This window comes from Manis pentadactyla, chromosome 9, assembly GCF_030020395.1.
Source record: "Manis pentadactyla isolate mManPen7 chromosome 9, mManPen7.hap1, whole genome shotgun sequence".
Classification (NCBI taxonomy): domain Eukaryota; kingdom Metazoa; phylum Chordata; class Mammalia; order Pholidota; family Manidae; genus Manis; species Manis pentadactyla.
The window spans coordinates 91,641,912-91,698,507 of record NC_080027.1 but is presented as its reverse complement, the minus strand read 5'-3'; the positions used below and the strand labels follow the sequence as shown (position 1 = coordinate 91,698,507).

General features: G+C 40.2%; 1 protein-coding gene and 2 pseudogenes across 2 annotated transcripts; 1 reads left to right on the top strand and 2 right to left on the bottom strand.

Annotated features, from left to right (window-relative positions):
• The first annotated feature begins 22,374 nt into the window (after positions 1–22,374).
• On the top strand, positions 22,375–22,469 carry LOC118922087 (U6 spliceosomal RNA; annotated as a pseudogene).
• Positions 22,470–28,515: 6,046 nt separating this feature from the next.
• SDE2 (SDE2 telomere maintenance homolog) lies at positions 28,516–53,464 on the bottom strand. 2 transcript variants are annotated; one of them, XM_036902934.2, is made up of 8 exons: positions 53,283–53,464; positions 39,525–39,642; positions 36,995–37,106; positions 36,506–36,675; positions 36,265–36,360; positions 35,596–35,710; positions 32,537–33,032; positions 28,516–28,841 (listed from the first exon to the last, which is right to left on the bottom strand). In XM_036902934.2, exons 1-8 carry the CDS (start codon positions 53,400–53,402, stop codon positions 28,620–28,622), a joined length of 1,449 nt encoding a protein of 482 aa, XP_036758829.2. In that variant the 5' UTR covers positions 53,403–53,464; the 3' UTR covers positions 28,516–28,619. The 2 variants fall into 2 exon arrangements, with proteins under 2 accessions (XP_036758829.2, XP_036758905.2); XM_036903010.2 differs by lacking the exon at positions 36,265–36,360 and having other exon boundaries at positions 53,283–53,461.
• On the bottom strand, positions 28,918–32,529 carry LOC118921349 (serine/arginine-rich splicing factor 6-like; annotated as a pseudogene).
• Positions 53,465–56,596: the final 3,132 nt, after the last annotated feature.

The following is a 56,596-nucleotide window of genomic DNA, read 5'->3' as shown; positions in this document are numbered from 1 at the left end:
ACGAGTGGCCACATTTTTTTTTATTTTTTAACTTAAATTTTTTTTTTTTTTTTTTTTTGTGGTCATTGTTTTGTTTTGGTGGGTGCTTTTTGGAAGTCTTAAAGGGGCAGGGCGGGACACTTAATCCAGAGGTAAGGAATCCGGGGATCTCTGGGCACCCTAACCCCTGGGCTGCAGGGAGCAGGGAGGCCCCTTACGGAGATAAATAGCCTCCAGACCGCTCCCCCTCCAACGCGACTCCACCACTTTGGAGCAGAGGCCCGAACCAGGCCACGCCCATAGCAACAGCGGAGATAAACTCCATAGCAGCGGGGCAGGAAGCAGAAACCGTGTCTGCGCGCAGCTGCCCAGCACAAGCCACTAGAGGTCGCTGTTCTCCCAGGAGAGGAGGGCCACAAACCAACAAGAAGGGAAGTCCTTCCAGCCGTCACTCGTCCCAGCTCCGCAAACTATTCCTATCACCATGAAAAGGCAAAGCTACCCGCAGACAAAGATCACAGAGACAACACCAGAGAAGGAGACAGACCTAACCAGTCTTCCCGACAAAGAATTCAAAATAAGAATCATAAACATGCTGACAGAGATGCAGAGAAATACGCAAGAGAAATGGGATGAAGTCCGGAGGGAGATCACAGATGCCAGAAAGGAGATCGCAGAAATGAAACAAACTCTGGAAGGGTTTATAAGCAGAATGGATAGGATGCAAGAGGCCATTGATGGAATTGAAACCAGAGAACAGGAACGCATAGAAGCTTACTTGGAGAGAGATAAAAGGATCTACAGGAATGAAACAATGTTAAGAGAACTGTGTGACCAATCCAAAAGGAACAATATCCATAGTATAGGGGTTCCAGAAGAAGAAGAGAGAGGAAAAGAGATGGAAAGTATCTTAGAAGAAATAATTGCTGAAAACTTCCCCAAACTGGGGGAGGAAATAATCGAACAGACTACGGAAATACACAGAACCCCCAACAGAAAGGATCCAAGGAGGACAACACCAAGACACATAATAATTAAAATGGCAAAGATCAAGGACAAAGAAAGAGTTTTAAAGGCAGCTAGAGAGAAAAAGGTCACCTATACAGGGAAACCCATCAGGCTAACATCAGACTTCTCAACAGAAACCCTATAGGCCAGAATAGAATGGCATGACATATTTAATACAATGAAACAGAAGGGCCTTGAACCAAGGATACTGTATCCAGCACGACTATCATTCAAATATGACGGTGGGATTAAACAATTCCCAGACAAACAAAAGCTGAGGGAATTTGATTCCCACAAACCACCTCTACAGAGCATCTTACAGGGACTGCTCTAGATGGGAGCACTCCTAGAAAGAGCACAGCACAAAACACCCAACATATGAAGAATCGAGGAGGAGGAATAAGAAGGGAGAGAAGAAAAGAATCTCCAGACAGTGTATATAACAGCTCAATAAGCGAGCTAAGTTAGGCAGTAAGATACTAAAGAGGCTAACCTTGAACCTTTGGTAACCACGAATTTAAAGCCTGCAATGGCAATAAGTACATATCTTTCAATAGTCACCCTAAATGTTAATGGGCTGAATGCACCAATCAAAAGACATAGAGTAATAGAATGGATAAAAAAGCAAGACCCATCTATATGCTGCTTACAAGAAACTCACCTCAAACCCAAAGACATGTACAGACTAAAAGTCAAGGGATGGAAAAACATATTTCAAGCAAACAACAGCGAGAAGAAAGCAGGGGTTGCAGACAAAATAGACTTCAAAACAAAGAAAGTAACAAGAGATAAAGAAGAACACTACATAATGATAAAGGGCTCAGTCTAACAAGAGGATATAACCATTCTAAATATATATGCACCCAACACAGGAGCACCAGCATATGTGAAACAAATACTAACAGAACTAAAGGGGGAAATAGACTGCAATGCATTCATTCTAGGAGACTTCAACACACCACTCACCACAAAGGATAGATCCACTGGGTAGAAAATAAGTAAGGACACGGAAGCACTGAACAACACAGTAGAGCAGATGGACCTAATAGACATCTATAGAACTCAACATCCAAAAGCAACAGGATATACATTCTTCTCAAGTGCACATGGAACATTCTCCAGAATAGACCACATACTAGGCCACAAAAAAGCCTCAGAAAATTCCAAAAGATTGAAATCCTACCAACCAACTTTTCAGACCACAAAGGCATAAAACTAGAAATAAACTGTACAAAGAAAGCAAAGAGGCTCACAAACACATGGAGGCTTAACAGCATGCTTGTAAATAATCAATGGATCAATGACCAAATTAAACTGGAGATCCAGCAATATATGGAAAGAAATGACAACAACAACACTAAGCCCCAACTTCTGTGGGATGCAGCAAAAGCAGTCTTAAGAGGAAAGTATATAGCAATCCAAGCATATTTAAAAAAGGAAGAACAATCCCAAATGAATGGTCTAATGTCACAATTATCGAAATTGGAAAAAGAAGAACAAATGAGGCCTAAGGTCAGCAGAAGGAGGGACATAATAAAGATCAGAGAAGAAATAAATAAAATTGAGAAGAATAAAACAATAGCAAAAATCAATGAAACCAAGAGCTGGTTCTTCGAGAAAATAAACAAAATAGATAAGCCTCTAGCCAGACGTATTAAGAAGAAAAGAGAGTCAACACAAATCAACAGTATCAGAAACGAGAAAGGAAAAATCATGACGGACCCCACAGAAATACAAAGAATTATTAGAGAATACTATGAAAACCTATATGCTAACAAGCTGGGAAACCTAGGAGAAATGGACAACTTCCTAGAAAAATACAACCTTCCACGATTGACCCAGAAAGAAACAGAAAATCTAAACAGACCAATTACCAGCAATGAAATTGAAGCGGTAATCAAAAAACTACCAAAGAACAAAACCCCCGGGCCAGATGGATTTACCTTGGAATTTTATCAGACATACAGGGAAGACATAATACCCATTCTCCTTAGAGTTTTCCAAAAAATAGAGGAGGAGGGGATACTCCCAAACTCATTCTATGAAGCTAACATCACCCTAATACCAAAACCAGGCAAAGTCCCCACCAAAAAAGAAAACTACAGACCAATATCCCTGATGAACGTAGATTCAAAAATACTCAACAAAATATTAGCAAACCGAATTCAAAAATACATCAAAAGGATCATACACCATGACCAAGTGGGATTCATCCCAGGGATGCAAGGATGGTACAACATTCGAAAGTCCATCAACATCATCCACCACATCAACAAAAAGAAAGACAAAAACCACATGATCATCTCCATAGATGCTGAAAAAGCATTTGACAAAGTTCAACATCCATTCATGATAAAAACTCTCAGCAAAATGGGAATAGAGGGCAAGTACCTCAACATAATAAAGGCCATCTATGATAAACCCACAGCCAACATTATATTGAACAGTGAGAAGCTGAAAGCATTTCCTCTGAGATCGGGAACTAGACAGGGATGCCCACTCTCTCCATTGTTATTTAACATTGTACTGGAGGTCCTAGCCACGGGAATCAGACGAAACAAAGAAATACAAGGAATCCATATTGGTAAAGAAGTTGTTAAACTGTCACTATTTGCAGATGACATGATACTGTACATAAAAAACCCTGAAGACTCCACCCCAAAACTACTAGAACTGATATCGGAATACAGCAAAGTTGCAGGATACAAAATCAACACACAGAAATCTGTGACTTTCCTATACACTAACAATGAACCAACAGAAAGAGAAATCAGGAAAACAACTCCATTCACAATTGCATCAAAAAAAATAAAATACATAGGAATAAACCTAACCAAGGAAGTGAAAGACTTATACTCTGAAAACTACAAGTCACTCTTAAGAGAAATTAAAGGGGACACTAACAGATGGAAACTCATCCCATGCTCTTGGCTAGAAAGAATTAATATCGTCAAAATGGCCATCCTGCCCAAAGCAATACACAGATTTGATGCAATCCCTATGAAACTACCAGCAACATTCTTCAATGAACTGGAACAAATAATTCAAAAAATCATATGGATACACCAAAGACCCCGAATAGCCAAAGCAATCCTGAGAAAGAAGAATAAAGTAGGGGGGATCTCACTGCCCAACTGCAAGCTCTACTATAAAGCCATAGTAATCAAGACAATTTGGTACTGGCACAAGAGCAGAGCCACAGACCAATGGAACAGACTAGAGAATCCAGACATTAACCCAGACATATATGGTCAATTAATATTTGATAAAGGAGCCATGGACATACAATGGCGAAATGACAGTCTCTTCAACAGGTGGTGCTGGCAAAACTGGACAGCTACATGTAGGAGAATGAAACTGGACCATTGTCTAACCCCATATACAAAAGTAAACTCAAAATGGATCAAAGACCTGAATGTAAGTCATGAAACCATTAAACTCTTGGAAGAAAACATAGGCAAAAACCTCTTAGACATAAACATGAGTGACCTCTTCTTGAACATATCTCCCCGGGCAAGGAAAACAACAGCAAAAATGAACAAGTGGGACTATATTAAGCTGAAAAGCTTCTGTACAGCAAAAGACACCATCAATAGAACAAAAAGGAACCCTACAGTATGGGAGAATATACTTGAAAATGACAGATCCGATAAAGGCTTGATGTCCAGAATATATAAAGAGCTCACACGCCTCAACAAACAAAAAACAAATAACCCAATTAAAAAATGGGCAGAGGAACTGAACAGACAGTTCTCCAAAACAGAAATACAGATGGCCAACAGACACATGAAAAGATGCTCCACATCACTAATTATCAGAGAAATGCAAATTAAAACTACAATGAGGTATCACCTCACACCAGTAAGGATGGCCGCCATCCAAAAGACAAACAACAACAAATGTTGGCGAGGCTGTGGAGAAAGGGGAACCCTCCTACACTGCTGGTGGGAATGTAAGTTAGTTCAACCATTGTGGAAAGCAGTATGGAGGTACATCAAAATGCTCAAAACAGACCTATCATTTGACCCAGGAATTGCACTCTTAGGAATTTACCCGAAGAATGCAGCAATCAAGTATGAGAAAGACCAATGCACCCCTATGTTTATCGCAGCACTATTTACAATAGCCAAGAATTGGAAGCAACCTAAATGTCCATCGATAGATGAATGGATAAAGAAGATTGGTACATATACACAATGGAATACTACTCACCCATAAGAAAAGGGCAAATCAACCATTTGCAGTAACATGGATGGAGCTGGAGGGTATTATGCTCAGTGAAACAAGCCAAGCGGAGAAAGAGAAATACCAAATGATTTCACTTATCTGTGGAATATAAGAACAAAGGAAAAACTGAAGGAACAAAACAGCAGCAGAATCACAGAACTCAAGAATGGACTAACAGGTACCAAAGGGAAAGGGACTGGGGAGGATGGGTGGGTAGGGAGGGATAAGGGGGGGAGAAGTAGGGGGGTATTAAGATTAGCATGCATGGGGGGGGTAGGAGAAAAGGGAGGGCTGTACAACACAGAGAAGGCAAGTAGTGATTCTACAACATTTTGCTATGCTGATGGACAGTGACTGTAAAGGGGTTTATAGGGGGGACCTGGTATAGGGGAGAGCCTAGTAAACATAATATTTGTCATGTAAGTGTAGATTAGTGATACCAAAAAAAAAGGGCAGTTCTTGTGTGGTAACCTCCAATTAGTTCTACACAAGAGTATAAAGGGCATATAAAAGTGTAGGCAAAGGCTCTGTTTGTGTTTATACAGAGGATCAAAGCCTAATTGGGCTACCCCGAAAATGAACTAAGATACGATATGAAAAAGAACTTCCAACATCAGCACTCTCTGGAAGACTCATGCCAGAAGATGATCATCAAAAAACCCCAACAAAGATCCACGCACTGCTACAGCTGTAGATGCACTCATCCCACCAGCTCCTGGACTTGCCATGGGAATGAAGGAGATATCTAAGCTGGCCTGTGCATACAGTAAAACAACAAATTTGACTGGATCTGTACTGTTGGAACTCAACCAAGAATTAGGAGAAGTGCAAATTGTAGCGCTCCAAAATCTTACAACTACAGACTATTTACTGTTAAAAGAACATAAGGGATGTGAACATTCCCCAGGAATGGGTTGTTTTAATTTGTCTGATTTCTCTCAGACTGTTCAAGTTCAGTTGGACAATATCCACCATATCATAGATAAGTTTTCACAAATGCCTAAGGTGCCTAACTGGTTTTCTTGGTTTCACTGGAGATGGCTGGTAATTACAGGTATGCTTTGGTTATGTAACTATACTCCTATTATGTTAATGTGTGTGTGCAATTTAAGTAGTAGCTTAAAACCTACACATGCTGAAGTTACTCTACAAGAAGATATGTCAAAGAAATAATCAATCTTCCCATGTTTTCTGCCGCCTGCTACTTCTATAGCTTTTCTTCTTCCTTCCTAATTACAACCCTTAAATAGAATTCGTGCCTCATATCAAATTTACCGAGTATCATAATTCCTCCAAGTGGTAAAGATACCTCAAGACAAATGCTGGGCATAGAAGCCACAGGGCATAAATATGCAAAGAAATAAAAAGCTAACCATTTCAAACAATAAGGCTTCTCTCTCACTTACCAACTTTACATTTCCCTGTATGGCCCCGGAAGATGACTGGTTAGCCAGAGACGGGTAAGATTCCTCAAGGAGGAACAACCTAAGACAGGCACAGTCGCAGGGGGGCCATCAGGTGAGAAACTGGGGATCAACAGAGGTGAGGCTTAGAACCTCACCCCCCCGTTCTGAGAGAAATCTTCTGCATACGTGGATGTTTTATTGCCCTTGTCTAGCTTGGATTAACACATAGTCTACAGGCACACACCTGATCATCTACATTTGCTCTCTTACAACACTAAACTATGTTTTCTACCTTTATCTTGTATCTACCTACCACTTCAACATTTTATTAAAAATATTAGGAATAAAGAGAGAAATGTGGTATCCACATATAAATCAAGTATAAAAATCAAATGAGTATTCATATTTGAACTGACTGTTTATAGTTCATAATGCATGAGCAAAACCGAAGGTTTCTGTGATGGCTGCCCTTGTACTGTTCACCATGTAAGAACTTATTCACTATGTAAGAATTTGTTCTCCATGTAAGAACTTGTTTGTTATGCCTCAGAAGATTGGAGACTGATGAAAATTAGGCTTGGGGTGGATTAATGATTGTGCATTGAGCATTGACTCCCCTATACAGAATTTTATTGTTGTTAACAACCATTTGATCAATAAATATGAGAGATGCCCTCACAAAAAAAAAAAAAGAGTATACACTTTCAATGGTAAAATAATAAGTAACTGGGATGTAATGAATATAGTCAAGATATTGTAACAGCTTGGTATGGTGATAGCTGGTACCTAGAATTGTCATGTATATAAATGTTGAATCACTATGTTGTACACCTGAAACTAATGTAATGTAATACTGTGTGTCAACTACCCTTCAATAAAAAATAATTATCTACAAAAAAAAAAAAAAGAAAAGAAAAACAATTCCATTCACAATTGCATCAAAAAGAATAAAATATCTAGGAATAAACGTAACCAAGGAAGTGAAAGACCTATACTCTGAAAACTAAAAGACACTCATGAGAGAAATTAAAGAAGATACCAATAAATGGAAACACATCCCATGCTCATGGATAGGAAGAATTAATATTGTGAAAATGGCCATCCTGCCTAAGGCAATCTACATATTCAATGCAATCCCTATCAAAATATGGACAGCATGCTTCAACGAACTAGAGCAAATAGTTCTAAAATTCATATGGAACCACAAAAGACCCCAAATAGCCAAAGCAATCCTGTGAAGGAAGAATAATGTTGGGGAGATTACACTCCCCAACTTCAAGCTCTACTACAAGCCACAGTAATCAAGACAATTTGGTACTGGCAGAAGAACAGACCCATAGACCAATGGAACAAACTAGAGAGTCCAGATATAAACCTAACCATATACAGTCAATTAATATATGATAAAGGAGCCATGGATATACAATGGGGAAATGACAGCCTCTTCAATAAATGGTGTTGGCAAAACTGGACAGCTACATGCAAGAGATTGAAACTGGATTATGTATGTTCTAACCCCATACCCAAAAGTAAACTCAAAATGGATTAAAGACCTGAATGTAAGTCATGAAACCATAAAACTCTTAGAAGAAAACATAGGCAGAAATCTATTGAATATAAACATGAACAACTTTTTCCTGAACACATCTCCTCAGGCATGGGAAACAAAATAAAAAATGAACAAATGGGACTACATCATGCTAAAAAGCTTCTGTACAGCAAGGACACCATCAGCAGAACAAAAAGGCATCCTACAGTATGGGGGAATATATTTGTAAATGACATGTCTAACAAGGGGTTAACATCCAAAATATATAAAGAACTCACATGCCTCAACACCCAAAAAGCAAATAACCCGATTAAAAAATGGGCAGAGGATATAAACAGACAGTTCTCCAAAGAAGAAATTCAGATGGCCAACAGACACATGAAAAGATGCTCCACATCCCTAATTATCAGGAAAGTGCAAATTAAAACCACAATGAGATATCACTTCACACCAGTTAGGATGGCCAACATTGAAAAGACAAGGAACAACAAATGCTAGCAAGGATGTGGAGAAAGGGGAACCCTCCTACACTGCTGGTGGGAATGTAAAATAGTTCAACCATTGTGGAAAGCAGTATGGAGGTTACTCAAAAAACTCAAAATAGGAATATCATTTGACCCAGAAATTCCACTCCTATGAATTTACCCTAAGAATGCAGGAGCCCAGTTTGAAAAAGACATATGCACCCCTATTGTTATAGCAGCACTATTTACAATAGCCAAAAAATGGAAGCAACCTAAGTGTCCATCAGTAGATGAATGGATAAAGAAGAGGTGGTACATATACACAATGTAATATTATTCAGCCATAAGAAGAAAACAAATCCTACCATTTGCAACAACATGGATGGAGCTAGAGGGTATTATGCTCAGTGAAATAAGCCAGGCGGAGAAAGACAAGTACCAAATGATTTCACTCATCTGTGGAGTATAAGAACAAAGAAAAAACTGAAGGAACAAAACAGCAGCAGACTCACAGAACCCAAGAATGGACCAACAGTTACCAAAGGGAGAGGGACTGGGGAAGATGGGTAGGAAGGGAGGGATAAAGGAGAAAAAGGGGCATTAGGATTAGCACACATAATGTAAAGGGGGGACACATGGAAGGCAGTACAATACAGGGAAGACAAGTAGTGATTCTATAGCATCTTACGACACTGATGGACAGTGACTTAATGGGGTATGTGGTGGGGTCTTGAAAATGGGGGTAATCTTGTAACTACAGTGTTGCTCATGTGATTGTATATTAATTATACCAAGAAAAAAATGGGCAGAGGACCTGAACAGACATTTTTCCAGAGAAGACATACAGATGGCCAACAGACATATGGAATATGCTTCACATCACTAATCATCAGGGAAATGCAAATCAAAACCACAAAGAGGTATCACCACACAGCAGTCAGAATGTCCACCATCCAAGAGACAAGAAATAAAAGTGTTGGTAAGGAGGTGCAGAAAAGGGAACCTTCCTACACTGTTGGTGGGAATGTAAATTGGTGCAGCCACTGGGAAGTAGTATGGAGGTCCTCAAAAAACTAAAAATAGAAATACCATATGACCCAGTGATTCCACTTCTGGGAATTTACCTGAAGAAAACAAAAGCACTAATTCACAAAGATAATGCACCCCTATGTTTATCACAGCATTATTTACAGTAGCCAAAATATAGAAACAACTTAAGTGTCCATCAGTAGATGAATGGATAAAGATGTGGTACATATATACCAGTGATATGTGGTACATATCACCCAGTAATATAAAAAGGATAAAATCTTGCCCTTTGCAACAACATGAATGGACCTAGAGGGTATTATGCTCAGTGAAATAGGCCAGGCAAAGAAATACAAATACTATGATTTCACTTGTATGTGGTTCCTAAAAAACAAAACAAATGAGCCAACAAATGTAGATTTGTGAACACAGAGAACAGACTGGGGGCAGGGGTCGCCACAGAGGAGAGGGGTAGGGGTATGGGTGAGACAGTGAAGGGGACAAAGAGGGAAAAACTTCCAAATACAAAATAAGTAAGCCACAGGGATGAAAGTACAGCACAGGTAACACAGTCAAATGTGGCTGAAAACTGCTGTAAATGTAAAATGCACCCTAGACTTCAAAGACTTAGTACAAGAAAAAGAATGTAAACTCTTATTTTCTTACATTGATTACATGTTGAAATGATATTTTACATATATTGGGTTAAATAAAATGTAGTGTTAAAATTAATTTCACCTTTTTTTTTGTACTTTTAATGTGGCTGAGAAAATTCAGACTGAAATTGTGGCTCACAGTGCATTTCTTCTGGACACATACTCTCTAGACCAGTCCAACAGCTTCCATTTATTGAACAATGGCAAGCTACCCGGCACTGAGCTCTGGCCTCCCACACTACCTTTCCAATCCCAATAACCTCAAAAGTAGCTATGATCCCATCTAGCGGCTGGATTAGGGAATTGAGGCTCAGGAAGGTTCCAGAGCTTGGGTGAGGAAATACTACTATTAGAAAGTTGAGGAACAAAAAAAAAAAAGAAAGTGGGAGAACCAGAATTTGGACACGGATGGGGTGACTGAAGCCACCTTTGCACCTTTGCAGTACCCTTGCACTGAAGCCACCACACCACAGCCCGTTCCAGGGACACGGAAGTCTTTTATGCTAACACACAGACTTCCATTCAGCCACAGTATTATGTGGTTCAGGGCCCCAAATTCTTGGGGTGATCCCAAACTGGATCTCTGTGAATGGTTTGGATGCAGGCTCGTTTCAGAGCCAGCCTTTAATGCTACAAGAAAGGGGCCATTTCAGATTTACAGCCTTTTCCCATTGCCTCTTGAGATCCACTGGCCTGCGGAGAGCAGAGCAAGAGCTGTGCACAGCTGAGGAGCAGAGCACATCCCAGCGGCCCCAAGAGCACAGCCTGCCAGCCAGGGGGCAGTGCACACCCAGCCACCGTCTCGCTGCCACACTGGAGAAACTCTTTGTGCATGGCTGCCTGAATCTCCCACATCTGACAAAATAAACGTGCATAAATCTTAACTTTGCCCTCCTCCTTTGAATGTCCTTTTTAAGATTTAGACAGGTACCCACATAATTTGAAGAAAGCTGTTTTCAAGTACAACCAGAAAAATAATTCTACACAAGCAACAGAAACCTACCGTGGCAGCTATGGACATACACCGGATTCCCTGCTGTGGGGAGCACACTTGGCTGCTGTCCCAATGCTGGATCCCCCAGGTTCACACCCAGGCCACACTTTCTGGGGACTCTTTCTAGTGGCGGTACTAGGCAGACCCATTCCAGAGATGCTGAATTCCCACTGGCAACTGGCCTGAGGACCCTTCACGGACCTGGCCAAATCTTGCTTGGAACTGCACTTAGTGCCAGGCTCGTAACCCCACCCTCCTTCCCTCTCTCTCCTTCTATGAGCATTGGACCAGCCTCTGAAGATCCTCCCTGCCTTCTCCTGCACTAGCCCTCAAAACATCCCTCCTAAGTCCAATCCCTTCTTGGAAGACCCAAATTCATGCACATGTGGAGATAGTAGACAAATTAGTAATTGTAAAGAAATCAGTTTGAGGGATCAGGAGAAATGTGTCCCTATAAAAGAGAAACAGAAGATATGCAAAGTCCTTAAAGCATGTGTACATTGAGTTTCCAGATTCCATCTAGAAACCATAAGCAAGCAAGTGCAAAAAGGACAGTCTGTGAATGCAGAGATTTCTAAAGGGAAAGCCTAATTGTTGAGCTGACAAACACAAGAATGGTAATCAGCAGATTGTATACAACAGAAACCAGGTCCAATGGGAACAGAGTAGAAAAGCAATAATCAAATAAGTAAGAGGAAAATAATAGTCTAAAATAAAAGGGCTAGTCTTTAGACTTCAAAAGGGTAACCAAATATTAAGAAATATTAAGGAAGAGACAACTGGAAATAACCTGATGACATTTTTTTAATTTGAAGAAGAAAAAACATATGAGTGTCTAAGGAGAAAAATTCACATTATATACAACAAAAAAAGAAACTCAAAACAGGCATAAAGCTTCTCTTCCACAATAGTATATGCCAAGAAAAAAGCAAGTATTTGTTGTACTGAAAGGAAAAGCCTGTAAGCCAAGGGCCTGATACCTAATCAAGGTATTGCATCTGCAAAGGTCTGACAGAAAACCACTGCCAGGAAGGTGAGGGCTCCTTACACACACTACCTCAATCCTATTTATAAACAAAACAAAACAAAACACCTTACTCTAAGAACAATAGCAGAGCAGAAGACAGAGAACTAATGAATGGTCAGACTGTGTAGCAAAATGATAAACATTAATTTGGGCCCACATAAAAATGTGAGATATTACAATGGGGGAGGGGAGCTTAGATACAGTAAGGGAATGACAGCCATGAATGGAACCTGGGAAAACGGTGTGTCTCCATAGGGTGGTTTCCATCATCATGACAGAAGGCAAATGTTCAAAATATTCTTGAAGAATAAAGAAAAACCCTTCTCTTCTTGAAACTATATTGTTTACTTTTTCCATAGATACCTAAGATCAAACAGAAAATCTGTACCACTCTGAGAAATTATGCCAAATGTTGAGCATATGTACCCCACTTGCTCTTGCAGACTCCCACCTGCCCCATTTGGAATCTACAGCTGGCAAATTAAAGCATACTTTGGCATCACAGAAAATGTTTCTTTCACAAAGCCTCTAAGCTGTGACTAGAGCAAATCGTTCTAAAATTCATATGGAACCACAAAAGACCCTGCCTGAATAGCCAAAGCAATCCTGAGAAGGAAGAATAAAGCTGAGGGGATTATGCTCCCCAACTTTAAGCTCAACTACAAAGCCACAGTAATCAAGACAATTTGGTACTGGCACAAGAACAGAACAATAGACCAATGGAACAGACTAGAGAGCACAGATATAAACCCAAGCATAGATGGTCAATTAATATATGATGAAAGAGCCACAGACATACAATGGGGAAATGACAGCCTCTTCAACAACTGGTGTTGGCAAAACTGAATAGCTATATGCAAGAGAATGAAACTGGATTATTGTCTAACCCCATACACAAAAGTAAACTCGAAATGGATCAAAGACATGAATAAGTCATGAAACCATAGAACTCTTAGAAGAACACAGGCAAAATCTCCTGAATATAAACACGAGCAACTTCTTCCTAAACACATCTCCTCGAGCAAGGAAAACAAAAGCAAAAAAGAACACATGGGACTACATCAAACTAAAAAGCTTCTGTGCAGCAAAGGACACCATCAACAGAACAAAAAGGCATCCTACAGTATGGGAGAATATATTTGCAAATGACATATCCAACAAGGGGTTAAAACCCAAAATATATAAAGAACTCATGTCTCAACACCCAAAACGCAAATAACCTGATTAAAAAATGGGTGGAGGATATGAAGAGACAATTCTCCAAGAAGTTCAGATGGCCAACAGACACATGAAAAGATGCTCCATATCATTAATCATCAGGGAAATGCAAATTAAAACCACAATGAGGTATCACCTCACACCAGTAAGGATGGCCAGCATCGAAAAGACTAAGAACAACAAATGCTGGTGAGGATGTGAAGAAAGGGGAACCCTCCTGCACTGCTGGTGGGAATGTAAGCTAGTTCTGTCGGTCTCCTCCCTGTCTCCGACCCACAGATTAAGGAGGCGACACGATGAGATATCGAAGACCTGAATGGACCAGCCAGGGAATCAAGGCATAACAGCTCAAGAGTAATGCCAAGAAGGCACTCCTCATATTTATTGAATAAATGAACATCTGAAGAAATCTGAGTAGGGGGTTCAGCACATGATCATTATCTATCTTTGAGTCCAGCCCAAGGGTGGGACACTCGTCAAGGATACCGAAACCATGTGAGGGTGGTCACGAGCTGTAGGGACTTTTTATGGCTTTAATCACTCTGTCGTTGACCAAACATCAGAGGTCTTAGGAGAGACAATCAACTCACAAATCTTCATACATTTGAATTCTATATTACCTGATTTATATATTAAGCCCATTAATCCCACATTTCCCCCTTATTTTTTAATTAAAGAACACCAAAACAGTAGGTGCAATATAAGCAAGAAGTCCATTTTTAGATCTTGATATCAAGGCGAAAGCAGTAGAGAATGCCCCACATAAATGGGGGGACGAGGTTCCAAGCCTCGCCTCAGTTGGCCCCCTTGCCTTCACCTGTTGGCCCCCTGCGACTGTGCCTGTCTTAGGTTGTTCCTCCCATGAGGAATCTTACCATCTCTGGCTAACCAGCCATCCTCGGGGGCCATACAGGGAGATAGTATACGGGAAAAAGAGGCATTTGAACTAGATTGACGCTCTTCTCATATTCCTGCGTCTAGCTACAATCATAAAAATCATAAAGTAAAAAATTCATTGCACGGACTCTCATGAACAATCATTCTTTAGGCATTATTTCTTGAAAAATATCATAAGCATGAATAGGCTTCAATAGACTGGTAATGAAATGACGTGCCCACATTATAAGAACAGGAAGACAAATGCATAATAGAAGTAAACCTATAAGTATTGGCCATATCAATGAAACCAAGAAAACCAGTGTGATAATCCAGGCATTTGTGAAAACTTATGAATAACATGATGAATGTCATCCAACTAATTTTGAATAGTTTGAGAAAAATCAGACAAATTGAAACAACACATCCCTGGAAATTGTTCACATCCCATATGTTCTTTTAACAATAGATAATCTATGGTAGCACGATTTTGAAGTACTGCAATTCGTACTTCTCCCAGTTCTTGGTTCAGTTCAGATAATATAGAAGCAGTCACATTTGTAGTTCTACTGTATGCACAGGCCAGTTTAGATATTTCATTTTGCATTCCTGCAGCAAGTCCAGGAACTGGCAAAAGAAATGCAGCAGCAACTGCAACAGCAGTGGGATACAACAACTTCACGTTGTCGTCACAGCTAGACGACAAAGCTCGAGGAAACCTTTTATGTGTATATCCAGGATGATCCATGAGAGCAGGAAGAATACATCCCACACCACAAACACCTTGGTATTGTGAAGAAAAGGCTTGATATGTTTTGTTATTACATAAAAACACCCAGCCATTTGGGAGTCTATATCCGTATGGTCATTTTACACGAATAGTAAAGTTACAACAAGAAGGTATCTGAGTACAATTAATACATACACAATCAGTTATTATGGTAGTCCTAACAGGTAAATTTAATTGAATATCACGCACAAGAATGTCAGGAGAATGGGTAATATTTATACCTGATATATTAGTAAACACCATGGGAGGAAGTCCTATTCCTATTAAATTCTTTGTTAACAATCCATTAATGGAAGAAACTCCTGCTATACAAAAGGATGACTTATTCAATCCTTGGCCTGCTAGTTGCAGCCATAGGTTAGGTGAGGAGAACTTACGTTCTGGAACAAGTGATGTATTTAAATACACATGACTACTCTTATATGATATGTCAGAGATCCTTTTTGGAATTTTTCACAGGTATAAATTCCAATATCTTCTAGAGTCAAAACTGTTTTATAAATATCATAGTGATTATTCTCTCTATGAGTTTGATCTGTAGCATTATGCCACCCAAATCTTCCTCCACTTGTTTGCCTATATATTTCCTCACCATTCTTTTTCCATACTACTGGACCTGCTGGAGTAGAGCAGGTGGATACACAATGAAGGACTACTCGACCTAGATATGGAAGATTGCTTACATTAGCTGTGATAGTGCAAGCTTGTGCAGTGTCTGTATGTGCAAATGTTATTGTCAGGAATAAAAATAAAAATCTCGTTATCTGGTGTGCTTCAGCTATCTGTGGGCTGTGTACAAACTGTTGATGAGGCCTGCTGATGATCATCTCTCAGAGTAGACTTCTCTGAAGGTGTTGATATTGGGAGTTCTTCTTTATATCGTATCTTAATTCTCTTCCTGGGTAGCCAGATCAGATGTTGTTCCTCTGCAACAACGCAAACAAACCCTTTGCCCCACACTTTAATATGACCTCTGTACCACTTTGAAGAACCTATTGGAGACCACTATACAGGAACTGCTGTTGTTTTAGAAAAAGAAATAGTGTCAGAAAAAATGTACTTCCATAGCTGATCGTCCGTCACCTTGTAAAAGATCAAAATTAAGAATATGTAAAGCATGCATTAATCGTTGATTTGCAGTTAGTTTGATCATGTCGGGGAGCAATCCCCCTTTTTGTTTTAATAAATAATGTTTTAGAGCTTGACCTGTAGAATTGTAAGGAATGCCTGTTTTATGAGTGATATTGTATAGCTGAAAAATTTTCTTTAGCATACAGGAGAGGTAAACTGGAGGGTTGTCAGTTTTTATGGTAGCAGGAATGCCCAATACTGCAAATGCTTGTAAGAGATGAGTAATGACGTGATGAGATCTTTCTCCTATTAAAGCAGTGGCCCAAGAAGCAGAAGAATACGTATCTATAGAAACATGACCATGTTTAAGAGTTCCAAATTCAGGAACAATGGTAACGTCCATTTGCCTTAGGGCATTAGGGCGTGTTCCTCTGGGAATGGTTCCAGCCTGTAAATGGGGAGAATTGATTTGAGAACAGGTTGAGCAGGAATTCAAGATATTTTGAGCTTCAGAGGCTGAAAGGGAAAAACGCTTTTGCAAAGTAAAGGAAGGAGCATGAGTTAGGTCATGATAATGTTGAGCTGGTGAGTAATTAACTGGAGAAACAAGTTTGTCTACTTTATCATTTTAGTATGATAAAGGACTTGGTAAATTAGAATGTGATCGTATGTGAGTGATAAAGAAAGGGTGCAGATGATGATGGGTACACACCTGCAATTGAGAAAATAAAGTGTTAATAGGAGATTGTATGGTGCCCAACATCGCAGTTTCTAATAAAGGAACAGAAAAAGGCCATATAAGCTGAGTCAGTAACAATATTGAGAGGACTTGGAAAGTCTTGCAGAGCTTGCAATATAGCATATAACTCATTTTGTTGTGTAGAAGTAAAAGATGTTTGAAAGGTTTTTGCTAGACCAGAACAAGTTGTATAGGCTGCTTTAAAAGATTTTGCACCATCTGTAATACAAGTCAAAGCATTTACTAGTGGACTGGGGGAAGTTTTGTGAGGAAGAATCCACTGATGATGCTGAAAAAAGGAAAATAACTTATTTTTAGGGTAATGGCAGTCAATATTTCCTAAAAAATTAGAGAACGCAATTTGCCATGGAGTATTCTCTTTAAATATTTGTGTGATATCTTGTTTAGATAGTGGAAGAACAATGGAATGAGGATCGTAACCGATCATCTGCCTTAGTCTCTGTCGTCCTTTGAGGATGTCAGGAGGCTACTTTGTCAATGTAAGGTTGTAACGAGGGTTTAGATTGATATTGTAAAAATATCCATTCTAACCAACAGTTACATTGACAGAGCAATCCTGTGGGAGTAAAATAAATTAATAGAAGTAAGGGTTTGTGTAAATCAACCTTTGATAATTGAGCCTTTTGAATGTGTTCTATCCATTCGAGTTCTTCTTCAGCTTTTGAGGTTAAATTTCTTGGACTGTTAAGATCTGGGAGTCCTTTTAAGGTATTAAAAAGATGTAATTTGTAAGTAGGAATACCTAATAATGGTCAAAGCCAATTAATATCTCTTAAAAGCTTTTGAAAATCATCTAAAGTTCTAAGATGATCTCTCCTAATCTGAATTTTCTGAGGAATTATTGAATTTTCTTGGATTTTACTTCCTAAATAATCCATTGGGTATTGTATTTGTATTTTATTAGGAGCTATCTGTAAGCCCCATTGTTTTAACTCAATCTCAGTCTCATTGAGAATAGTCGTGAGGGACAAATGCTTGAGCAGGGCTATGAGAATATCATCCATATAATGAATGATATAAGCAGAAGGCCATTTTTCACAGGCTGAAGAGCTCTATGCACATAATTTTGACGAATTATAGGGCTGTTCAACATTCCTTGAGGAAGGACTTTCCACTGGAATCTTTCTGAAGGAGCCTGCAATTTTAAGGAAGGGTCAGTGAAAGCAAACTTTTCTCTATCTGCCATGGCCAAAGGAATTGTAAAAAAGCAATATTTAAGATCAATGATAGCCATATTCCAGTCTTTTGGAATCATAGCTGGAGAAGGGAGACCTTGTTGTAAAGGTCCCATAGGTTTAAGAACTGCATTAATTTTTCTTAAATCATGTAAGAGTCTCCAATCTCTTGACTTCTTTACAACAAATACAGGGGAATTCCATGGGCTTGTGGAAAATTCTAACCTATCTAGCTGAAGTTGGGTTTGAACTAATGTGTGTAAGGCTGCCAGTTTTTTATTGAGGGGCCATTGATCCACCCAAACAGGCATCTGAGTGGTCTACTGTAATGGTATAGGAGCTGGCAGCCATGTATCAATGATCCCTAAGAAAAAGATTGAACTGAGGAAGGTTCATCAAAAGACAGTGTAGTATGCCATTGTTGCATCAAGTCTCATCCCCAGAGTTTAATTGCTACATCAACAATTAAAGGTCTTAAGAAAGCTAATTGTTTTCTGGGCCTAAGCAATGTAACGTAGCCGAACTTTGCCATACTTGAGAAGCTGTACCAATACCTGACACTTGAATATGCTTCTCTTGTTTGGGCCAATTTTTTGGCCAATGTTTAAGAGCAATTATAGACACATCAGCTCCTGTGTCTAACAACCCTGTAAAAGACTTGCCTTGAATGCTGATTTTGCATTGAGGTCTGTCAGATGTGATTTTTGTATTAAGCCATATTTGTTTATTTGTACTTCCAAATCCACCTTGTCCCCTTTCATAAGGTGTTGTTGACGGTGGGAGATAGGGAAGTAAAAGTAACTGGGCAACTCTTTCTCCCTGAGGTATATATAATGCTTTATAGATGATACCATTATTTTAATCTCACCCATATAATCTTGATCAATAAGTCCTGGTCTTTCTATTAATCTTTTTAGTGTCCAGCTACTGTGGCCTAAAAGTAATCCTACAGAATTAGCCGGTAAAGGACCAAAAATTCCCATATTAAGCAATTGGACTCCTTGTGATGGATGTAAATATACAGATTGAGAAGAGGCAAGATCTACAGCGGTACTTCCTCTAGTTGCTTCTTGTAAATCATGCCATGTTCTTTTAACTGGGGAAGATGCCTCTGTATTATTTTCTAGGGCCTCAGAGGCTGGCCCGATTGAAGGTTTAAAGGCTGAGACTGATTGATAGGATTACTGTCTTAACCAAATTTTGAACGGCATTCATTAGACCAATGTCTCCCTTTTTTACATTTTGGGCAGACAACGGTTTATTTTTAAAGTTTGGCTCTCTCGCCCTCTTTTGTGATTGGCAATCTCTCTGCATATGCCATTGCTTGCCACAACCAAAACATGTCAGACTTTTAAATCTTCCTCTTGACTTTCCTCTCATAGCAGCTGCTAGCAGATTAGCTTGGTACGTAGGAGAACCCACATCGGCACAGGCCTTGATATAATCTTCCATTCTAGCTCCTGCAGCTTTCAAAGGTCTAAGAACTCTCTGACACTCTGTATTTGCATTATCATAGGCTAACATTTGCAACAACAAATCCCTCAAATCTGGATGTGCTACAGTTCGTCTCAAGTTATCTTGCAACCTTGAAACAAAATCAACATATGGTTCATTGAATTCCTGTTTAAGCTTACTGAATGGTAAAGCAGGCCGTCCAGCCGCTTGTATCTTTTCCCAAGCTTTCAGGCAACACAGACGCACCTGTGTCACTGTGGTGTCCTCATACCTGGCTTGCCTTTCTAGCTGCAGCCAATCTCCTTGTCCTGCTAGCTGTTCAGCAGTTATAAGAATCGGAGGATTGGCATGCTGATTTCTCAGAGCTTGTGCCTTTGCTTCCTCGTACCACCACGTTTTGAATTGTAAAAACTCAGAAGAGTCTAAACAGGTACGAGCCAGTAAATCCCAATCATGAGGAATCATCCTTTCTTGTTCTGCTAATCCTCTTAGAAGACCCACTACATATGGCGAATTAGTGCCCTAAGTAGAGATGGCTTGTTTGAAATCTTTCAATGTTTTATAGGGAATAGGTGTATAAAGTGCTCTGACTCGGCCTTGTGGAAAATCAGGATCCTCACCTGGCCCAAAAAGAGTCAAGCTAACTGGTGCCACAAAGGGTGCCAGATAAGCATCCATGTCACCTTCCCTCTGGCCTTTGCTATCCTTGCTGTGAAGGCAGACGCAGCAGAGGCAGAAACTGAGGTTTTTTACGATGACAGAGACGAACAGGGCTCTCATCCTCACTCTCTGAACAGGAAGAGGAGGAGGATGAAGAGGAGTCAGACAAATGTGGGATGAGGAACGTCTACTTGATTTTACCACATCGTCTGGCAATTCTTTCGCTCATGTGTGTCTGATTTAGTGTCAGAAAGTGGGGGAGATTGTAGAGGCTGTAAGGCAAGAGTGATCAGATTACATAAAGACCAGACAGGCACAAGGATAACATCCCCTTGTCTGTGTGCCTTCTTAAAATCTCTTAACACATTATTCTAATCAGCCTGTTTAAGTGTTCCTTGTGGCGGTAACCAATGACAATGTTTCCTAATATATTTATGAAGTTGAGCAAAATCCCTTTTAGATGTTTTCACTCCTGATGTTTTTAGGAGGGCACAGAGTAATTCCAAATGATCCTCCAGTTTAACTGCTTTAGTTTCATGTTGGTCCATTATAGTGTCCCTGACGTCTCGACCCTGTCCCTATGTACACTTTTCTCGGGAGCCTTACCGGGTCGATGATCTTTGGAGCTTCCTGGCTCTGAGTTTCAAGGGTCCCTGTTCCGGCGCCACTTGTTGGCCTCCTCCCTGTCTCTGACCCGCAGATTAAGGAGGCGACACGATGAGATATCGAAGAACTGAATGGACCAGCCAGGGGACTCAAGGCATAACAGGTCAAGAGTAATGCCAAGAAGGCACTCCTCATATTTACTGAGTAAATGAACATCTGAAGATATCTGAGTAGGGGGTTCAGCACATGATCATTATCTATCTTTGAGTCCAGCCCAAGGGTGGGACACTCCTCAAGGATACCAAAACCATGTGAGGGTGGTCACGAGCTGTAGGAACTTTTTATGGCTTTAATCACTCTGTCCTTGACCAAACATCAGAGGTCTTAGGAGAGACAATTAAGTCACAAATCTTCATACATTTGATTTCTATAATACTTTATTTATATATTAAGCCCATTAATCCCACATAGTTCAACCATTATGGAAAGCAATATGGAGGTTCCTCATAAAACTAAAAATAGAATTACCTTTTGACCCGGGAATCCCACTCCTAGGAATTTATCCAAAGAATACAAGTTCTTCAGATTCAAAAGGACATATGCACCCCTATGTTTATCACAGCACTATTTACAATAGCCAAGATATGGAAGCAACCTAAGTGTCCATCAGTAGATGAATGGATAAAGATGTGGTACATATACACAATGGAATACTATTCAGCCATAAGAAAGAAAGAAATCCTACCATTTGCAACAACATGGATGGAGCTGGAGGATATTACACTCAGTGAAATAAGCCAGGCGGAGAAAGACAAGTGTCAAATGATTTCCCTCATTTGTGGAGTGTAACAACAAAGCAAAACTGAAGGAGCGAAACAGCAGTAGACTCAGAGACTCCAAGAAGGGACTAGCGGTTACCAAAGGGGAGGGGTGTGGGAGGGTGGGTGGGGATGGAGGGAGAAGGGGACTGAGGGGTATTATGTTTAGTACACATGGTGTGAGGAGGGGTCACAGGGAAAACAGTGTAGCACAGAGAAGGCACATAATGGATCTCTGGCAACTTGCTGCACTGATGGACAGTGACTGCATTGGGGTATGGGTGGGAGAGACTTGATAATATGGGTAAATGTAGTAACCACATTGTTTTTTCATGTGAAACCTTCATAAGAGTGTATATCAATAATACCTTAATAAAAAATTTTTTAAAAGACACTCTATCTCTCTAAGGTGTGTCACCTCTCAATAGTCATTTAATTTCTTAAGTAACTATTTCCTGTCCAGTTTTTCTCAAGACATTTGATTGAATAGCTGTTTTCTGTGTGACAGCCACATAGAACCTCTGCCAGCATTGTGAAAGGACTCATGGAACTGGCTCCCTGCCAGGAAAATTATTTGAAAACTCAGATAAAAAATGTCTCCCATGCTTGCTTTGGCAGCACATGTATTAGAGTTGGAATGACAGAGATCAGCATGGCCCCTGCACAAGATGACACGCAAATCTGTTGTGTTCTATATTTTTAAACAGAAACTCACGAATCAGGAATAAATTCAGCTTTAGAAAAATGCAAATAAAAGCAGGAAAAAAAAAGAGTGTCTCCTAAGTGCTGTGCAGTGTAGAACTTCACATTTATGCCCTATGTAATCTTCACAACCACCTTATTTATTCCTTTTACAATTGAATAGACTAACTCCAGGAGAGGTTAAGTAATCTGTCCAAAGCCACATAGTTAGTGAGGTAATATGAGCTAAGACCAGATCTGTCTCCAGAATCCAAGTTCTCAATCACTTTATGAAAATGCTTCATTTTCCAGTGTAGCACAGAGAAGGCACATAGTGGATCTGTGGCATCTTACTACACTGATAGACAGTGGCTGCATTGGGGTATGGGGCGGGGGGCTTGATAATATGGGTAAATGTAGTAACTACGTTGTCTTTTCATGTGAAACCTTCATAAGAGTGTGTATCAATCATACCTGAATAAAAAAGCTTTATTTTCCAGAAAAGTACTTACACATAGAACTGTATACATAATTTCACTTGTGGTTTTATAGACCACCTTATTGGGTTGTTAGAATCCCCTGAATTAGTGTGTATGTATGTTTATTGTGTGTGAACAATTTTACCAAGTTAAAAGTATTCCTTTCATACTTCAAAATATGTGCATATCCTATAATTCAGCTTATGGATGGATGGAGATACACACACATACATTTTCAATGCATCACTAGAGGTTCTGCTTCTGATATGGCTCAGCAGCTCCCTTTGGACCAACCAGTAATAAAAGCTATGAACTCTGGATAAAACATAAAAGATAACTATCTGAATATACTGGAGAACAGCCAGAAGCAGGCAGATCCCTGAGGGGACTGACACTTGGAAGAAGGGGATCAGCACAGGGAAGTGTCCTACTCTCCCAGCTTGTGGCCCCCACCTACACCATGCCAGGCAGCTAGAACGCTGAACAGCTGCAGAAGCTGCTGGTTTGAGGGACGGTGGGTGAGGGATGGGGTGGGGAGTTCAGAGAAATCACAGTTCCAGAGAAGTGAGGGGGGAAGCCTTCAGAGTAGGGTAAGTCAAAAGCTCTGTATATATAAACCCCGCCCCCTCAAACACACAAGCACAGGGCAGACTCTGAGGAGCTGATGAGACTTGAGGTGCTGTCCACCTGGAAAAGACAGTGCTTAAGAGTTTGAGTCCAGCCAAGTTAAAGACCTGCTAAAAGGAAACAAACAAAAGAGAGCAACACCACCTCCTGGAGGCATAAAGTAGAACCCAGAATCTCAACATCATTCACCATGTCTGAGAAAACAATCCAAAACTATTTGGCATGCCAAGAATCAGGAAAGTGAGATCAATTCTCCACAGAATCAACAAAGACTGACACTGAGATGATCTAAGTGTTGGAATGAGCAGACAAGGATTCTAAAATCATCTTGAGGATTCAGCTATTGTAACTATGCTCAAGGACATCCAGGAAATTATGCTTGAAATGAAAATAGGAAACTTTAGCAAATAGAAAGTTTAAAAAAAGAATTAGCAAATTAAAACCACAATGAGATATCACCTCACACCAGTTAGGATGGCAACATCAAAAAGACTTAAGAACAACAAATGCTGGCAAGGATGCAGAGAAAGGGGAACCCTTCTACACTGCTGGTGGGAATATAAACTTGTTCAACCATTTAGTGGAACCAAATAGTGGAAAGCAATATGGAGCTTTCTCAAAAAACTAAAAATAGAAATACCATTTGACCTGGGAATTCCACTCCTAGGAATTTACCCAAAGAAAACAAGTTCTCAGACTCAAAAAGACACATGCACCCCTATGTTTATTGCAACACTATTTACAATAGCCAAAAATACGGAAGCAACCTAAGTGTCCATCAGTAGATGAATGGATAAAGATGTGGTACATATACACAAAGGAATACTATTCAGCCATAAGAAGAAAACAAATCCTACCATTTGCAACAACATGGATGGAGCTGGTGGACATTATGCTCAGTGAAATAAGCCAGGCGGAAGAAGACAAGTGCCAAATGATTTCTCAATTGTAGACTATAACAGAGCAAATATGAAGGAACAAAACAGCAGCAGACTCACAGACTCCAAGAAGGGACTAGCGGTTACAAAAGGGGAAGGGTAGGGGAGGGTGGATGGGGAGGGAGGGAGAAGGGGACTGATGGGCATTATGATTAGTACACATGGTGTGTGGGGGGTCACGGGGAAGACTGTAGAACAGAGAAGACAAGTAGTGACTCTGTGGCATCTTACTACACTGATGGACAGTGACTTCAATGGGGTATGGGGGGACATGATAACATGGATGAATGTAGTAACCACGTTTTTCACGTGAAACCTTCATAAGAGTGTATATCAATGATACCTTAATAAAAAAGAATTATAAAATAGAAATTCTAGAACTGAAAAATACAAAACCACATAAATTCCTTCTACTGGCTTAGCAGAATGACAGAAAACTGACAGAAAATCAGTGAACTTTGAAGCTGTATTACAGAAATCGTATAATCTTAAGAGTAGAGAGAAATGTTGGAGGTAGGAGGGACACAGATTCAGGGACTAAAGGGACTATACAGATGCTTTGAGTATTTCTAATCAAAGTTCCAGAATAAGAGAGAGAACACAGAGCAGGAAAAAGATCTGGAAGAATTAATGGCCAAAATGGTACCAAATCTGATTAACAGCACAAAGTCACAGATATAAGTTCAGCAAATTCAACCAGGATAAAGTCCTAACTAAGCATACCTGAGAGAAGTTAAAGAAAAAGATGAATTCTAGAAAGGGAAGCAACCATTTGAATTACTACTGACTTGTCATCAGAAACAATTGAGACCAGAAGACTGTGGAGCATGACCCTTCATATGATGGAAAAAAATATACAGAATTTGTCACCAGCAGACCTGTGCTACAAAAAAATGCTAAAGTTCTTCAGGCCACAGGAAATGATACCAGATCTTCAAGTAGGAAGAGCATTAGAAATGGCAAATATGCGGATATATATATAAAAGACTTATTTTTTTCCCTTAAGACATATAAAATTAGAGCAGAAATTATAACATATTATAGGGCTTATAATGAATATAGGTTAGTATGTATGACAACTTAGACCACAAAAGACTAGGATGGAAAAGGGACCTATAGAGTTGTAAGATTTCTACATTTTATGTCAAGTAGTACAATATTAACTCTAGGTAGACTGAACAATTGAGAATGTATATTGTAATTCCTAGAGCACCCACTAAAAAAATTATCCAAAGAGAGTAGAGCTAAAAAGTCAGTTAAAATAAAAACTCTAAAATAATGAACTAGTCCAAACAGGTAAACAATAAACTAACTAAAACTGTACCAATAATCACATTAAATGTTAATATTCTTATTAAAATGTAGAGTCTGTCAGAACAGATAAAAATATAAGATCCAAGTATGTACTATCTATAAGAAACTCACTTTAAGAAACAGGCACAAAGTAAATGAGAGGAAAAAAGGTACACTATGTAAACAGTAAACCCAGGAATGCTGGAGTAGCTGTAATTCATATCCAATAAAGTGGGCTTGGAGACATAAGTATTACAAAGACATATACATTTTACAATGGTAAAATGGTCAGTTCATTAGGAGGATGTAACATAACCTAGTAACAGAGCTCCAAAATATGAAGCAGGACTCACAGAATTAAAAAGAGAAACAGACAATTCCACATCATAATAAAAGATTTCAATACTTAACACCTGATAGAAATAAATCTGTAAAGACACCAAAGAACTTAAAAGTACCAATTACTTGCCCTAATTGACATTACAGAACAAATTCACCCAACATTTCAGAATACATATTCTTTTCTAGTGCACAAGGAACACTCACAAAGAGACCATATACTGGGGGTCATCATATGAGTCTTAAGAAAATTAAAAGGATTGAAATTGTAAAGAGGATATTCTCTAACCTCAGTGGAATTAAAGTAGAAATCAGTAATAAGAAGATATTGAGGGGGAAAAAAAAACATTTGCTAACTAGACAAAATATTTTTGGATAATCCATCCAATGGATCAAAGAACTCACAAGGAAATTAGGAACTATGTACAACCAAACGATAATGAAAATAAAACATATTAAAGATTCTGAGATGCAGCTAAAATAGCACTTCAAGAAAAATCCGTATCTTTAAAAATTTTTATTAGAAAAAAATGTCTAAAATCATAACCTAAGACTTACCCTAAGAAACTAAAGAAAAAAGCAAAGCCCAAGCTAAGAAAATATATAAAGACCAGAAATCAATGAAACTGAAAAAGCTGTGAAAAATCAACAAAGTCCAAAGTTGATTCTTTGAAAATCAGAACAAAATTGATAACACCTAGCTAGACTGATCAAGGAAAAGGAGAAAACAGAAATTATTAGTACCAGAATGAAAAAAAAAAGTTGCCACTACAGATCCTACAAACATTAAAAGGACAAGAAACTATTATGAATAATTTTATGTCCACAAATCCAGTAACTTGGGTCAAATGGATAAATTCTTTGAAAATACAACTTAATTTTATGAGCTAAAATCTAAAAATCTGAATAGCCTTTTATATATTAAATAAATTTGTTATAAAAACCTTCCCACAAATGACAGCCTCTTCAGCAAAACTGGACAGCTACATGTAAGAGAATGAAACTGGATTATTATCTAACCCCATACACAAAAGTAAATTCAAAATGGATCAAAGATGTGAATGTAAGTCATGAAACCATAAAACTCTTAGGAAAAAACAGGCAAAAATCTCTTGGACATAAACATGAGCAACTTCTTCATGAACCTATCTCCCCAGGCAAGGGAAACAAAAGCAAAAATGAACAAGTGGGACTTTATCAAACTAAAAAGCTTCTGTACAGCAAAGGACACCATCAGTAGAACAAAAAGACAACCTACAGTATGGGAGAATATATTCATAAATGACATATCTAATAAGGGGTTGACATGTAAATTATATAAAGAGCTCACACACCTCAACAAAAAAGCAAATAAGCCGATTAAAAAATGGGCAGAGGAACTGAACAGACACTTCTCCAAAGAAGAAATTCAGATGGCCAACAGACACATGAAAAGATGCTCCACATCCCTAATTATCAGAGAAATGCAAATTAAAACCACAGTGAGATATCACCTCATACCAGTTAGGATGGCCAACACAGAAAAGACAAACAACAAATGCTGGCGAGGTTGTGAAGAAAGGGGAACTACACACTGCTGGTGGGAATGTAAAATAGTTCAACCATTGTGGAAAGCAGTACGGAGGTTCCTCAAAAAACTAAAATTAGAAATACCATTTGACCCAGGAATTCCACTCCTAGGAATTTACCCTAAGAATATGGCAGTCCAGTTTGAAAAAGACATATGCACCCCTATGTTTATCGCAGCATTATTTACAATAGCCAAGAAATGGAAGCAACCTAAGTGCCCATCAGTAGATGAATGGATAAAGAAGATGTGGTACATACACACTATGGACTATTATTCAGCCATAAGAAGAAAACCATTTGCAACAACATGGATGGAGCTAGAGGGTATTATGCTTAGTGAAATAAGCCAGGCAGAAAAAGACAGGTATCAAATGATTTCACTCATCTGTAGAGTATAAGAACAAAGAAAAAAATTGAAGGAACAAAACAGCAGCAGACTCACAGAACCCAAGAATTGGCTAACTGTTACCAATGGGAAAGGGATTGGGGAGGATGGGTGGGAAGGGAGGGATAAGGGGGGAAAAGGGGCATTACAATTACCATGTGTAATGTAGGGAGGGGGACATGGGGAAGGCAGTATAACACAGAGAAGACAAGTAGTGACTCTGTACGCTGATGGACAGTGACTGTAATGGGGTATGTGGTGGGGACTTGATAATAGGGGGAGTCTAGTAACCATAATGGTGTTCATGTAATTGTACATTAATGATAGCAAAAGAAACAAAGAAAACCTTCCCACAAAGAGAACTTCAGGCCCAGATGGTTTCACACATTAATTCTATGAATACAATAATTAAAGAGGATAATCAGAACTGGTTATTAAAAAATCAGCTTTAATGTCAACAGGAAAAATGGCCACGAGTCAATATTATGTAGGTCATAAGTACTAGACTATAAAGAAGTAGGAAATCAGCTCTGATAAAATTCATTTCTTCTTCCCTTTCAAAGGCTTGGCAAATAAAGCTGGATCTATCTGCCCCTGTGCCAGTCCTCTGACAGAGAAGAGCCGTGCTGCCCGCTCGTGCAGAGTGCCCCCACATTTCAGGCCCAGTGCCATCAGTTCCCACTTGAGTTTCTCCAAACCCAGCAGCTCCATTTCTGCAGCAGAGTGGAATGCCTGTAAATCTATAGTTTCCTTACCAACATCCTGAGGGAGGGGGAAGGAAAAGAAAAGCAAATATTTAGATCATGTTCCTTCCTCTGAATAAAGATTGTCAACCACATTCTGTTTTTCAAGGACTTTTCATTTAATTAGCCATATCCTGCTACTGAATTAAAATAATCTAATTGTTATTCCACATGCAGTTTCAACAAATATCAATTTTTCATCTATATATTTAGGAATAAGCATCCATAAGAGAGGTTACAGGATTCCTGACAGATTAATACTATTTTTTCTTTTTCCAGTAAAATTTCAAACAGCAAAGTACACACAGCCTACCCCCACACTATTACTACAGAAAAGAGCAGCACCCATCAAAGCTCAATTTTTTTCCCAAACTGAATAATTTATTGCTGGTCTGAGGCTTGCCTTCTTTCACACTTTAAGTAGTATTTACATTGTTCCACAAATATTAATATTTAAAGGAATTTAGTAGTGACCTATTCAATAAGGCAGTCACCTTGGTAGCAAACTTTTATTTAAATCTTACATAACTCAAGCTTTATAAAAAACCAACATAATTGAAAATTGGGTTCTCCCTCTAAAGCCTTAAGTATTCAAAGCTTGAAACGGTTAATTTAAAAGCAAACAAAACAACAAAACCCCTGCAGCAGATCCTGCTGAAATACTTGAAAAAAATCTAAATGAGCTTAATCTTTACAAAAGTTATTTTAGCTCAAAAGCTATAAAATCAAAGTCATGTAATTCTATAAAGAAGGGAAAGGTCTTTGACTTCATGCCACAATTTCCTTTAGAACCTCATTTTTTCCATCAAATTTGGTCACAAATCAAATTTCTGTGTGCCCCAGTTTTCAGTAGATTCCTCTTACAGAAGAGGCCAAGTACAAATATGGAAGAGTAACTGCCTAAGCAAGTAGGAAGGTTGTTCTGTAATAGTGTGCAAAGAACATAGAGGTCTGGGTTAATCTCTGGAACTTGATCTGGACCATGACCTTGACTTTGAACGAGATCTAGCATGGGATCTTGAAGCTCTTTTTGGTGGAGGGGACACAGAACGAGCCTTTGAGGGTGGAGCAGGTACAGGTGAATTGGAACAAGACTGGCTCCTTGATCTAGATTTTGACTTTATATCACCTTTCCCATTTTCTTTGGGAGAAGGAGAATGAGAACGAGATCTGCTTTGAGATTTCTCCTACTCATCCTTAGATCTGCTTCGAGAGCGCGAGCGCGGGCCCCGATCAGACTTGGGCTTGGATTTGCTTTTTGATCTAGACTTCCTGCCTTTTGATTGAGAACGTGATCGACCTTTGCTCCAAGACTAGGAGCGACTTTTAGAGATTCTTCGCGATCTACTGCAGCTGTTCCTGCGACTCCTACTTCAGGACCTTCTTCTAGATCGTGACCTTGATCTGCTTCCAGAGTAAGACTGCCTATGGCTTGTTCGTGGTTTATCTTCAATGAGCCTAATATTTCTGCATTGATTTCTGTACCATCCAGTTTATCCAAAGCATGCTTCATGTCAGAGTAGGAGCGAAATTCAATCACACCTTCGTGTGTGCGTTCTTTGTGAGGAGCATCCGCATAGGTTACTTCCCCTGCTTGTCTCATGAAATCCTTTAAATCTTGCCAACTACAACGACTAGAAAGATTTTCTACAATAAGTCAGAACTCTGTACGAACAGGTTGTCCATATTTGTCTCTGCCTGAGGTTCTCCGACTGCTGTACCACCTCCACCACATCACAGTGTGAGGTTCTTTGGTAGTGGTTTGGCCACAAAACATGCAAGGTAACAGTCACCTAGTTCAGATTAACCAGTTTTGTCTGACCTTTGGAATCCTCACCATCACCCTGTGTCTAATGGCAAAAGGCTGCTGTCATCATGGCTTCCAGTAAGGTCAGCCAAAGGGTCATAGGGCAGGGGTCACACAATGTATGGAAAAGTCAAGGCCAATCAGGAAAGGCAGTCATCTTAGCCTCAGTGGACACAGCCCCAGCCCCATTGGTCAAACACAATCCCTGCACTGGGGCGTTCCATGGCGGCCCCGGCCAGGCGTGAAGGCAGCAGGGCCAAGAGACAGTGGAGTCAAATGACCCCGGACACTGCACCTGCCCAGGCTGGGAGGCTCCTCCATGCCCAACCTAGACCTGCGCCCGCCCCAGGGTCCCAAGGACGCGGAACGCACGGGGTTGTCCAAAGCTCAATTTTTAATGAGATTCCCATTCCTGTGAATCTTTTAATTCCATAATCTTAATGCTTTCTAGTTAAAGACTTTAATAAGAGTTCCTGTGTTTATAATTCAACAGATTCAAATGCTATTCAATAGACTTGCAACTCTTCTCTCCACCAACTAGACTTCACAGACTGTAAGACAAAATTAAATACTTCTAAGGATGGATGTTCTGCAAAGAATAAAAGTGTCAACACCTAGGGTTTTTAAAAATGTATATTCAAAGAACAATAATTTTCTCTCACAGTAAATTTTTTTAAAAAAATATTAAACAGCTCTAGGGACAGACTATATCTTTCTAGTTTATCTTAGTTAAAACAAAAAAAGTCATTTTGTTAGATTTCTGGAGTAAATCTTGGCTTCATTATTCATGGCCAAGTCCCAGGACACCACTTTGGAGAACTGCACATGGTTGTTAATAAATACAATAGCTACTGCCAGAACATCAAGAACAAAATCTCCACGGCTAAGAGACTCAAAGATGGAAAGTCAAATCAGGATTTAGTCACTCAATACTTATTCATAAAAGATCCTTTGTTCATTTTTCCAAGACTTTAGTCAGGATAAAGCCCCTAATATATATGTGTGTAACATAAAAGTTACAAGTTTATAACTCCAGACACAGTGTGAGGGTCCATGTAAAGCCCTTAGCATAACACTTTCTGCTATCTTCCCCAGAAAGGGCAGCCTCCACAGTGCTGCTTATTTACTGGTATAAGGAAGGTACTGGGTAAACAGACCATGACAGGCTTTGTGTGTATCAAAGGAAACCAAGATGTTCAGGTTTTATCTATGGTAGAAAGCAAATGATTAGATCAAAGAGTAAACATTAATGATGTCTCTACTGGAAGGTATTCACTGAAAACGGAATAATCAAGTACTTAAGGAAAAGTACGCTCAAGGAAAATAAATTCTCAGAAGGCTGAAATACAGGACTTAGATTTGATTATTAAAAGGAGCTGGTCTTTTCTACAGAAATATCTTTATATACAGCTAACAACAATTATTCAAACAGTATCTCACATGAGAGAGAAAAACTGAGTAGAGATCTAGTGATAGAAAAATGAGCACACTTCATGAAATCAAAAATGCCATTTATAATATGGCTTATTACTGTATATGCTATTAAGAAAGAACAATACCAATTAAGCTATATGTGATATACATCCAAATACAGAGATATTAAAATGTGATAAACATGCATCTTAGAACTGATGTAATATGGAACCAAGGACACCACCTGGTGGCAAAATAAAATAAATTCCAGAGTGGGGGAAAAAAACCCACAAAAAAAAAGAAAAAAAAACTAAGGATTTTGGCGGGATGGGGTGGGGGGGCGGACAAGGCAAGTTTCACCATTACCTGTACTTCTGATTATTAAATAAGTCTTTCCACTAAGCAGCAGACGGTAATAAGCACATTTTCATTTTAATAATTTTAATGAGATTAAGCAAGTTGGCCCTAGGCATCAATCCCCCAAAATTACTTACTGTGTTTCCTGATTGGCTTTCCTCCAGTTTGGCAACAGGAGTGTTTTCCCCGCCTTCTCCAGGTGCTACCTTGGCAGCTCTTTCTCCATCAGTCATTTCTTTTGTTTCTTGCTCCTTATTCAGTCCTGTCCCAGCTACTTCCTTTTCTATGGGTTCTTTCCTCTCTGCCTCCTCCTCCTCCTCCTGGGTGTTCTGTATTTCTAGAGCCATCTTCCTTTCCACGATGTCCCTGGCAGGTGTCTCTCCCAGCTCAGCACACAAATCTTCTGAAATACTGCTCCCAGGGTCAGCCTCTGGGGTCCGTAGTTCTTCTTGAGATCTAGAGTCTGTACTCTTCTGAGAACTATTGGGAAGTTTGAATGCCATCTCAACACTGTCACTGCCAGTTTTTGGACCATGGAACCTCATTCCTGAGGTACTAGGTGCTTCATCACTGTCATCATCCGAGCTCTCGGTGCTGGACCCCTCTGCAGTCTCTAGTCCTTCCAAACCCAACCTATCAGAAGCAACGGAAAGGTTTACACCATTTACAGTTTCTACTTAAAAAAGAGGTACAGTGACTACACCAAACTAAAAAGCTTCTGGACAGCAAAGGACACCACCAAGAGAACAAAAAGGTAATCTACAGTATGGAAGAATGTATTTTAAACAATTTATCCATAAGTGGTTCACATCCAAAATAAAGAACTCATATGACTCAACACCAAAAAAGCAAATAACCCAGTTAAAAAATGGGCAGAAGACCTGAACATTTTCCCAAAGAAACACAGATGGCCAACAGACACGTGAAAAGACGCTCCACACTGTTAACCATTAGGGAAATGCAAATTAAAACCACAATGAGGTATCACCTCACATGACTTAGAATGGCCACTATCCAAAAGACAAGGAATAACAAGTGTTTCTCCACAACATGTGGAGAAAAGTGAACTCTCGTGCACTGTTGGTGAGAATGTAAATTGGTGCAGCCACTGTGGAAAATAGTACAGAGGTTCCTCAAAAACTAAAAACAGAAATAATAAATGACCCAGTAATTCCACTTCTTGGAATTCACCTGAAGAAAACAAAATCCCTGATTCAAAGATATATGTGGCCTTATGTTTATTGTCATATTATTTACAATAGCCAAGATATGGAAGCAACCAAAGTGCCATCAACAGATGAATGGATAAAGATGCGATATATATACACAATGGAATGTTATTCAGCCATAAAAAAGAACAAAATCCTGTCATTTGCAACAACATGGATGGACTTAGAGGTATTATGCTAAGTGAAATAAGCCAGGCGGAGGAAGACAAATACCATATGATTTCACTTATTTGTGAAATGTAAAAAAACAAAATGAACAAAATATAGAGATTCATAAACACTGAAAAATGACTGGTGATTACTAAGGGAGAGGGGATAAAAGGGCACAAAAATTGTCAATCACAATATAAGATGGTCAAAGGGATGGCTGTACAGCATGGAGAATATAGTCAATGATTCTGTAACATCTTCCTGTGTTGACAGTAACTGCACTACAGGGGTGAGGATTTAATAATATGGGTAACTGCTGAACCACTGTGCTGTATCCTTGAACCACTATAAGACTGTATATCAACTATATTTCGATTTTTAAAAAAAGGACAGTTTGTCCAGGGAACAGAAGCTGTCTGAATAGAAGTATCTGCTAGCTTAAGATGGAGAGTAGGTAAGTTTGAGAAAAAAATATTCCAGAGGTATAAACAGAAGGAAAAAAATATTCAGTGAGACTGGAACCAACCATCCCAAAGATCCAAGAGGAACTTTTTAAAGTTGTGAATCGTTTAAAACAAAATTGATTTTGCCTAAAGTTTTCCTAGAATGCATGAATTTTAACTGTTGGAAATTAGATACAGTAATAATTAACAGTTAAAAGAAAATCCTATGTTTTATTCACAATCACTCCAAACTGGAAATTACCCAATTGTCTATCAACTGGAGAGTGAATAAACAAATGGTGGACATAGTCATACTATGTAATTAATACTTGGCAACAGAAAGGAATGAATTACTGAGAGATATAACACCACTGACAGATTTCAAAAGCATTATGCTAAGTGAAAGAAACCAGACACAAAAGGCGGTATGACATTCTGGAAAAAAACAAAACCACAGGAACAAACATCACACCAGTGATCAGTGGTTGCCGGGGAGGTGGGGGTCGGAGGGGGTGGGTAGGGGAAGGGAATTAACTACAAAGGGCACCTGGAAATTTTTCAGGGTGACGGAAATACTCTGTATCTTGATTTTCATAATGGTTACATGACTATCTTCCAAACTCACAGATAGAATTGCTCAGTCAAAAAGGGTAAATTTTACTGTATATAAATTATACCTCAATAAACCTGATTTTTAAAAAACCACAATACCATTTTCTCTCAGGAACATTTAATGCCTGTTTTAGAAAGAACACACAATTCTATGCTGGACTCACAGTCACCCAATCTTTAGTTAATAATTACTTTTCTATCCTCCAAGGGGAGGGCAACAAGGAAGGGAGATCCATTTTCTAGAACTTGACCCAAGGGAACTGCACTGGTAACCAGAGAACCATCTGGGAAGGGCGGGGAAGCGATCAGAAGAATGGGTAAGACAAAGTACTGCTGTGCTTTTCGCCTACATGTGCGCAAGAGGTGAAGCCAGGGCTAAAAAGTGACCAAAGGCCTTAGGGACAACTGTGACAAACCACGGAGAAGACAGAACAACCTAGAAAGTACAGCCACAGCTTCTGCCCAGAATGTTTGCAAGTTAACTCTTTCAACATCACATAGAAACTTGAGTATAAAGCTATTTTTATGGGATCTTTCACTCTAGAGCAAACAACTGTCCTTTTGATTATTATGCCCCTCACAACAGAGAAGTCACTGCAGGTGTGCACAATGCGGCAACCATAGAAACCTGGACTGAAGTACTCTGGGGAATTTCTGAGCTCCCATCAAACATTACTCAGAAATGTGTTTATACCGATAGACAAGGACATCTATCATGTCAGCCCTCACGGTCCAACCTGGAAAAAAATGAAACATACTCACCAAAAGCATTTCCTTTTCTCTGCTCTGGCTCCTTTGTCTGTTTTTGATTTGTTAGGCCGTTTCCGATTCTCACTGATTTCTGCTGATACCATCTTGCTGGAGGCAGCCTGCATACCTAGCCAGAAATTTTAAAGGCTCAGTTTCTACTATCAAGATTAAGTGTAATTAAAGAAATAAATAATCTAAATTGCAATAGGAGCTGCAATCTAAAGCTCCAGATTTAAATATCTTAAATACAAAAATTTAGTATGGTTAAAATGAAACTAATCTCAAATTTACACAGATTTGAAATAACGAGCATCTGACTCCAGAACCAAGGTTTTACAACACCAATGTCCAATGTGTAACTTTTAGGCTAACAGGAGATACCTGGCCCTCTCCAAACCTCATGATTCATCCCCTTGTGCACATTATGTGCATACATCTGTCTTGCCCCTGTAATGTCATAACCTATTTGATGGAAAAGATTCCGTCTTATTCAGTTGAACCCATAACAGCCCTAGCATAATGCTTTGGATGCTAAAAAATATATAAGTAAGTGACAATTATTCTCATTAAAAACCACTAAAAAAAAAAATCTGACTAAAGCTGGAAGCAAATACACTGAAGTCTACTAGACAGCCCCTGAAGACTCAGCTTATCCCCACGAAGCACAGAAAACATTCTTACCTGTGGCCCATTGGCCCACAGAATTCAGGGGGCCATATGCCCAGACTGTGTGAGTATGTGTGCTTTTGTGGGTTGCTAGACATCCTGTGTTCATTACTAAGGGGAGACCCATAGGTTTCATCAGATTTCCAGAGGTCTGTACCCAAGAAGGCGTAAGCCCTGCTTTTTGTGCATACTGTGAGGCAGTGTGGAGAAGTTCGCTTCAGGGTGCCTGCGGGCAACACTACAGAACCCTCCTCACCTTTGAGGACAGAATCCTCCAGGCGCTCTGCCATCTCGTGGCACTGCTGCTGGTAGCCAGGGCTAGTGAGGCAGTGCCCAGGCCCTGCCAGCTGTCGCTGCAGTCGCTCCAGGCGCTTCTGCTCCTTCTCAGCCTCTCGCTCAGCCTGCTGTCTCACCCATTCAGCCATTCTGAGGGTGACAGAAGGCGATGTGCCAGAATGGACACATTACACATAGCTTCTCAGTACAAAGCCCCTTGCAACAACTCAGTGCACAATGTGATACTGCCGCAGAGGGCACCGTGCTTACCATGACCTACTGCACTGGGCCTGACTACCACTCACGTGATTAGATTACAGAAAAGGTTGAATCTGGTTCCAATCCATCAGAACACATGTATTCCAAGTTACATACTTACATACCTGATATGCATGGCATGTGTATGACCACTATTGATAAGAAAGAATGCTTCTCTCTTCAAAAAAAAAAAAAACAGTGGGCCTCTTACGCTTTTTCATGATTGACATCTCGTAGTCTCCTTCCACTGAGGTCCCTGCAAGCTTCCCGATTGGTTGTCTTCTCAATCTGGGCACCCAGTGCTCGAAGCATAGATCCAAAACCTGAGCAAATATGTTTGGAGAAAGCAGGTTGAGAAGAGCACAAGGACGATAAATGCTGAATTTGTGGAAACAGTGCATCACAAAATTAGATGATCTGCTTTCTTTCTTCTGTTTTTTTCTTAAGGATATGATATCAAGATTCTAACCCAGGCAGAATGGTGAAAGTAGTGATAAACTTGATTCAAACCTCATGCTGCCTTTCATCCGCTCCTCTCATATTTCTGAAATGCTGTACCTACAACATTGGGCATTTCAGAGGGCTTTAACCCAGGGCCAGAGATCCTAAGAGTACCAGATTAATAATTTAAAAAATTATATGCTGTGATAAGTGCACATGGTGTGTGTGGGGTCATGGAGAAGACAATATAGCACAGAGAAGACAAGTAGGGGCTCTCTGGCATTACTACACTGATGGACAGTGACTGCATTGGGGTATGGGAGGACTTGATAATAAGGGTGAATGTAATAACCACATTGTTTTTCTTGTGAAGCCTTCATAAGAGTGTGTATCAATGATATCTTAATAAAAAAAATTATAAGCTGAACAACACAGATGGAGCTAGAAGGTATTATGCTCAGTGAAATAAGCCAGGCAGAGAAAGACAAGTACGAAATGATTTCACTCATCTGTGGAGTATGAACAACAAAGCAAAAACTAAAGGAACAAAACAGCAGCAGACTCAAAGACTTCAAGAAGGGACTAGAGGTTACCAACGGGAAAGGGGTGGGGAGGTAGGGAGGAGGGGATTAAAGGGCATTATGATAGCACACATAGTATAGGGGGATCACAGGGAAAGCAGTATAGCTCAGAGAAGACAAGTAGGGACTCTATAGCATCTTACTATGCTGATGGACAGTGACTGCAATGAAGTGTGGAGGGCACTTGATAATATGGGTGAATGTAGTAACCACAATATTGCTCTGTGAAACCTTCGTAAGATTGTATATCAATGATACCTTAATTTTAAAAAGTTATATGCTGAGATTTTGCAGTAAGTTTAAAAGGAAAGGTAATTTTACGCTGTCACTGGCTGTTATGATGAGCTTCATTCTTATTGACATGATTTCAAACATCAGGATGCTTATGGGAGATGTCAGCTCTCTGAAAACCAAGCCAAATCACTGTAGATTTTGAGAAAGCTTAGGTATTACATGTTAGTGCCTCAGAACTACCAAGAATTGCTTATATGCAGGTCTTGCTCTTGTAGTTCTTTTCTTTCTTCTTAGATGTTAGTAAAACCAGAACCTTTATCTACCCAAATCTGTAAATAACTGTATTTTGTAGGTGACTTTAGACCTCCCTTGGAGCCACAATAACTAGACAAAATCTTGATAAAAGCAGGAACCCTCTTACGCTGCTGGTGGGAATATGAATTACTTCAACCTTTGTAGAAAACAGTATGGAGGTTCCTCAAAAAACTAAAAATAGAAATACCATTTGATCCAGGAATTCCACTCCTACAAATTTACCCTAAGAATGCAGGAGCCCAGTTTCAAAAAGACATATGCACCCCTATGTTTATCGCAGCACTATTTACAATAGCCAAGAAATGGAAGCAACCTAAGTGTCCATCAGTAGATGAATGGATAAAGAAGATGTGGTACAGATACACAATGGAATATGATTCAGCCATAAGAAGAAAAGAAATCCTACCATTTGCAACAACATGGATGGAGCTAGAGGGTATTGTGCTCAGTGAAATAAGCCAGGCGGAGAAAGACAAGTACCAAATGATTTCACTCATCAGTGGAGTATAAGAACAAAGAAAAAACTGAAGAACAAAACAGCAGCAGACTCATAGAACCCAAGAATGGACTGACAGTTACCAAAGGGAAAGGGACTGGGGAGGATGGGTGGGAAGGGCTGAATAAGGGGAAAAAGGGGCATTATGATTAGCACACATACTGTAGCGGGGTGGGGGCACAGGGTAGGCAGTATAACACAGAGAAGACAAGAAGTGATTTTATAGCATCTTACTACACTGATGGACAGAGACTATAATGGGGTATGTGGTACCAGGAGACTTGATATTGGGGGAGTCTAGTAACCATAATGTTGCTCATGTAATTGTATATTAATGATACCAAAAAAAAAATCCTGATAAAAGCAGGAGATCTGCTTGTACTCTTTCTTCAGCAAACTGGACAGAATAATGATTATCTCTCTTCACCTAATCCTCCCCAAAGTTTTAGAGCTGAGATTGCCCAAGAACTATCTGGCTGGAGAAGGTGGGAATTGTATCAGACAGTATCTTCCTCAAAAAGACTTTAATCTTCAAAATTAGGTTAAGTAAATAAAGGATTTCATAAGGCAAAACAGGGCTGGCATACTATAGAGACCAAGGAGTTTGTTAATTTAATACATTGGCTAAATAGTGCAACCGTGTTACCACTAAGCAGTCAACATTCATATTGTACCTCCTTTTCCTCCACAAAGTCTGGGTTCCAAACTATAAACAGCTCCATGCTGCACCATGTCGTTGGTGTTAATGAGTGATCCATTGCATTTCACAAAGAAGCATTCCACTGGAACATCCTAAAGACAAGTTTGTGGTTGTTATGAGATTATACAAGTTTCTGGCAGAAGAGGTCTACCTTACTATCTTTTTATTACTCCAGTTATAAGCAGACAGTGCATGTTCAATTAATATTTGTTTTTTTTTTTTTTTTTTTTTTTTTTTTTATTGAAGGGTAGTTCACAACAGCATTGCATTACATTAGTTTCAGGTGTACAACACAGCGACTCAACATTTATATACATGATATTTCTAGGTACCAGGTATCACCATACCAAGTTGTTACAATATTTTGACTATATTCCTTATGCTATACATTACATCCCAGTTACTTATTTATTTTACAATTGGAAGTGTGTTTATATATATATATATATATATATATATATATATAGTGAGGGCATCTCTCATATTTATTGATCAAATAGTTGTTAACCACAACAAATCTCTGTATAGGGGGGTCAATACTCAATGCACAATCATTAATCCACCCCAAGCCCAATTTTCGTCAGTCTCCAATCTTCTGATGCATAACGAACAAATTCTTACATGGAGTACAAATTCTTACATAGTGAATAAGTTACATGGTGAACAGTGCAAGGGCAGTCATCACAGAAGCTTTCGGTTTTGTTCATGCATTATGAACTATACACAGTCAGTTCAAATATGAATATTCATTTGATTTTTAAACCTGATTTATATGTGGATACCACATTTCTCTATTATTATTATTTTTAATAAAATGCTGAAGTGGTAGGTAGATACGAGATAAAGGTAGAAAACAGAGTTTAGTGTTGTAAGAGAGCAAATGTAGATGATCAGGTGTGTGCCTGTAGACTGTGTGTTGATCCGCGCTAGACGAGGGCAATAAACATCCATGTATGCAGAAGATTTCTCTCAGAACATGAGGGGGGAGGTTCTAAGCCTCACCTCTGCTGCTCCCCATTTTCTCACCAGATGGCCCCCTGCGACTGTGCCTGTCTTAGGTTGTTCCTCCCTTGAGGAATCTTACCCGTCTCTGGCTAACCAGTCATCTTCCGGGGCCATACAGGGAAATGTGAAGTTGGTAAGTGAGAGAGAAGCCTTATCGTTTGAAAAGGTTAGCTTTTTACTTCTTTGCATATTTATGCCCTGTGGCTTCTATGCCCAGCATTTGTCTTGAGGTGTCTTTACCACTTGGAAGAATTATGATACTCGGTAAATTCGACATGTGGCACGAGTTCTATTTAAAGGTTGTGATTAGGTAGGAAGAAGAAAAGCTACAGAAGTAGCAGGCAGAAGAAAACCTGGGAAGATTGATTATTTCTTTGACATATCTTCTTGTAGAGTAACTTCAGCATGGATAGGTTTTAAACGACTAATTAAATTGTGCACACACATTAACATAATAGGAATATAGTTACCTAACCAAAGCATACCTGTAATTACCAGCCATCTCCAGTGAAACCAAGAAAACCAGTTAGGCACCTTAGGCATTTGTGAAAACTTATCTATGATATGGTGGATATTGTCCGACTGAACTTAAACAGTCTGAGAGAATTCAGATAAACTAGAACACCCCATTCCTGGGGACTGTTCATATCCCATATGTTCTTTTAACAATAAATAGTCTGTGGTTGTAAGATTTTGGAGTGCTACAATTTGCACTTCTCCTAATTCTTGGTTGAGTTCCAACAGTATAGATCCAGTCCAATTTTTGTTTTACTGCATGCACAGGCCAGCTTAGATATCTCCTTCATCTTTCCCATGGCAAGTCCAGGAACTGGTGGGATGAGTGCATCTACACCTGTGACAGTGCGTGGATCTTTGTTGAAGTTTTTTTTTTTTTTTTTTTTTCTGATCATCTTCTGTCATGAGTCTTCCCGAGAGTGCTGATGTTGGAAGTTCTTTTTCATATCATATCTTAGTTCATTTTCGGGGTAGCCAAATTAGGCTTTGATCCTCTGTATAAACACAAACAGACCCTTTGCCTACACTTTTATATGCCCTTTATATCATTGTGTAGAACTCATTAGAGGTCACCACATAGGAACTGCATTTTTTTTTTTTAATCATTAATCTACACTTACATGACGAATACTTTGTTTACTAGGCTCTCCCCTATACCAGGTCCCCCCTATATACTCCTTTACAGTCACTGTCCATCAGCGTAGCAACCTGTTGTAGAATCACTACTTGTCTTCTCTGTGTTGTACAGCCCTCCCCTTTCTCCCACCCCGCTATGGATGCTAATCTTAATACCCCCCTACTTCTCCCCCCCTTATCCCTCCCTACCCACCCATCCTCCCCAGTCCCTTTCCCTTTGGTACCTGTTAGTCCATTCTTGAGTTCTGTGATTCTGCTGCTGTTTTGTTCCTTCAGTTTTTCCTTTGTTCTTATATTCCACAGATGAGTGAAATCATTTGGTATTTCTCTTTCTCTGCTTGGCTTGTTTCACTGAGCAAAATACCCTCCAGCTCCATCCATGTTGCTGCAAATGGTTGGATTTGCCCTTTTCTTATGGCTGAGTAGTATTCCATTGTGTATATGTACCACATCTTCTTTATCCATTCATCTATCGATGGACATTTAGGTTGCTTCCAATTCTTGGCTATTGTAAATAGTGCTGCGATAAACATAGGGGTACATTGGTCTTTCTCATACTTGATTGCTGCATTCTTAGGGTAAATTCCTAGGAGTGCAATTCCTGGGTCAAATGGTATGTCTGTTTTGAGCATTTTGATGTACCTCCATAGTGCTTTCCACAATGGTTGAACAAGTTTACATTCCCACCAGCAGTGTAGGAGGGTTCCCCTTTCTCCACAGCCTCGCCAACATTTGTTGTTGTTTGTCCTTTGGATGGCAGCCATCCTTACTGGTGTGAGGTGATACCTCATTGTAGTTTTAATTTGCATTTCTCTGATAATTAGCGATGTGGAGCATCTTTTCATGTGTCTGTTGGCCATCTGTATTTCTTTTTTGGAGAACCGTCTGTTCAGTTCCTTTGCCCATTTTTTAATTGGGTTATTTGTTTTTTGTTTGTTGAGGCGTGTGAGCTCTTTATATATTCTGGACGTCAAGCCTTTATCGGATGTGTCATTTTCAAAGATATTCTCCCATACTGTAGGGTTCCTTTTTGTTCTATTGATGGTGTCTTTTGCTGTACAGAAGCTTTTCAGCTTAATATAGTCCCACTTGTTCATTTTTGCTGTTGTTTTCCTTGCCCGGGGAGATATGTTCAAGAAGAGGTCACTCATGTTTATGTCTAAGAGGTTTTTGCCTATGTTTTCTTCCAAGAGTTTAATGGTTTCATGACTTACATTCAGGTCTTTGATCCATTTTGAGTTTACTTTTGTATATGGGGTTAGACAATGGTCCAGTTTCATTCTCCTACATGTAGCTGTCCAGTTTTGCCAGCACTGTCTGTTGAAGAGACTGTCATTTCGCCATTGTATGTCCATGGCTCCTTTATCAAATATTAATTGACCATATATGTCTGAGTTAATGTCTGGATTGTCTAGTCTGTTCCATTGGTCTGTGGCTCTGTTCTTGTGCCAGTACCAAATTGTCTTGATTACTATGGCTTTATAATAGAGCTTGAAGTTGGGGAGTGAGATCCCCCCTACTTTATTCTTCTTTCTCAGGATTGCTTTGGCTATTCGGGGTCTTTGGTGGTTCCATATGAATTTTTGAATTATTTGTTCCAGTTCATTGAAGAATGTTGCTGGTAGTTTCATAGGGATTGCATCAAATCTGTATATTGCTTTGGGCAGGATGGCCATTTTGACGATATTAATTCTTCCTAGCCATGAGCATGGGATGCGTTTCCATCTGTTAGTGTCCCCTTTAATTTCTTTTAAGAGTGACTTGTAGTTTTCAGAATATAAGTCTTTCACTTCTTTGGTTAGGTTTATTCCTAGGTATTTTATTTTTTTTGATGCAATTGTGAATGGAGTTGTTTTCCTGATTTCTCTTTCTGTTGGTTCATTGTTGGTATATAGGAAAGCCACAGATTTCTGTGTGTTGATTTTGTATCCTGCAACTTTGCTGTATTCCGATATCAGTTCTAGTAGTTTTGGGGTGGAGTCTTTAGGGTTTTTTATGTACAGTATCATGTCATCTGCAAATAGTGACAGTTTGACTTCTTCTTTGCCAATCTGGATTCCTTGTATTTTTTTGTTTTGTCTGATTGCCGTGGCTAGGACCTCTAGTACAATGTTAAATAACAGTGGGGAGAGTGGGCATCCCTGTCTAGTTCCCGATCTCAGCGGAAATGCTTTCAGCTTCTCGCTATTCAATATAATGTTGGCTGTGGGTTTTTCATAGATGGCCTTTATTATGTTGAGGTACTTGCCCTCTATTCCCATTTTGCTGAGAGTTTTTATCATGAATGGATGTTGAACTTTGTCAAATGCTTTTTCAGCATCTATGGAGATGATCATGTGGTTTTTGTCTTTCTTTTTGTTGACGTGGTGGATGATATTGATGGACTTTCGAATGTTGTGCCATCCTTGCATCCCTGGGATGAATCCCACTTGGTCATGGTGTACGATGGTTTTGATGTATTTTTGAATTCGGTTTGCTAAAATTTTGTTGAGTATTTTTGCGTCTACGTTCATCAGGGATATTGGTCTGTAGTTTTCTTTTTTGGTGGTGTCTTTGCCTGGTTTTGGTGTTAGGGTGATGTTAGCTTCATAGAATGAGTTTGGGAGTATCCCCTCCTCTTCTATTTCTTGGAAAACTCTAAGGAGAATGGGTATTATGTCTTCCCTGTATGTCTGATAAAATTCCGAGGTAAATCCATCTGGCCCGGGGGTTTTGTTCTTTGGTAGTTTTTTGATTACCGCTTCAATTTCGTTGCTGGTAATTGGTCTGTTTAGATTTTCTGTTTCTTTTTGGGTCAGTCTTGGAAGGTTGTATTTTTCTAGGAAGTTGTCCATTTCTCCTAGGTTTCCCAGCTTGTTAGCATATAGGTTTTCATAGTAGTCTCTAATAATTCTTTGTATTTCTGCGGGATCTGTTGTGATTTTTCCTTTCTCATTTCTGATACTGTTGATTTGTGTTGACTCTCTTTTCCTCTTAATAAGTCTGGCTAGAGGCTTATCTATTTTGTTTATTTTCTCGAAGAACCAGCTCTTGGTTTCATTGATTTTTGCTATTGTTTTATTCTTCTCAATTTTATTTATTTCTTCTCTGATCTTTATTATGTCCCTCCTTCTGCTGACCTTAGGCCTCATTTGTTCTTCTTTTTCCAATTTTGATAGTTGTGACATTAGACCGTTCATTTGGCATTGCTCTTCCTTTTTTAAATATGCTTCGAGTGCTATATACTTTCCTCTTAAGACTGCTTTTGCTGCGTCCCACAGAAGTTGGGGCTTAGTGTTGTTGTTGTCATTTGTTTCCATATATTGCTGGATCTCCATTTTGATTTGGTCATTGATCCATTGATTATTTAGGAGCGTGTTGTTTAGCCTCCATGTGTTTGTGAGCCTTTTTGCTTTCTTTGAACAGTTTATTTCTAGTTTAATGCCTTTGTGGTCTGAAAAGTTGGTTGGTAGGATTTCAATCTTTTGGAATTTACTGAGGCTCTTTTTGTGTCCTAGTATGTGGTCTATTCTGGAGAATGTTCCATGTGCACTTGAGAAGAACGTGTATCCTGTTGCTTTTGGATGTAGAGTTCTGTAGATGTCTATTAGGTCCATCTGTTCTAGTGTGTTGTTCAGTGCCTCTGTGTCCTTACTTATTTTCTGTCTGGTGGATCTGTCCTTTGGAGTGAGTGGTGTGTTGAAGTCTCCTAGAATGAATGCATTGCATTCTATTTCCTCCTTTAGTTCTGTTAATATTTGTTTCAGGTATGTTGGTGCTCCTGTATTGGGTGCATATATATTTATAATGGTTATATCCTCTTGATGGACTGAGCCCTTTATCATTATGTAATGTCCTTCTTTGTCTTTTGTTACTTTCTTTATTTTGAAGTCTGTTTTGTCTGATACCAGAATTGCAACACCTGCTTTCTTCTCTCTGTTGTTTGCTTGAAATATCTTTTCCATCCCTTGACTTTAAGTCTGTGCGCGTCTTTGGGTTTGAGGTGAGTCTCTTGTAAGCAGCATATGGATGGATCTTGCTTTTTTATCCATTCTATTACTCTGTGTCTTTTGATTGGTGCATTCAGTCCATTTACATTTAGGGTGATTATTGAAAGGTATGAATTTATTGCCATTGCAGGCTTTAAGTTTGTGGTTACCAAAGGTTTAGGGTTAGCTTCTTTACTGTCTTACTGTCTAACTTAACTCGCTTGTTGAGCTATTATAAACACAATCTGATGATTCTTTATTTCTCTCCCTTCTTATTCCTCCTCCTCCCTTCTTCATATGTTGGGTGTTTTGTTGTGTGCTCTTTTTAGGAGTGCTCCCATCTAGAGCAGTCCCTGTAGGATGCCCTGTAGAGGTGGTTTGTGGGAGGCAAATTCCCTCAACTTTTGCTTGTCTGGGAATTGTTTAATCCCTCCTTCATATTTAAATGATATTCGTGCTGGATACAGTAGTCTTGGTTCGAGGCCCTTCTGTTTCATTGCATTAAGTATATCATGCCATTCTCTTCTGGCCTGTAGGGTTTCTGTTGAGAAGTCTGATGATAGCCTGATGGGTTTTCCTTTGTAGGTAACCTTTTTTTTCTCTCTGGCTGCTTGTAATACTTTGTCCTTGTCTTTGATCTTTGCCATTTTAATTATTATGTGTCTTGGTGTTGCCCTCCTTGGATCCCTTGTCATGGGAGTTCTGTGTACCTCTGTGGTCTGAGAGGCCATTTCTTCCCCTAGTTTGGGGAAATTTTCAGCAATTATTTCTTCAAAGACATTTTCTATCCCCTTTTCTCTCTCTACTTCTTCTGGAATACCTATGATTCTTATATTATTCCTTTTAGATTGATCACTCAGCTCTCTTAAAATTCTTTCATTCCTGGAGATCCTTTTATCTCTCTCTGCATCAGCTTCTCTGCGTTCCTGTTCTCTGTTTTCTAGTCCATTAATGGTCTCTTGCATCTCGTCCATTCTGTTTTGAAGTCCTTCCAGAGCTTGTTTTATTTCTGAATTCTCCTTCCTTAGTTCTTGCATATTTCTCTGCAAGTCCATCAGCATGGTTATGACTTTTGTTTTGAATTCTTTTTCAGGTAGACTGGCTAAATCTATCTCCCCAGATTCCTTCTCAGGGGAAGATGTAGCAGATGCCGAAGCTGTCTGGGTTAGTCTTGTCTGGATCATATTTTTTTGCCTTTTCATGTTGACAGGTGCTATTGACTGTCAGATGGGAGGGCCAAAATTTTCACTTGCTACTGGCCTTTCTTTACTGGGACAACTGCGACCCCTAGTGGCTTGTGTTGGGTAATTGCGTGTAGAGTGGGTCTTTGTGTCTTGCCTGGCCGGAAGGGAGAAATTTCCCTTTCTGTGGGCGGAATTTGTCTCAGGCTGCTTCTCTGCTTTCGCAGTGCCCGGTGGGGTAATGGATGGGGGGGCTGCTTGACTGTTTGCCTCCGTGAGGGGTCTCAGAGCTGTTGCCCAGGGGGTTAGTGTACCCGGTTTTCCCTGTAATTTCCAGCTGCTGTACTGTGACCTGGGTTGTTTCCGTCAAGCTTTTAAGTCCCTGTCCCTTTAAGACTTTCAAAAAGCCCCCGCTTTTCTTTGTCACAGGGGCATCAGCTTCAGCACCCGCTCAGAGGTCTTACTCCCTGTTCCCCCAGTATCCAGGGCCCCCTGGGCATGTACTGTGTCTGCGCTCTGGCCCGGATGGCTGGGGCTGGGTGTTCGGCAGTCCTGGGCTCCGTCTCCCTCCCACTCTGCCTATTGTTCTCCCGCCGGGAGCTGGGGGGAGGGGCGCTCGGGTCCCGCCGGGCCGGGGCTTATATCTTACCCCTTTCACCAGTCGCTGGGTTCTCGCTGGTGTAGCTGCAGTCTGGCCACTGTCCTGCGTCTTCTGGTCTCTCTTTTAGGGCTAGTTGTGTTTGTTGTATTTTCAAAAGTATATATGTTTTTGGGAGGAGATTCCCACTGTCCTACTCACGCCGCCATGTTGGCTCCACAAATCCAATTAATATTTGAATTGAAAATGAAAACTACTAAAAGAAAAAAGTCATTTCTTATGATGTATTCTGGATACCATTTTTTCCTAATAGCTAGTCATGATATATAGAACTTTTCACCTTTTAGGTGAAAATAAAACCTGCTTTTTTCTCCTTCTGTAGTAGGAAATCAGAATCAAGGTAGGAAACTGTACAGGCTCAGATCCAGTAACTATGAGGCCACCTTTGCTTGACTTTTAACATAAGTAATATCAAACTGAACATCCAGAGTTGCTGCTAAGTTTAAAAGTGGCAACATACGTCCTGAAAAGTGTAGGCAGGATAAGAAGGCAGGGGGAGCAGACAACAGTATGGCTACTAATACACCTATACGAGCTTTAATAGTCTTAGGACAAGTCTTACTGCCAGTTGGCGGTAGTACTCATCTCTTTGGTCAGCAGCCCCCTGGGTTACAACCAATTATTACAGAAGACTAAGTACCACCAAATGCTCTCTGTATATTAAAAAAACAAGATCAAGTGACGAAAATAAAAATCTTTCTAGACAAGCTTCTGATGATGTAAAATAAGACAACAGAATGTTCTCCAAAACTAGATGGAACTTAGGAGGTACACAATTGAATTTACAATATCAAAAATGAAGAGATCTAAACACCAATAGAAAGGAAAAATGCACTGCTGGTATCTTCCTGAAGTGGAAACAATGGACATTCATTCTGAATCACACATCACACAGCTATTTCAATGGGAACCATTAATTCATTAAACAAACAGTAATTGTCTACTATTTGCAGGTACTTTGCAGGCGTTGGGATACTACAGTGAATAACACAGCAAATACAGATCCTGCCCCATGGAGTTTCCATTCCAGTGGTGAAACACAGATAATGAACAAAGCATGTATTATGTCAAGTGGTGACAAGTAGGGAGAAGGGGACAGGGTAAGTGGATGGGTGTGATGGTAAACTATTTTTTATGTACAGTTAGTCAAGGAAAGCCTCTCTAATCAAATGACATTTGAGCAGAGAATTACAGGAAGAGAATAAGCCACATGGCTCTCTGGGAGAAGCACACTGGAGACAGCAGAGCACAAACGCAGGGACCTGCAGCAGCAGTGAGGAGTACTCATGGAGCAGCGACACGCCCACGTGGCTAGAATGAAGGACGCAAAAGGGGAGTGATGAGGCCTTGAAAACCACTGTAAGAACAATGGATTTTACTCTGAACAAATCTACTGCAGGGCTTTAACAAATTGAGATCTGAGTTACGCTCTTAAAGGATCACTGTAGCTATTAAACTGAAGATAGACTATAAAAGCAAGGAGCTCAGTGAGACGCTACTGGGATAATCAGGTCAGAAATAAAGGCTACTTGTACCAGGGTGGTAGTAGGAGAAAGTGATGAGAAATATGAGATTCTGAGGATACTCTGCAGGTGGATGCAACAGGATTTGCTAATGCCCTGGATCAGGGAAGTGAGGTCAGTAGAGGAATTAGAGATGATTCCAAGAATTTGGTTTGATTATAATGGGAAAACAGAGCGGCCATTTATTAAGAAGAAAAAAGACATTTGGGGAGAAAATTAGTCTCAATTTGGATATGTTGGTTTGAGGTATTATTAGACAGTCAAACCGAGATGTCAAGTACAACGTTGGGAGTGTGGGGGAGAGGTCTGGGTTGGGGATTTACATTTAAAGGTTGCCAGGATACTGATGGTACTTAACGGATGAAATCACAGGGCAGGGGCAATAGAAAAAAGACCTGAAGACTAAGCCCTGGCCAGTCCAAGGTTTAGAGATCAGGGCAGCAAAGGAGACCAGAAAGGAGAGGCCAGGGAGGTGGAAGAGCACTGAGGGTGTCATGTGGACAAGTGAAAAAGTGTATCAGGAAGGGAATGGTCAGTTGTGCCAACTGATGGTGACAGGCCATGCAAGATGAAAACTGGAAACTCATCATTGGATGACAACATGAAGACACTGGCCAGTGTGATGAAAGCTGTTCTGCTGTAGTGATGGAAACAAAAGCCTAAATAGAGTAGATTTAATTAAGGAGAAGAGTTTTATGTCCAACGATAATGAGAACCAGAGAAAATGAGGTGACAGCTGGAATGTGGGTTCAAGTGTGCATGCTGGTATTAGTGATCCAGCAAAAAGGGAAATCACTAGAAAATGCAGGGCAGAGAGAACTAATGCTAAAATGGGTCCTTCAAGAGGGGATGGGACACTGTGCAAAGTGAAAGACAACTGTGAGCAATTTGTAAAATAATGACAGTTCATCCACTGTAATAAAAGAGAAGGCTGACATAAGAAGAAAACAAATCCTACAATTTGCAACAACATGGATGGAGCTAGAGGGTATTATGCTCAGTGAAATAAGCCAAGCAGAGAAAGACAAATACCAAATGATTTCACTCATATGTGGAGTATAAGAACAAAGAAAAACTGAAGGAACAAAACAGCAGCATAATGACAGAACCCAAGAAGGGACTAACAGTTACCAAAGGGAAAGGGACTGGGGAGAATGGGAGGGTAGGGAGGGATAAGGGCGGGGAAGAAGAAAGGTGGTATTGTGATTAGCATGTATAATGTGGGGGGTGGGGGAAAGGGGAGGGCTGTGCAACACAGAGTAGACAAGGAGTGATTCTACAACATCTTACTACGCTGATGGACAGTGACTGTAATGGGGTTTGTGGGGGGGGCTTGGTGAAGGGGAGAGCCTAGTAAACATAATGTTCTTCATGTAATTGTAGATTAATGATAACAAAATTAAAAAAAAGAATGTTAAAAAAACAGATTTATGATAAAATCAAAGAAAAAAGGGAAAAAAAAAGAGAAGGCTGAATATATGACAAGTATGACAGGTATGAGGACAAGGAAATTCCCTCCTTACTGCCTTGTACTTTCTCAGGGAAAACAAAGTAACAAAGTATGGTCCTGGGGATGAAAGAAGAACGAGATTTAATGTGAAAGAGTAGTGAACTAAGCATGCCTCCAAACCCATTTCACACCATGCTATCACACACATGAAAAATGTGGGTGGCACTCTGGAGGAAACAAGCAGAGCTACTGAGACACCGCTGGATTCTGTCCAGCTGCCTGAGGGCTGCCTGGATCAACATTCTCAGCAGTCTCACAACCCACGGAAAGCCCACAATGGATTAGGGAAACACTGGGGAGCTGCTAAGAAGCACGAAGGTTCTGTTTGTGAGTTCATAGTGACACTGCTTTGTGTGATTTTAGTTTCCCAACCACCGTCACTGCCCAGATGATACACAGAATGGGTGGAGAGTTGGACTGGAGTTTTCCCAGGCAAATGTGACCTCAGGACAGATGAGCACAGGAACTCAGGTTCTATGCAATAATGTGACTAACATGAAGGACTACTGCTGTCTGTAAAGTACTACTTTAAAGAGCTGTTGTAAAGATTAAATGAGATATGTAATAACCTTGTATTTGTTTAATGCTTACAAATTAAAAGCTTACCTTAGTTTATTTTAATATTTTATATGTCTAATGGATATGGTATTTCTAAAATTCTAAATAACTTTATTACACATTAATATGAAGGCAGAAAGGTTATACATCATACTTCATTTCCAGACAACTGCTTTTTAAACAACTAATCAACAAAATAGCATTTTCTAGTTAAGATTCTTGTCAATTAATAACCACTAGTAGAAAAAAAGAACAAAGAACATTTAGAGTTAGTTAACTGTTTTGAACCATTTGTGTGTTATAAGGCACTTCAAGCTCAATCAGCCTAAGACCACTGGAGACAAACCTGTAGTCCAACAAAGTCAAATTTATTGACTCACTGCAACAAGGAGTGCTGCACACCAGAGAATCAGGGAATGTTTCACCCACAACAGAGAGAGTTATTAGAAGATTTGGGGTAAGGGTAGAGTTTAGGTGAAATCTGAGCAGCTCAAGACAAAGCAGGGCTGTGTGTAAAAGGGGAAGTCAATCCAGGCTCCTGTCTCCTTGAAAACTCCAGAGTTAAGATAAAATGTGGAATGTTGAGTTCAGAAACCTAATCTGCAGCTCTGCACGGTGGAAATCGAGAGTGCTTCTCTACATCAAAGTGAGGTAGAGTCTCCAGGCAAGAGTGGGACGCTTCATTCTTCCTGACAGAACTTCAAACAGCAAAGTTTCTTAGAGTCTGTAATTTTTGAGATCAAGATTTCTCAGTGAATAAGAAAGCAGCCGACTTTCAAGGGAGTCATTAGGACACTGCACCCCTGCACATGTCCCTGGGAGAAACACTGTTTCCTGTCACCTTTGCGGCTGGCGTTATCTGGGTTTGTTATCCCAGCGCGATGAACAGCAGGGCAGATTTTTACTCTCTCAGTGAAAGCTAACACTAAATTTATCATGTATTAGAAGAGTTTTGCTGTAAAAACATAGTTGTGAACTTTAGCCTATTTTTATTTGTTCTAGTATCTCATAAAAATGCCCTTTTATAAGTTTTTTATTTCTGTTTACACTTGTTATGGTCATGTTTCTTGAGTACCTGACTGAATCCATTTATATTTCTGGCTTCTTATTTAAAATTTTTTTCCCCAATACTCCTCATAATGAAGATCTTTTTTTTTTTCTGGTCTCACTTTGAATCAAATCTAAGTTTGAAAATTGTACTCAAGAGATGAGTTATTTTCAGAGATATTAAAATCTAACTATTTTGTAAAATAAAGCCACATCCAAATGGTCAAAAACAGGTCTGACAGTCTTTAGAATGGATGATTTGCAAGCACACTTTGCTTCTTCATGGAACCAATCCAAGTAAAGATTTGGTTTAGATTACACTGTTAACACGGTTAGTTAAGCCTATAAATAACATGCAGAGGAAACAGCCGAGCGAAGCACACTGGAGATGTGGATATAAAGAAAAACAGAGAACTAGATCAAGTGCCAAAATTAAAATTAGATTCAGGGAGACCACCAAATTCTTTAGATAACTAAACAGGTTTAATAACTCATAGTTGGTAAGCTTGCTTGCTTGATAATTAGGTAAAACATACATGTAACTTTATAAGTCCACAACAGGTTTTCAAAAATAAGCATGGACAAATGAGACCATCCAATGATTGGTGAAAATACCCAAATAGCAGGCCCTAAGAACCCGTGCCCTCAGAAAGACACATGTTTAAGTGCTTGGCGCCAGCCAGTGACCAGTCGAATCCATTTCCCTTCCCAGCCGTCCTTTGGCCTGAGTTTGGATATGACATACTTCTCCTAGGCTGAAAGGTCTGTGTGATGAGTGGTCAAAATACACGTCACACAATCACAGAATGAATGTAAGGAAAATGAAAGGAAATGAGCCCTAAAAGTCATCTGGTCACCAGGCGTTTTCTGTTAGTCCAGACGCGGGGTTGGACTACGCGCCTGAGGGCAGAAGGTTTTTCCTCCTCCCTTCTGGGAGGAGAACAAACCACCACCGCCACAAAACAAAAACAGCAAAAGAAGGCCTTAGCATCAGTTTTTGAAGCACCTTAAGACAGAGGAACCCTCAACCTCAAAAACTGAAAGCCTCAAAGACGCGCCCCCGACAGACTTTCTCTGCACCCAATCCTTCCCGCCCTTTCCCCTTTTCTTCCAGGACCCGCGACCCTCACCTGATCTTGGCGGTGTCGGCGGATAAAATCGAGCACGGAGCACGGGGCTGAACCCCACCGGACCGCCTTGCACCCGAAACCGGGGCCGCAGAGCCACACGAACAACGCGGACTCCGCCATTTTCCGTAGTCCGCGAGCCTCGGGACCGTGGACAGCGGGCGCAGCAACCGCGACGCACCTAGATGACGCGCCGCGCCTCCCGTCGCCCCGCCTCCGCGCCTTCCGCTGCCCCGCCCAGCCTCCGGGCCGATCACGTGGCGGACCGCGAGCTGCCGGCGGGGGAGGGGAACCGGAAGCGCCTGGTGCAGGCAGATAAGCGCGCGGAGCCGGTCGGGTCGTTGCTAGGGGAGGTTGCTAGGGCGGGGCCCGCGGGACCAGCTCTAAAGGTGGCGGGGCGGCTCCAGTGACCAGGTTGCCAGTAATAAGGCGGAGACCCTTCGCTCAGTGCCAAGCTTTGGCCGTTTCCGCCCACCTGCGCGCTTATTTGGGGGTAGCAGGGAATCACTGCATGAGAAGGTCTCGCTCCTCGGGGTCGTAAGGAGGGAAGCTGCCAGCCCTGAAGCAGCTTAGGGGGCCGTTCCTCACCCCAGGGACCTCCTGACACTGGGGGGCTAAGTAAGCGACCTCAGGAGGGCACCAGACGGTGGCCGGGCTTTCCTGCCGGTCCCCGAGGTTCCCTTCCTCTGCGCTCAGGGCGTCCGGCTGCTAGGGTTCGCGCTCCGCGATCTCCACTGCAGCCCTGTTTTCAGACTGTCTCACAGCAAGTGGGCTTTGTGAAAGGCATAACAGGGATGACGCTCGTAGCAATGCCGCTTGCTTCCAAGACCCTGCCGTGACTTTTATTCTGCACCATGGAAACACTAGCGCAGATTTGCATAGCAGGACTTCAGGGCTCTGGGAATCCGCAGTCCCTAATATTTACTGTTGCTGAGATTATTGCATTGCTGAAACCTTCAACAGTTTAAAAGACACGAGTGTGAAGACAGGGTTATTAAGGAGATAGCTGAGCCTGCTAAACACTAATGTATTGGCCCACAGAACCGCATTCTCTGATGTTCAGATTAATGAAACTCATTTGCTGAAAGGAAAGCAACAATTCAGAAATCATTTAACTGTGGCGGTATGAACAAAATAGAATTTCAAAGCCTGTGAAGTTATGGATTCTAACTGTTCTCTTTACTTCACTTACATGGAAAATAAGAGAAAGAAAGGGCCTCCGTAGAAATTACAGAAGAGAAAGAAAAATTACACAAAATGATAAAGATGTTCCTAGGGAGTAGTGTCTTTGCAAAAGGGGTGTCATGGCGATCCTAAAGTCTGTAGGTGTCTCACCAGGTATATTAGCAGCAGCCCAAGCTCTAGAAACTAAAGTGTCTCTATACTCTCCCCAGCTCTCCATCCTCATTGTCACTGAACAGGTAACAAGTAACCTACGGAGATCTGAGTCTTAATTCTCTTTGTTTCATGATTTCTTCTTTCTGGGAACCAAAAATGACTCTTACAAAGGTCTGGAGTCTTCCTTTCCTACAAGGAACCAGAGAAAGAAGCAATTTAGGTTTAGGTAACATTTTTGCTTCAGGTCAATGGTTTGTATATGGCAAGGATTAATTAGTCTCTTTTTAATAAAGTCCACACATTAATTACTAACATTATATCTAGTCCTTGTTTCTAAAAACAAGTCTGAATAAAATTGTTCACTTTTTATCCCCTTGTTCTATTTAAATTCCTATTATCGAGAATTTAGTATTGAACAGACACTTGTCATTTACCATTTGAAATAGTGTTATTAACTTTTCAAAGATGCAGATTTACTGAGCAATATATAATCTGTAGTTAAACCACAATGAGCACGTAGCACCATGATACATGCAAAGTACATGTTAAATAAATATTAGTTGGATATTTGATGAATTACTAAGGTAATAAGTCAAATTAATTATTCCTAATATTTGTCCATCTGAAGAAACCTATTTTGCACTAATATAACACTTTCTATCCTAAGGATGCAAAATTCAACTTGGATTGATCATTATTAAGTTCATTTAAATAATGAAGGATTTGAGGTACTAAAATTAGGGCTATGGCCACAAACCCAGTGCACATGAGTGGAAAAAAATCTAGAGAGACAGCTGATTAGCTGGGTGGCTGAGAGTATGTGGTGGTGTCCAGCAGACACTGTTATGTGGGCAGGCTGGTCAGTGGCTATGAAAAATAGAAACAACTGCCGTCACCTTCCTCCACCTCATAGTGTTAGGTAGGGAAGGAACAGGAAGACACATGTAGGGCTGTGACAACTAAGTGGTGAGTGGGTGGGGGCCACTTCCTCTACTATCAAAGCCATGTAGCCCTGCTCCTGGGACCGCATTTGGCACTCTTTTCAAGAAAACACACTGGGTTTGTTTGTGCCTATCTTCTCCAAAAAATTGACTCTAGCTATACATTTGCTTATTGAGAACTGTTCAGATACCACAAGAGGGACACTGAGAGCATCCTGAGGCAATGTGGAATAATTGTTCACTGCCAGGAAATGACAGCACCAGACAATGTTTATGTGGCAACTCATGACAGAGGCTCAAATGAGCCAAAAAGTAGTGCTGGGCTGCAAGAACAGGAAACAGAGCTACGCACTCTGGCAAGTTTCATAAATGACGTCAAGCTTCCTAAACTAGAATCCACAGATTATGTCGATGTGTGACATACAAGTGGCACTTCTGTGTTTTCAGCCATGTTCATGCTCAGAGGCGTAGAAAGGTGGTTGCTAATGCTATCTTAATGACAAAAAAACGATGGTGCAGGCTGACTCTCCCTTGCCACAAATGTAAAACTGCAATAAACTCCCAAATTGGCAAAAGGCAGCTTATAGATGACTCCAGCCCCAGGAACAATGAGGTCAGCTCCTAGGATGGAAAAACAGCTCTTGGTAAGAGCTGTGGAGTCCCCACTGGTGGATGATGTAGGAGGTGGAGCCTGAAGGAAGGACCCAAGATACTCGGCTGCATATTCGGCTGCCAGAGAGAGCGCAGCTCCACAGGCCTTCCTTTATTGGATCAGAAAAAACAGGATACGTTCAGGATGAGGTGGAGTTGAGAGGTACACAAGGTTTATGTTCAGCACTGCTGCTGGGACAGGAGAGGGCAGAAGGGAAGAGCAGGGGAGAGCTGCAGAGCAGAGATAAAAAGCTAAACCCACAGTCAGTGATGAATACACAGCCCAGCTTTTTGTAGCATTGGCAAGAAAAGATCTCCATTCAGGGGCTGACATCAATAAATCCTATCACTTCTGAGTGCCCAGAACATTGTTTTGTTTGCTTTATC

Bases quoted from the DNA above. Each gene is read 5' to 3' on its own strand.
- SDE2 (XM_036902934.2), bottom strand. From the start codon at position 53,402: ATGGCGGAGTCCGCGTTGTTCGTGTGGCTCTGCGGCCCCGGTTTCGGG. The intron at 36,676-36,994 runs GTAAGAGGCCCA...TGTCACCCTCAG, and splicing joins GATGTCAATCATGAAAAAGC to AATGGCTGAATGGGTGAGAC. The intron at 36,361-36,505 runs GTGAGGAGGGTT...GTCTCCCCTTAG, and splicing joins GGAGGATTCTGTCCTCAAAG to TAATGAACACAGGATGTCTA.